The sequence below is a fragment of the Suncus etruscus genome, chromosome 5, assembly GCF_024139225.1.
Source record: "Suncus etruscus isolate mSunEtr1 chromosome 5, mSunEtr1.pri.cur, whole genome shotgun sequence".
Classification (NCBI taxonomy): Eukaryota; Metazoa; Chordata; class Mammalia; order Eulipotyphla; family Soricidae; genus Suncus; species Suncus etruscus.
The window spans coordinates 65,686,625-65,744,124 of NC_064852.1; the positions used below are offsets into that span (position 1 = coordinate 65,686,625).

General features: G+C 44.1%; 2 protein-coding genes and 1 non-coding gene across 3 annotated transcripts; 2 read left to right on the plus strand and 1 right to left on the minus strand.

Annotated features, from left to right (window-relative positions):
* Nucleotides 1–1,772: 1,772 nt before the first annotated feature.
* Nucleotides 1,773–1,879, plus strand: LOC126010576 (U6 spliceosomal RNA). The gene has a single exon (XR_007496598.1). It is a non-coding gene; the product is annotated as a U6 spliceosomal RNA (small nuclear RNA).
* A 19,916-nt stretch (nt 1,880–21,795) lies between these two features.
* Nucleotides 21,796–32,343, minus strand: NIFK (nucleolar protein interacting with the FHA domain of MKI67). The gene is made up of 7 exons (XM_049773156.1): nt 32,177–32,343; nt 30,831–30,971; nt 28,398–28,506; nt 25,445–25,656; nt 23,957–24,010; nt 23,233–23,307; nt 21,796–22,072 (listed from the first exon to the last, which is right to left on the minus strand). The coding sequence occupies exons 1-7, from the start codon at nt 32,279–32,281 to the stop codon at nt 21,887–21,889; spliced, it is 882 nt and encodes a 293-aa protein (XP_049629113.1). The 5' UTR covers nt 32,282–32,343; the 3' UTR covers nt 21,796–21,886.
* A 4,187-nt stretch (nt 32,344–36,530) lies between these two features.
* TSN (translin) lies at nt 36,531–51,439 on the plus strand. The gene is made up of 6 exons (XM_049773158.1): nt 36,531–36,697; nt 39,423–39,516; nt 41,821–41,917; nt 45,092–45,207; nt 48,131–48,210; nt 49,505–51,439. The coding sequence occupies exons 1-6, from the start codon at nt 36,632–36,634 to the stop codon at nt 49,736–49,738; spliced, it is 687 nt and encodes a 228-aa protein (XP_049629115.1). The 5' UTR covers nt 36,531–36,631; the 3' UTR covers nt 49,739–51,439.
* The last annotated feature ends 6,061 nt before the right edge of the window (nt 51,440–57,500 follow it).

The following is a 57,500-nucleotide window of genomic DNA, read 5'->3' on the forward strand; positions in this document are numbered from 1 at the left end:
AGGGGTCAGAGAGAAAGCACAGAGGTAAGGCATTTGCCTTTCATGCAGAAGGTCATCGGTTTGAATCCCGGCGTCCGATATGGTCCCCCGTGCCTGCCAGGAGCAATTTCTGAGCATAGAGCCAGGAGTAACCCCTGAGCACTGCAGGGTGTGACCCAAAAACCACACACACACACACACACACACACACACACACACACACACACACACACACACACACACACACACAAAAGGCTAATGAGGGGCCCGGAGAGATAGCACAGCGGCGTTTGCCTTGCAAGTAGCCGATCTAGGACCAAAGGTGGTTGGTTCGAATCCCGGTATCCCATATGGTCCCCCGTGCCTGCCAGGAGCTATTTCTGAACAGACAGCCAGGAATAACCCCTGAACACTGCCGGATGTGACCCAAAAACCAAAAAAAAAAAAAAAAAAAAGGCTAATGAGGAAGAGAAAAGCTGGCCTGCCTGGAACTCCTCCTGGACAGTGTCTACCTTCATAAAAATAAAAATAAAATAAAAATTGGGCCTTGCTAAACACCTGCCCCATTCCCTCTGGGGCTTCAGCCAGCATAAACCAAAGAGTGTGTTCAAGACAACCTCATTCTCTCTCTCTCTTTTTTTTTTTTTTTTTTTGTTTTTGTGGGTCACACCCAACAGCGTTCAGGGGTTACTCCTGGCTCTACGCTCAGAAATTGCTCCTGGCAGGCTCGGGGGACCATATGGGATTCTGGGATTCGAACCACTGACCTTCTGCATAAAAGGCAAATGCCTTACCTCCATGCTATCTCTCCGACCCAAGAAAACTTCATTCTAAACCAGTCCCAGTCCCTATCCCTGTCATCCTGCATATTGCCAGGACAGTGCAGACAGGCCTGCACCAGCCTCTTAAGGAAGAGAAGCCACGAGCCTAGGGCTGAGTCAGCCCAGGAAACTAGGGAGCAAGGGTTGATTGGGTGGGTTGGGGCTGAACAATTTAGACAAAACAAAACACCTTATCTGCTTCAGGAAGGAGGAGCTTCCCAGCTATAAATAATAGAAACATCCAGAAAGAAATAACCAATTGATCTGCAGACTGGGAAAAGGTCCCACAGTTATTAATAACCTCTGTGTTCTGGGAACAGATTTCAAGTACCAGACAAAGAAATAAAAAAGTTGCTGTTGCAGGCAAAGTGGTTTCAGCCACAGCTCAACATTCTTCTCTCCCAATAAAGGAGTATTTCTCTCCATGGGAATGCACCAGGCTGATTGGCCTTCTGACAAATGGAGTGTGCTGGGAGCCCCAAGATGGATTGGCACATTGTACTTCCACTTAGCTATAATGCTATTTATTATATACATAATAAGTTAATGAGTTAAAAGTTTTGCAAACATAACTTTTACATATATTAGGAAACCAAAATTTGTTTGTGACTGCTTTGTTTCTTTATTTTTTTAAATGAGTACTATTATTGTTAGGGTCCAGAATTGAAGGATGAAACCACACAACTGGAGTAAAGCTGAAAAAACTTTTGGACCAGAGTGATAGTACAGTGGTAGGGCATTTTACCTTGCACGTGGCTGACCCAGGATGCGGGTTCAATTCTCTGGCATCCCATATGGTCCCCAGAGCCTGCAGGAGTGATTTCTGAGCATAGAGCCAGGAGTAACTCCTGAGCACTTCAGGGACATCTCTAGATGGAAACAAACCTCTCCCAAGGTCATGAGTCAGATTACATAGGGAGGGGATATAGAGAGGGTCTAGCTTTTTGATGATCTTTAAAATGATTGGATGTTGTGCTCACTTCGGCAGCACATATACTAAAATTGGAACGATACAGAGAAGATTAGCATGGCCCCTGAGCAAGGATGACATGCAAATTCGTGAAGTGTTCCATATTAAGAAAAAATGATTGGATATTGTTTAGTGTCCTTCCCCCAACAGGCTACCCAATGTGGCCAGGTAGCTTGGGGTGGTGTCAATGGAAATAGGCTTGAGTATGTGCGTCTTACAAAATGGCCTCCCTCCTTGTTCAGGATCTAAGAGAAGCCTGACATATGGCCTTTACAAAAAGGCATACTTCCTTGTTCAGAAACCAGGACCCCATATTATAATATGGAACTCATTCAAAATACAACTAGAAACTACTTCTAAGTTCCTTTATGGCCCTACTGAAGACAAGAGTTCTCTCTTGGCCTTGTTCATCAGTCCACCCTCCAGCCCCTTCCACCACTGCTGGGATCCATCTTCTGTTCTCTAAGTAGAATCAAAGGCAGAGCAATCATTTCTGGGTGGGAAACTGGAGAACGTTGATGAAGGGAAGGTCACACTGGTGGTGGTGTTGATGTTTGAATATTTAATGCCTGAAACAACTGTGTTATGAACTACTTGGTAAGTTACCATATCATAATAAATAATGTAAAACAAGACAAAAAAAATAGCATTTCATCACTCAACCCATCCTGGCCAAACCCACACTGTGCTCAAATGGCTCCATCTATTCAATTCTCATCCCTTGCCCCACAGCCTCTGTGGCATTGATCCAGACAATTGAGAGTGTGTTTCTCTAATACTTGCATTTAGACCAATACAAAAACCACCTTGTATGTTTTTCATCCCTTTAAAGTAGTTTCCTTTCCTTGTAAGTGGAGAGATTTCACTAAAGTGCAACCTAAGGAGCCTGAGCCACAGTCCACACGACTGACCTGAGAAGGACCTGGATTCAATCCCTGGCATTCCATACGGTCCTCCAAACCTGCCAGGAGCGATTTCTGAGCACAGAGCCAGGAGGAACCCCTGAGCGCCACAACAACAACCTGGGGGCCAGAGTGATAGCACAGAGGTAAGGCATTTGCTTTGCACACGCCAACACAGGACTGACCTTGGTTCGAATCCCTGCATCCCATATGGTCCCTGAGCCTGCCAGGAATGATTTCTGAGTGCAGAGCCATGAGTAACCACTGAGCATCACTGGGTGTGCCCCCCCCCCCCAAGAAAAAAGCGCAACTTGAAATAGCATGAAAAGGGAGAATAGGTATTGGTAAAGATGTGGTGAAAATGGAACTAACCTTCCTAGTAGATGGCAAAAGTTTGGAAACATTTTGTCAGTTTTTTAAAAGTTAGCCTTTTGGGGACAGAGAGACAGTAGTAGGGCATTTGCCTTGCATGAGGCCAATCTGGGACCACCTATACAGCATTTCAGAGTGTCCTCCCAGCCTGCCAGGAGCAATTTCTGAGCACAGAGCCAGTAGTAACCCCTGAGTGTCACCGGACGTGGCCCAAATACCCACCCCCACAAATAGTTAACCTTTTTGGGCCTGCGGATGTAGTTTAGGGTTAGAGCTCCAATCTGGTAGACCTGAGAATTCCAGTTTGTTCCCAGGTACTACCCCACACTCTAACATTTATACATACATTCATACAGCACTGTCATTTGTGATACCTGGCACTATGCCAAGAAAATGATTTATAGTGCATCTTTTTTTGTGGGGCATTTGGGTCACATCTGGCAGCGCTCAGGGGTTATTTCTGGCCCTGCACTCAGAAATCACTCCTGATAGGCTTGGGGGACCATATGGGATGACGGAATTTGAACCACCATCTGTCCTGAATCTTCTGTGTGCAAAGCAAAAGCCCTACCACTGTGCTATTTCTCAGCCCCTACAGTGCATCTTGACCAAGTGTGTGAGTGCCATAGTTCAAGTGTTCGAGCATCAAAAATAAAGTATGAGATAGCATGGAGGTAAGGTATTTGCCTTTCATGCAGAAGGTCATCGGTTCGAATCCCGGCGTCCCATATGGTCCCCCGTGCCTGCCAGGAGCAATTTCTGAGCATGGAGCCAGGAATAACCCCTGAGCACTGCCGGGTGTGACCCAAAAACCACACACACACAAATAAATAAAAATAAAGTATGTATGGGGCCAAAGCGATGGCACAAGCGGGTGGGCGTTTGCCTTGCATGTGGGTAACCTAGGATGAATCATGGTTTGATCCCCCGGCGTCCCATATGGTCCCCCAAGCCAGGAGCGATTTCTGAGCGCATAGCCAGGAGTAATTCTTGTGCGTCACTGGTTGTGGCCCAAAAACCAAAAACCAAAAACCAAAAAAAAGGTATGTTACCCCCAACTATGTGTGCAACCCAGTTCATCAAAACAACAAAACAAAGAAAAAAAAAAGAATGTATAATGCACATTTTTCTGGACTCACAATGGGATTACATATCCATAAAACCTCATGAGTTGCAAATATAATAAATCGGGGCCGGGAAGGTGGCGCTAGAGGTAAGGTGTCTGCCTTGCAAGCACTAGCATAGGACTGACCGCAGTTTGATCCCCCGGCATCCCATATGGTCCCCCCAAGCCAGGAGCGATTTCTGAGCACATAGCCAGGAGTAACCCCTGAGCGTCAAACAGGTGTGGCCCAAAAATAAAAAAAAAAGAAAATATAATAAATCAACGTGCATATAATACACCTAGCCTACTGAACACCACAGTTTAACCTGGCCTTCCTTAAACATGCTCAGAACACTTACATTAGCCTATGGTTGGGCAAAATAATGATCATAATTAATTAACTTAATTAACTAACTTAATTAATTTTATAATTAAGTGCTAATTATTTCTTATAATTGATTGGATTCTCTCCTGGAGGAGAAAACAGTCTGGGTTCTCAGTGTATTTGTCTCAGCTGAAAATACTCTGGAATGAAACTTGGAAACAGTTAACTCGGGGCCGGGCGGTGGCGCTGGAGGTAAGGTGCCTGCCTTGCCTGCGCTAGCCTAGGACGGACTGCGGTTCGATCCCCCGGTGTCCCATATGGTTCCCCCAAGAAGCCAGGAGCAACTTCTGAGCGCATAGCCAGGAGTAACCCCTGAGCGTCACAGGGTGTGGCCCAAAAACCAAAAAAAAAAGAAACAGTTAACTCACAAAGGGGCTGAAGCAATAGCTCAGTGGATAGAGCACTTGCCCTGCATGCAGCCAATTTAGGTTTGATCCTCAACATCCCAATTTGTCCCCCAAGCCCTACCAGGAGTAACCTTGATTATCACTCAGTGTGGCTCAAAACCAAACAGAAAAACAAAAACACTCAACTCACATTAATTCTGAATTAATTTTAGCTGCACATGTTAATTGCACACATTAATTATGGATTTATTCTGCTACAGTATGGAATATTCCATTTTTCTGTTCCAGAGGCTGGAGTGAGCTGGTAGGTATTTCCACTCCTAAGTCAGAGGTGACTGGGAGCTGTTGCTCAGGCTAGTTACTGCTCCAGGAGAAAGATCAAAATTCACCACTCAGGGCCAGAGTGATAGGTATAGTGGATAGAGCATTTGCCTTGCAAACAGCTGACCCCTGGTTCAATCCTCAGCATTAGATATGGTTTCCTAAGTCTGCCAGGGGTGATTTCTTTTTCTTTGGTTCTTGGGTCATACCTGGTGACTCTCAGGTGCTACTTTTGGCTCTGTGCTCAGAAATCACTCCTGGCTCAGGGGACCACATGGGATGCCGGGGATCAAACCCAGGTCTGTCCTGGATAGCCACATGCAAGGCAAAATCCCTACTGCTGTGTTATCACTTTGGTCCCCACCCTTTCTTGGGAGGGGCCAGGGTTGATTTCTGAGTGTAGAGCCAGGACTAACTCTTTAATACTGCTGCTGGATGTAGCCCAAAAAACAAACAGACAAACAAACAAACTTCACCATTCAAAGTATCTTTTCTGTTGAGTCCCTAACACTTCTACATCCATGTAAAAGAAAAATCCTGTAAGTGAGGCCAATATAAACTTGAGACCATCTGCAGTATTTTGGTAAGAAAACAAGTGAGGGGCTGGAGCAATAACACACTTAGTTTACACAGAGTCAACCAGGTTCAATACTTGGCATCCCATTCTCCTGAACCCTACCAGGAATGACCCCTGAGTGTAGCAGAGCCAAGAGTAACCCCTGAGCACCACTGGGCCTGACCCAAACACCAAAACAAACAGACAAAAACCAAAATAAACTCAAAAAACACAAAGGTAGGTAATAAGCTCCATAATAATATTTTAGGTGCTGTTGTGGGGGCCACAACCTTCGGTGCTGAGGGGCCTGACAGTGTGGGGTGTGTGTGTGTGTGTGTGTGTGTGTGTGTGTGTGTGTGTGTGTGTGTGTGTGATAAGGTGTGTGGCAGTGGGAGGGGATACACCCCCCAGGGCCTGACACATGCAAAGCATATGCTCTACCACTTGAGTTGTTTCTCACCTCCTAAAAATAACTGAAACCTTTGGAGAATCCATGAGGAGTTGCCACCCCAACTTTGTCTTCTGATAAAAACCTTGTTTAAGGGACGAGAGCAATAGCATAGTGGTAGGGTGTTTGCCTTGCACGAGGCCAACCTGGGTTTGATCCCCAGTATCTCATATGGTCCCCCAAGCCTGCCAGGAGTGATTTCTGAGCATAGAGCCAGGAGGAACCCCTGAACGATACCAGGTAGGGCCCCAAAAACAAAAAACAAAAAATGTTAAGACTGAAGAGATAGCACATGGATTAAGGTGTCAACCTGGTTTGACCCCCAGTGAAGCATCTAGTCCCCTGAGTCAGCAATGAACCCTGAGCACCACCATGTGTGGATCAAAAACAAACCAAAACAACAACAACAACAACAACAACAAAACAAACCCCACCTCATTCTTAGGCTAGGCCTAGGATTTATTTATGTAGGTTTGTTTGGGAAAATGGATAAAAAGGAATTTTTTGTTTTGTTTTTGGTCACACCCTGCAACGCTCAGGGGCTACTCCTGGCTCTACACTCAGAAATTGCTCCTGACAGTCTTGGGGGACTGACTATATGGGATGTCAGGATTCGAATCACCATCCTTCTCCATGCAAGGCAAATGCCCTACCTCCATGCCATCTCTCCAGCCCAGATAAAAAGAAAAAAAATTTTTTTGGTTTTTGGGCCACACCTGGCGGTGCTCAGGGGTTTCTTCTGGCTGTCTGCTCAGTAATAGCTCCTTGCAGGCACAGGGGACCAAATGGAACATTGGGATTCGAACCAACCACCTTAGGTCCTGGATTGGCAGCTTGCAAGGCAAATACTGCTGTGCCATCTCTCTGGACCCGATAAAAAGAAATTTTAAAACAGGAGAGAGTTCTGTCTCCAGGCCACTGGGGTTGGCATCAGTAGAGAGCCTGCATGAAAAATTTAACACATAAGCTCTCTCTGGGCCTGGAAAATTATTCTGAATGTATGGTTAAATGAACTTTGGTTTCTGCACACATTGCCACAGGTTTCGGAATGTTTCATCATACCGGCAGTTCCTCAGGCCACTCTGCCACCATCCTTGCTGCAGAGTAACCCTACCTCTCACTTGTGACCCCTCAGCTGACCTGTGCTGTAATTTCATTAGAATGAAATCATGCAGCATGTCCTTTATTTCTTTTTCCTGTTTCTTTCATAGAGCATAGCACATCAAAAACCATGCATTATTGGTAGATTGTCCTTTTTAGTGCTGGTAGTGTTCCACTGAGAAATTAGTCTGTCCCTTCAGCAGCTGATGGGCTTGTGGATAGGTTCCAATTTTGTACTGTCATTAATCAAACTGCTCTAAGCATTCCGGCTTTGAATGAACACATGTTGTCACTTCTCTGGGTAAATACTAGGGATTTCTAAGACACACAGTGAATGTACTTGAACTTAATAGGAACTGCCAAACTGTTTCCAAAGCAGTTTTATATTTCCAGCAGCCATGGATATAAGGCCCAGCTGCTCCACATCCTTGCCAATACTGGGTAGGGTTAGTCTTTTTAATTTTAGTCATTCTTCGGGGGTGTTTAGAGGTATCACCTTGTAGTTTCATTTCTACATCTTCTTCTTTTTTTTTTTTTTCTTCAGATAATCTAAGGTAAAAAATGGATACTTTGGTAATCATGTTTGTTTTTGTTTTTGGACCACACCCCAATGGCACTCAGGGGTTACTCTTGGCTCTGTGCTCAGAAATCGCTCCTGGAACCTGGAGAGTTAGCACAGCGGTGTTTGCCTTGCAAGCAGCCGATCCAGGACCAATATGGTCCCCTGTGTCTGCCAGGAGCTATTTCTGAGCAGACAGCCAGGAGTAACCCCTGAGCATCGCCGGGTGTGGCCCAAAAACCAAAAATAAATAAATAAATAAATTGCTCCTGGTAGGCTCAGGGACCTTATGGGATGCCAGAAATCAAACCCAGGTCCATCTTGGGTTGGCTGCATGCAAGGCAAACACCCTACTGCTGTGCTGTTGCTCTGGCCCCTGTAATCATGTTTTATTTTTTAATATTTATTTGTTTATTTGCTTGGTTTTGGGGCCACACCCAGCAAAGTTCTGGGGTTACTCCTGGCTCTGCACTCAAGGATCACTTTTGGTGGTGTTTTAGGGACCATATGGGACGCAGAGGGAAGCCAGATTGGCTTCATGAAAGACAAGTACCTGCTGTACTATCTCTCTGGCCTCTGTAATCATGGTTTTAGCTTTTCTTTTTTTTGCGGTGGTGGTGGTTGTGGGCAACCCAGAAGTGCTTACTCCTGGCTTTGTGCACAGGATTACTCCTGGCAGGAAATGGGGGACCATACATTGTTCTGGAAATCAAATTTGGGTCTGCTGTGTGAAGGGCAAGAACACAATCTGCTCTGGTACTACTTAAAACCTTCTAAACAAAATAAACAGCATTATACTGATTGTAAGATATTAAAATAATGTTGATTTTGTTTGTTTGTTTACTGGGCACATTTGTCAACTTTCAGGGGTTGCTCCTGGCTTTGTGCTCAGAAACTTGCTTTTGAGATGCTCAGGAAGTGATGCCAGGGATCAAACTGAGCCCAAAGATGATTCTTCACTGGGTTTTTGTTACTTCTGAGCACACTCAGGAGTATTGGGAGACCATGTAATTCTGAGGATTAAGCCCAGACCTCACATAAGTATTTCAACAACCCAATAATAAAACTATTTTCTGCTTTTGTTTTGGGGTTATGCCTAATGGTACCCAGAGCTTACTCCTGGCACTGTGTTCAGGTATCACATCTGGAATGGTTCGTGTAAATGTAGTGCCAGAAATTGAACGAGGGTTGGGCATGTGTTAGACAAGCACCTTACCTGTTGTACTATCTCTTTCACCTTAATATATATACATATATACACATATATATTGTATTTGATATATGCAGGGAACATGTAGTTTTCTTGGCTTTGCATTTAGGGACAACTCCTTGCAGTGCTCAGGGATTCATATGGCATGTCAGAGACCAGAAATTGAAGTCAGGTCAGCTATATGTGAGAAAAGCACCCTACCTTCTGTACTAGCTTTCCAGCCCCAGATTTTAATTTTTTTTGGGTGGGGGAGGGTCACACCCGGCAGCACTCAGGGGTTACTCCTGGCTCTATGCTCAGAAATCACTCCTGGCAGGCTCGGGGAACCATATGGGATGCTGGGATTCGAACCACCGTCCTTCTGCATGAAAGGCAAACGCCCTACCTCCATGCCATCTCTCTGGCCACCCCCTTTTTTTTGTTTTTTGGGCCACACTCGGTGGCGCTCAGGGGTTACTCCTGGCTCTCTGCTCAGAAATCACTCCTGGCAGGCACAGGGGACCATATGGAATGCTGGGATTCGAACCATTGTTGGTCCTGGGTTGGTCACTTGCAAAACAAATGCCTTACCTTTGTGCTATCTCTCTTGTTAAATTTTAATTTAATCACAGTGAAAGAGTTACAAAATTGTTCCTGACTGAGTTTAAAGGCCCATTCCTTACTACCAATGTCTTCAGTTTGTTTCCCATCCTCTTCCCTGCCCTGCCGCTTGATCGTCTCTATGTCCTTTCTCCCACCTTTCCCTTCACTATGGTTTACAATATGGTTACAATATGTTTACACAATATGGTTACAGTATGGTTTACAATATGTGTCATACACATCTCTTCACTTTCTTTCAGCACCCAGTTCTTGTCCAGAATAATCACATCCTACTACTATAGAAAACAAAAAAAAATTTTTTTTTGTTTTTTGGGTCACACTTGGTGGTGCTCAGGGGTTACTCCTGACTCTGAGCTCAGAAATCACCCTGGGCAGGCACAGGTGACCATATGGGATGCTGGGGTTCAAACCACCATCCATCCTGAATCAGCTGCTTACAAATGCCTTACCTCTGTGCTATCTCTCCAGCCTGAAAAAAATTTTTTTTTAAATAAAGTAAAATTTACTTGTTTTTCATGGATGAGGTTGAAGGTTGAAAAGGTGGCAAGGACCCAGCACTTTGCTCTTGAAGCCTCAGGAAAGCCCTTTGACAATCAATCTCTATGACCTTCAACTAGTTACTCAGCCTCTCTGAGCCTGTTTGCTTGACTATGTGACACTTGGCAAAAAAAAAGGGGAAAGGGGCCGGAGAGATAGCAGGAAGGTAGGGCATTTGCCTTGCATGCAGAAGGACGGTGGTTCGAATCCCGACATCCCATATGGTCCACCACGCCTGGTAGGAGCGATTTCTGAGCATAAAGTCAGGAGTAATCCCTGAGTGCTACTGGGTGTGACCCAAATACCAAAAAAAAAAAAAAAAAAAAAAAAAAAAAGAAGGAGGCTGCCTCACACATGTTCCCCCCTACAAAAAAAGTATGTTGTTTACGGGAATTAGTCAATCTATCCAGCAACAAGTGCCATAAATAACGTGACACAAAAAAAGTCTGTTTTATTTCTAAGGGAAGGAAACAGTTTTATTTCCTTAATAATAAACTGGGAAATTTCAATGCACTTTGTTAGAACAAAATTTTAATCTTTTCTGAAAACATGGATTGGAAAGGAAAATCAAATAACAATGTTTGCCATTGGGTTTGTTTGGGTTGTCTGCTCAAGATCAAGAGATTTTACTAAGAAATCCACGTGGTATGCTTCTAACATCAGAGAAAGTCCCAGCTTACTAACACTTGGAGCATCTGGGGAAGCATTCCAACTCTGTGTTCCACCATACAAATGTCTTTTATGGTCCCTACTCAGGTCTCCCTGCGGGGATGCAAGAAATTCTCACCAACACATACCTACGAGATGATTTGTTGACCTTTATTTTTTTTCCATCTAGTAAGTAGATGTGGGTATTTTTCAAGAAACAAAAGGGATCTGAAATTATGCAAGGCAGGTTTGCAATGAAAGAAGAAGCTCCCCCATTGGTGGTGGTGGGATGGGCAGTGGTTTAAAGGCTTCCTGGCATTACTAGCATTTAAGTGTAAACCACTCCCTTAAAGATTCCCAGAGCTTTTGTTTGCAGTTTGCTGAAACTTGGGGCAATTTTTTTTTTTTTTGAAGGTAGCTAACAAACAGGACATACTGCATGAGGTTTCCAATTTCCTGTGTTTATTGGGATGAGAGTAATGATCTTCGGTTCATTTAAGCCCCTGCTCTCCAGGAGCCACATTGCTAGAGCACCAAGAAAAGCTTTGGAATTGTGCTTCCTCTGAGTGCTCTCTCCAGTTCTGTGCTGATACTACTATACCCAGTGTTAATTGTTCTAATAAGGTGGAGTGGGTCTGAAGCATGCATGAGCTGGGGAGATAGTACAGGAGGGAAGGACTTTGCCTTGTATGTGATATAACTTTGGTTCTGTTTATCTCCCATCCCCATCACCACCACCACACTGCCTAGGAGTGATTCCTGAACACACAAATCTGAACTCTGCTAGGTGTGATCCTCCCCACAAAAGATGAAGTGGCCCGAGCATTGTTGATTTCCCCCACTTAAACCCCTCAAAAATCACATCTTGGGGCCAGAGACATAGTGCAGTAGGAAAGACACTTGCATTGCATGTGACTAACATGGATTTAATCCTTGGCATTACATATGATTTCCCTAGTCTTCCAGGAGTGTTCCCTGAGTTTAGAGATAGGGATAAGTCCTGAGCACCATTAGGTTAGCCCCAAACCAAAATAAATAAATAAATAAATAAATAAAAAATCAAGTGCCGGGGGCCGGAGAGATAGCATGGAGGTAAAGCGTTTGCCTTTCATGCAGGAGGTCGTCGGTTCGAATCCTGGCGTCCCATATGGTCCCCCGTGCCTGCCAGGAGCAATTTCTGAGCCTGAAGCCAGGAATAACCCCTGAGCACTGCCGGGTGTGACCCAAAAAAGAAAAAAAAAATCAAGTGCCAGAGCGATAGCACAGCAGTAAGCTTTTTGCCTTGCACGCAACCAACACAGGACAGATGGTGGTTCAAATACTGGCATCCCATATGGTCCTCTGTGCTTACCAGGGGTGATTTCTGAGCCAGGAGTAACCCCGGAGCACCACCGGGTGTGACCCAAAAACCAAAAAATATAAAAAGTCTGCCTTTAAAAAAAATCAAACCCAGGGTCAGAGAGATAGTACAGTGGGTAAGGCACTTGCCTTACATGTGACCAACACAGGTTTGATTTTTGGCATCACATATGGTCCCTGAGCACAGCCAGTAATCCCTAAACACAGAGCCAGGAGTAATCCCTAAGCTCACGAGGTGTGACCCCCAAACAAGAAAACAAACAACAAAAACTTTTTTTTTGCAACATTTAGGGGTTGCTCCTGGCTCTGCATTCAGAAATCATTCCTGGCAGGATCTGGGACCATATGGGATGCTGGGCATTGAAACTGGGTCAGCTTCATGCAAGGCAAATGCCCTACCTACTGGACGATTGCTCCAGTCTCACAAAATAAAAAAAAAAAACAAAACAAAACCTGAGACGAGACAGATAGTATAAGTAAAGTGCTTGTCTTTCACATTGCTGTTCCAGACTCAATCTTCAGCACCACATATTGTTCCCCAAGGTCCACCAGAAGTGATCCCTGAAAACAGAGCAGGCAGTAAGTCATGAGCACTGTTGGGGTTTGACTTCAAGACATGTATTTTGTCAATGAGCCACATCCCTGACCCCATCTGTTGCTTGAATGGGATAAGATGGCTTGAAGGCCTGAGTATAGACTCCATTCAGAAACCTCTGCTCTCTCTAGTTTCACATGATCCCACCAAACACTGCCAGGATTGATCCCCTCACCCAAAATATGTTGCTTGTATCAGAACTTTTGGACTATCTGTGACAGAAACCTAATTCAAAAATGTTTTCAGCATGAGGGGGGGAAAGGGAAGTATTGGCACACCTTACTGAACAGATTAGGGAAGTTAAGCTTAACAGGAACAAAAGGTTCAAATAAATGTCTTTGTACCTATTGGTTCAGCATTTCTTCCTTTCTTTCTTTGTTTGATTTTTGGGACATACCCAGTAGTGTTTAGAGTAGTAATGGCTCCATGCTCAGAAGTTACTTCTGGAAGACTCAGATGATATGGGATGCTGGGGATCAAATCCGGTTTTCCATGTGCAATCTATCCATCTACCCATGTAAGCCTAACCATTATGTTATTGCTTCAGCCCATTGTTACAACTTTTTTTTTTTTTTTTTTTGGTTTTTGGGCCACACCCGTCACACCCGCCACACCCAGCGGTGCTCAGGGGTAAGTTACTCCTGGCTGGCTGCTCAGAAATAGTTCCTGGCAGGCACGGGGGACCATATGGGACACCGGGATTCGAACCAACCACCTTTGGTCCTGGATCGGCTGCTTGCAAGGCAAACACCGCTGTGCTATCTCTCCGGGCCCAGCCATTGTTACAACTTTTGAGAGGTTGACTTTGTGTCATACAAGCACCTCCTGAGCTGGTAGAAGGCTCACTAGCAGCTTCATGATACCAGGTAAAAGTCAGAGGCCCCCTGGAAGGAGCTGATTCCTAGTCATTCTTGCAAGAGTCCCAGGAGGGGCATGTACATTTTGCCTTGCCTGTTTCTGAGCTGGGCCACTTTTACAAGCTGGGGTAGGAGTCACTCATTCAGATCACAGGGCTTGCTAGTGAGGATAAACCTATCCTCACTATGAGCACTTATGAGCACAGGAGCACAGGAGAAATCAGGCTGCTGCATGTCATCGAGGGACTCTAGGAAAGCAAAATCTTTCATATCCTTTGGTCTATTTTCTCTTTGGGAGAAAGTACTTTGGTGATATTCCTGGACCCATGCTTTTAGGTAGCTCTCAGGGGTTGCTTAGAGGACCATATAGTTCTGGGAATATAACTAGCCCAACCACAAGCAAGGCAAAGTGATTTAGACTTTGGGACCAAGCACTTGGGAGTAACCCCTAGCTGTTACCATATGTGGTATAGACCATTTGTGGTTAGAGGATCCAATCAGGGTCAGTAGGAAACTGTTGCTTGCAAAGCAAGTGCCTTATCTCCTGTTGCATCTTTCCAGCACTGTTTTTCCTTTAATGGTTTTCCAGTAATGAGTCAGGGGTCAAGGCACTTGTCTTGCATCCAGCGGCCTCTGGTTCAATGTCCTGCCAGGAGTGAACCCTGAACAGAGAAAACTCAGAATAGCTTTTTTTTTTTTTGTTTTTTTTTTGTTTTTTTTTTTTTTTGTATTTGGGCCACACCCAGTAATGCTCAGGGGTTACTCCTGGCTATGTGCTCAGAAGTTGCTCCTGGCTTGGGGGACCATATGGGACACCGGGGGATCGAACCGCAGTCCGTCCAAGGCTAGCGCAGGCAAGGCAGGCACCTTACCTTTAGCGCCACCGCCCGGCCCCTCAGAATAGCTTTTGAACACTACCAGATATGGTTCAACAAACCTCCTTCCCCAGTAAGTTTTCTCAGCATGTTGATTTTCAGATTTTTTTTTTTTTGGTTTTTGGGCCACACCCGTTTGACGCTCAGGGGTTACTCCTGGCTATGTGCTCAGAAATTGCCCCTGGCTTGGGGGGACCATATGGGACGCCTGGGGATCGAACCGCGGTCCGTTCCTTGGCTAGTGCTTGTAAGGCAGACACCTTACCTCTAGCGCCACCTTCCCGGCCCCGATTTTCAGATTTTGAATCTTAGTACATGTGCTGCCGAAGCGAGCAGATTTTGAATCTTAGATCTCCTGTAAATTCTATCACATCACACATCAAATAAAGCCCCCGACCTTTTCGCTTTCCTCCCAGCTCCACAACACACTCTAGTGCTGCTGGTCACCCATGGAGTATAGCCTGGAGGTTTTCTGTGCTGAATGCTGATTGTGGAAGAAGAGGTGAGGATGGACACCCTCCCAGTTCCTGTCCCTAGGAGGCAATTCCTGGGCTCTGCTGAACTCATTTTACAGTGCCTAGTGTTCTCTGAGGTTAGCTTTGATCTCTGTGTTGGGGTGAGGGTAATGGGGTATGGTGATGGGAGGTGAGGTTCTCCTCCTCACTGGAGATAGCCAGGCACAGATTACTCAGGTCTGCTGGTCTCAGGGTACTCTGTCCCATAGTAGCTGGAATGAGGGATTTGTAATGGACTCCATTGTATAACTTTAGGGTTAAGAGATAACTCAAGGGGGTCGGAGAGATAGCACAGCAATAAGGCGTTTGCCTTGCATGCAGGACAGTGGTTCGAATCCTGGCATCCCATATGGTCCCCCAAGCCTGCTGGGGGAGATTTCTGAGCGTAGAGCCAGGAGTAATCCAAGTGCTGCCGGTGTGACCCCCAAAAAACAACAACAACAACAACAAAAGAGATAACTCAAGAGCTGGGGCTATAGGATGGAGGGAAAGTACCGGTATAACGGTAGGAGGACACTTGCTTTGCTGTGGCCCACCCAGGTTTGGTCACTGGCATCATGTATGGTCTCTTGAGCCAGTAGTGATTCCTGAGAGTAGAACCAGGAGTGACTCCTGAGCATCATCAGGTATGGCCTACAGTAACTACAGGTTTGATCTCTGGCATAACCCTGAGCATCACTGGGAGTAGCTCTACACACTGCCAGATGTGTGCCCCCCCCCTCCCCAAGTAAACAATAATGACACTCAAAACCAATGAAGTATTTATTTTTATTATTATTATTAATGATTTTGGCATCATACATGGTGGTGCTCAGGGTTTACTCCTGGCTCTGTGTTCAAGGATCACTCTTGGCAAGGTTCAGGGGTTCATATAAGGTGCCATGATGATTGAGCCTGTGTGCAAGCTGTGTGAAAGGCAAATGCCCTACCCGCTATACTATTGCTCCAGCTCAATGAAGAACTTTAGCAGTTAGGGTAAGAAGGGGCCTCTGAGACTGACTCGCTTAATGCCTCTTTCGTGATCCCATATACCAGGTGTAGAGGAGAGAAGGGATTGGACTGTAGCCACCAGCACTTCCTGCACAGCCATAAGACAATCCAGGGGATCAATTCCTCCCCATGTAGTTGCCTCACATTTTCTGATGCCTGGACTTTAAAGTAATAATGTCAATTTTTTTCTTTTCTTTTCTTTTTTTTTTTGGTTTTTGGGCCACACCTGGCGGTGCTCAGGGGTTACTTCTAGCTGTCTGCTCAGAAATAGCTCCTGGCAGGCACGGGGGACCATATGGGACACCGGGATTCGAACCAACCACCTTTGGTCCTGGATCTGCTGCTTGCAAGGCAAACGCCGCTGTGCTATCTCTCCAGGCCCAATAATGTCAATTTTTATCTTGGGAGGAGGAAAAAATAAATTGACCAAGTGAGAAAATAAGGAAAAGTCAAGACCTTAAGTTTACAGAGAAGGCTGTTTGAAAAAAAATTATTAAGAAATATTGCTACAACACAGAGGAAATAAGTAGCTAATAATTATTGAATAGAGAAAATAGCTAATATTTATTGAAAAAAAAATGGTGTGCTGGGAGGAAACTCAGGTAAAAGAGACAAGCCTTATATGCGGCCAACCCGGGATGGACCCGGCATCCCATATGGTCCCCTGAACCTGCCAGGAGTGATTTTTGAGCAAAGAGCCACGAGTAGAAACCCAAGCACCTTTGGTGTGTGGCCCAACCCCCCCCCACCAACAAAAAAGAAAAAAAAAAAAAAGAAAAATTTACTCATTTTTTTCCAAAGAAAATTGTTGCCAGGATTAATCTGCATCATTGCCAATAAAGAAAAAAAAAAACCAAAATAAAACAACCATACATCTAGTGTCTTTTGGGGGTCAATTTTTAGGATTCTCTCCCGGATTCCTGTTGCAAATGTCTTGCTTCCCTCTATCCCCATGCCAACATTATACTTCCTTTATGGACTACTTAAAACAAAGAGGAACCTGTGAACAAAACTGGAGTCTAATGGCATTACTCAGAACACATTTGCTGCAGGAACCGAGTTTGGCAAGGATCAAATGTCTGCATTTCTTTCCCTGGCCACCTTAGGTGGACAGAATCTATTTATAACAGAGGAGATTCTAAAATTAACCCCTTATCAGCACTGAAAAGTGACTTCCATAATACTGCTGCAAATTTGTTTCCTTTTCTGTTAGCACAGAGAACAGACCTTGGTATCTGGGTTACGGAGATGCTTGCTTAGCAATTTAGTTCTAAAACAGGCTTCTGGCACAGGAAAACTTTCTGTGTAAGTGTGTGAGACATTCTTTGATTAGCCCAATGGAATATTCATGCTTGTCTTGAAGGGAGTACTTGCCTTCTGGGCAGAGTGTGGTTTTATGAGGGAAAACCAGAAATATATGCTTTCACAGAATTTGAAATAAAATTCCAAAATATGGGATCAGAGCAAGAATACAATAGGTAGGGAGTTTGCCTTGAACACAGCTGACCAAGGTTCCATCCCTGGCATCCTGCAGTTTCCCAAGCTAACCAGGAGTGATTACTGAGGATGGAAGTTAAGCCAGAGCATTGCTGAGTATGGTCCCAAATCAAAATAAAAAGGGGCCGGTGAGGTGGCGCCAGAGGTAAGGTGTCTGCCCTGCAAGCGCTAGCCAAGGAAGGACTGTGGTTCAATCCCCCGGCGTCCCATATGGTCCCCCCAAGCCAGGGGCAATTTCTGAGCGCTTAGCCTGGAGTAACCCCTGAGCATCAAACAGGTGTGGCCCAAAAAACCAAAAAAAAAAAAAAAAAACCAAAAAAAAAACCAAACAAACCCCAAATGTCAAAAAATATACTAATCAGGGGCCAGTGCAGTGGTGCAAAAGGTAAGGCATCTGCCTTGCCTGCGATAGCCTAGGAAGGACTGCGATTCTATCCCCCGGCATCCCATATGGTCCCCAAGCCAGGAGCAATGTCTGAGCGCATAGCCAGGAGTAATCCCTGAGCGTCATTGGGTGTGACCCAAAAACTAACCCCCTCAAACCCAACTACTAATCAAAATTAGAAACAGTACCCCAAATTATGAGCTTAACATTTTCTTCATTCTAGTTTAGTACTCATGAACAATGAACCCTAAAGGACAAAAGAGAAGGAAGGAAAGAAACTAGGAAATGTTGTGAACACCACAGGCTAGATTTTGTGTGGTTAGTGATTGTAAAGCAAAGTTCTCTTTGTGAAAAAATTTCAAAATGGAGCCTCTTGCCCAGAGAGAGCTCAATAGGTAACTGAGCACATTCTTTGCATGTGGAGGCCCCAGTTAAATCCAAGTTCTGCATGATATGCAAACACTGCTGAGAACCACTGAGAAGTGAATGAAGAGTATCCCTCAAGCACAGCCAGATAGAACTCCAAACATCAAAAATTAAAAATAAAGGTAAAATTACTAGAATTCGCCAAATTCGGAGCAGAGCGGAGCAGTAGCATATGGTAGGGCATGCCTTGCATGCAGCCAAGCCAGGATGGACCCAGGTTTGATTCCCTATGGTTCCATTCCATATGGTCCACCCGAGCCTGCCAGATTTCTGAGTGCAGTCAGGAGTAACCCCTGAGCGCTGCTGGGTGTGGCAAAAAAAAAAAAAATCGTCTAATTCAAAGATACCAGGAAACGTCAAATAACATTATTTTCCTTACAATTATTGCACAATTGTCCTAAGCTATATTTATCAGTGTATGTGATTTCATTAAAGGCTTGTAGTTTTCCTCATCAGTTTATTGTATTGCTGGTGACCCAAAATACTTTGCTAAATATATTTTCAACAATAAAGTGTTCAAAGGAAGTTATTAAGTACTCAAATATGTAAGATTCTTGGGGCTGAAGAAATAGCACAGAGGTTAGAACATGTCTTGTACTTATACATGGATGGACATGGAAACTTATGCTGAGTGAAATGTCCAAGGGAGAGAGACACACAGAATAGTCTCACTTATCTATGGGTTTTAAGGAAAAAAATAAAAAAAGAAATCGCTCCTGACAAGATCAGGGGACCACATGGGATGCCAGGATTTGAACCATCGTCCATCCTGGATCGGCTGCAAGCAAGACAAATGTCCTGCCACTGTGCTATCTCTAAGGCTCCCTATTATTTTTGAAGTAATTGAGTACAGAGCAAGAAACTTCAGAGCACCATCAGGTGTAGCCCCCCGCCCAAAAGATGCTTCTCTAGATCTTTAAGATATGCTAATGAAGAGTACTCTTTCAACTAGGTTTTAAGTGTGTGGCATCTATCGCCACCTAGTGTTAGCTGCTTTCAGTTATTTCACAGTTGAGTTTGAGACTCATATTTTGTCTTTTCCCACCTGCATGCATCCATTTGTCTCCAATTCAGTCATCAGGCCTTCTTATTGGCTTTTGTAAATCCAATTTCATTCTGTTGAAAATATACAAGCTTGACGGGCTTGAATAAGCTTCATTGGCTAAATATACACTATTTGTGGGCATGTTTGCAAAGCTGTTGAACTGAACCCTGACAACCCATATGGTCCCCCGAGCCTGTCAGGAGCAACTTCTGAGCATAGAGCCAGGAGTAACCGGAGTGCAGCTGGGTGTGACCAAAAAAAAACAAAAAAGAGAAAAAAGAAAACGAACCCCTGGCAGAATGCCTGCCTAACCATACTCCTAGCTCTATTCTAGCAGCTCTATGACCTCTGGCACTGCAACTAATTTCTTGCCACAGGACAGCCAGATGTGAGTAACATAACCACAACACTTGTTCTAGAAGTAAAAGCTGGTTTGTGAAAACTTAAAAACCAGTATGTGTTCTTTATTGTACAGCAATTTATTAAAGATTTTGGGGCTGGAGAGATAGTATAGGAATTAAGGCCTTGTATCCAAGTGACCTTGATTCAAAGCCCAGCATCATAGAAATCCTCATGCATTATCAGGAGTGACCTCTGAAAACAGAACCAGCAATATGCCCAGAACGTAGCTAGATGTAGTTCAAAAACCAAATATATTATAGGCTCAATAAGCTTTAGAGGAAAAAATATTTGGTAATAAAATAAGGTTTGAATGAATCTAGATTATAGCTAATAGTAAATACATTTTAAGAGAACCAGAACCTATGCTGGAGCGATGGCGCAAGCGGTAAGGCATTTGCTTTGCAGGCGGCTAACCTAGGACGGAGCATGGTTTGACCCCTGGTGTCCCATATGGTCCCCCAAGCCAGGAGCAATTTCTGAGCACATTGCCAGGAGTAACCCCTGAGCATCACTGATTGTGGCCCCCAAACAAACAAGAGAACCAGGATCTAAATATAACCGAGAAGGTATAACCATTTTATAAGATACTTTAAGTCTAGCACACACAATGCAAACAAAATGTTTATTTTCTGGTCATTCAATCTTGAAATACAATTCCACATAAACAATAGCAATTAATCCAAGCTAAGTTATTAAAAACAATCAAATATATAAATGAAACGGATACTTTTTTCTTTTTTGGGCCACAATAGCGATGCTTAGGGGTTACTCCTGGCTCTACACTCATAAATCATTCCTGACAGGCTTGGGGGAACCATCTAGGATGCCAGTAATAGAACCTGGGTCAGCCATGTGCAAGGCAAACGTCCTGCATGCTGTGTGCTATTGCTCCAGCCCCAATATTAATACTTTCTTAGTCTCCATCAATTGAACTTAGTTTGCCCATTTCAGTCGAAGAGAACCACCCCTACTAAATATGCATGGTCTGATAGAATCAAGTAGATAATCAAGTGGGATTTTCTTTATTTAAGGGCACAACATAGTACTTAAAAAAATCCTATTTAACAGCTGTCCTTCCACTGTTACATGTATAACTAAAAAGTGCTAACAAATGCACTGGTGAAGGGGGGTATTGTTTATGACTGAAACCCTACTACAAACATGCTTGTAATCATGGTGTTTAAATAAAGATTTATAAAAAAATAAAACAAATGATAACAAAGGAAACCAAAGATGCAGCCAGTGATGATAGGGCACTTGCTTTTGCACATGGGCCAACCAGGCTTTGATTTCTGGTAAACCAACCAACCACAAAACCAAGAGCAAACCCCCAAAAATGATAGAGCATGAATCTTGTTACTGAGAGCTCATATGCAGCCTACATTTCTTTTTTTTTTTTTTTTGGTTTTTGGGCCACACCCATTTGACACTCAGGGGTTACTCCTGGCTATGCGCTCAGAAATCACCCCTGGCTTGGGGGGACCATATGGGACGCCAAGGGATCGAACCGCGGTCCGTCCTACGCTAGCGCTTGTAAGGTAGACACCTTACCTCTAGCGCCACCTTCCCGGCCCGAAGCCTACATTTCTACAATTGACTTGTTTTTTTTTTTTTTTTTAGTCACCCCTGGCAGTGTGCAGGGGACAATATATGGTGCTATAAGCAGAGCCCCCAGGCTCCAAAATGAGGACCTAGTGAGATGCAGGTCTGGAACAAGTTGACTCAGGAAATCCACAGTGAAAAGGAACAAGAACAAGTTCAGCAAAGCATCTTAACAAAGACTGAAGAATGAGTGTCTGCCTTCTCTGACCCCTGCTTTTTATTGACAAGAACCAGGCCAAACTCTAGGGTGGAATATGAATCAGCCACATTTTAGGCAAATGTTCTTGTACCACCTTTCCGAGCCATCTGGCTTACTATTAAGACAACAGGTTTTTCTTACTGATAGAAAAATTATTGCTCCAAATATTTCCTAAGTGGTTGCATTCCACTGTATCTAAATATAAAAAAAACAAACAAAAGTCAGTTCTCATAATAAAACCATTTTCCACAATACTGTACATAATACATTCAGGATCACTGGTTGCTTTTTTTTCGCCTTCTTTTCCTTGAATGTGTCGGTGTTTGAGGTGCTTGTGCTACTTCTTTTACTTCAGACACGGGTTGTTTGAAAACTATTTCGTCATCATCGTCTTCATTCAGGTCAGCTACTTCAGATTTTCGTCTCTCCAAAAACGTTGGTGTACAAACTGGTGTGGGGCCCTGGATTCAAAGATATAAAATAGTTAACACAAACATGGAAAGATATTGATAATGACCTCAGTTCCCATCACCTCATCTCAATTTACAAAGTATGCTCTTTTTCTTTTTGTTTTGGGTTTTTGGGTCACACCTGGCAGTGCTCAGGGGTTACTCCTGGCAGTCACAGGGGATCATATGGGATGCTGGGATTCGAACCACCATCCATCCTGGATTGGTTGCTTGCAAGGCAAATGCCTTACCACTGTGCTATCTCTCCAGCCCCACAAAGCATGCTCTTTTTACAGAAGTAAAACCACCTTTCAGCGATAAAAACTTAGCATAGAAACTCCACAGCTGGGCCGGGCGGTGGCGCTAAAGGTAAGGTGCCTGCCTTGCCTGCGCTAGCCTTGGACGGACTGACAGTCCGATCCCCCGGTGTCCCATATGGTCCCCCAAACCAGGAGCAACTTCTGAGCACATAGCCAGGAGTAACCCCTGAGTGTTACCGGGTGTGGCCCAAAAACCAAAAAAAAAAAAAAAAAAAAAAAAAAAAGAGGGGCCGGCGAGGTGGCGCTTGAGGTAAGGTATCTGCCTTGCAAGCGCTAGCCCAGGAAAGATCGCGACCGTGGTTCGATCCCCCGGCGTCCCATATGGTCCCCCCAAGCCAGGGGCAATTTCTGAACCCTTAGCCAGGAGTAACCCCTGAGCATCAGATGGGTGTGGCCTGAAAAACCAAAAAAAAAAAAAAAAAAAAAAAAATCGGGGCCGGGTAGGTGGCGCTGGAGGTAAGGTGTCTGCCTTGCAAGCGCTAGCCAAGGAAGGACCATGGTTCGATCCCCCGGCGTCCCATATGGTCCACCCAAGCCAGGGGCGATTTCTGAGCACATAGCCAGGAGTAACCCCTGAGCGTCAAACGGGTGTGGCCCAAAAACCAAAAAAAAAAAAAAAAAAAGAAACTCCACAGCTAATAAAATATACTTTTAGGGACTAGCTATATTCTGTTAAACTTAACATTTACAAAGACGGTGCTTATTTCTTCCTTCTCTGATAGTAACAATTTACCATCATATTAAAAAGACTAAATTTGAAAGTTGAACAAAGTGGTATGCAAGAAATAAGTGCTCTAGTACAAGTGAGTTACATTCCTGGCCCTCAATGCAGAGTATTGAAGACAATTTTACCTGGCTATCCACGGTGTTTTCAGGAGTCTTAGGACTGATTGCAGCTTCTGTTTCTGTCTTCGTAGTGTCAAGCATCTTCAATACATTTTAAGAAATTTCATTAACATATTCACCATTATTTATTTTTTGGGGGAGACATACCAGGCAACACTCCTGGCTCTGTGCTCAGAAATCTGCTCCTGGCAGGTTCAGGGACCAGATGAGGTGCTGGGATTCGAACCACCCACCACCCTAGATTAGTTGCGTACAAGGCAAACGCCCTAACACTGTGTTATTTATTTCTCCGGCCTCAACATATTTATCATTTACAGGAAATTTTTTTGTTTGAGCCATACTGGATGTGCTCAGGAATTACTCCTAGCGTTGATTGGGGAACCACGATGGATACCAAAGATCAGATCCAGGTTGGACATATGAAAGGCAAATACCCTTGCCACTGTACTATAGCTCTGGTCCCAAGAATATATTTTCTTTTCTTTTTTTTTTTTTTGGGGGGGGGCACGCATACTGGCAGTGCTCAGGGGTTACTCCTGGCTCTGCACCAAGAAATTGCTCCTGGCAGATATGGAGCAGGGGGACCATATATAATGCTGGGGATTGAACCCAGGTTGGCCACGTGCCAGGCAAAAGCCCTACCCCCTGTGCTATTGCTATGGCCCCAGAATATATTTTCTTATTTATTTTACTCAAGTATGTAACATGGATTTGATATGTAAAAATTTACCTCAGTCTTTTCAGGTTTTTTCAAATCAGTGTTGGCAGCTTTCGTGCGTAAAATCTTTAGGAAACACAAAGAAGTATTAAATGGTAGTCTCACGTGTTTAGTGTTTACACTTTAAGTTTAGCATTAAATCTTTATATACACTCAGTCAATTCCTTCTCTAAAGGTCAGAGAATTGCAATGTAAAAAAAAAACAAAAACCCAAACTCACAATTAGAGCAAATGGCCCAAAGTAAAGAGCAAAAGTCTTAAAAGAGGTGCCAGATTAAGAAACAGATTGAAACTATACAGGTGGAAGTAGAGAAAACAAACAAAAAAAATCACATCCTGGGGCCAGCAAGTCTTGATCTGGGAGCAATGTGTAAAGGTAGGCCCTCTTTGGCTGCCTGTTCTGGTTAGAGCTCAGGGGTGGAAATGAGGCCGGCCTTTCTCACAATATAAGGAATAGGCAGGAAACCAGTTCTCACAGGCCTGTTTCAGGCTTCACCATTCCAGCTCAGAGGTTCACAGGAGTACCCAAGAACTATGATATACAGAATGTTTTTCTTTTGAGGAACTGAAATCTGGCTGAAGGAAGCTAGTCTTCTGTATATGAATTCTGGATAGAACTAAACACAAAGATGTTGGTAATAAAATTATGTTAAGCCACATTTAAGATGACCCCCAGCTATTAACCCCAAACAAAAGGTGTTTCCCCAACTTCCTTAAACCTCTTCGATATGTAATAGTTCACCTCATATAGGTAATATCTCTCTCTCCTCTGCCCCTTCTGATTGAATTTAGTACTGGGCCAGAGATTTCTAAGACTAAGAATGCAAACTATACATGCCTGGTTCAAGGTACAATTCCTGGCACCACAAGGTCCCCTGAGCATTAAGCTGAGAGTAGCTTAAGCACCACTGGTGTGGACCAAAACAGCTAACCCAAACAACTTAATTAAAACAGCATTAAAGGATTGCCAATTTACAATCTCAGTATTTACTGACAGCACTTAATTCTGGCAATGAGACCTTTGGGACAGAGAAGGGACATATTTGGGCCATATCCAGCAGCACTCAGGGCTTATTCCTTGCTCTGCGATCATTTCTACTGCTCAGAAGACCATTTGTGGTGCCAGGTACCAAACTAGATCAGCTGTATGCAAGCCAAGAGCCTGAACTCTGCATTCTCTCTCCAGTTCCTGGGTAAAACTAATTTTTTTTTTTGGTTTTTGGGCCACACCCAGCGGTGCTCAGGGGTCACTCCTGAGCTCAGAAATAGCTCCTGGCAGGCACGGGGGACCATATGGGACACCGGGATTTGAACCAACCACCTCTGGTCCTGGATCGGCTGCTTGCAAGGCAAACACTGCTGTGCTATCTCTCCGGGCCCCTGGGTAAAACATTTTTAGTAACCTACAAGCACTACATTTTTCTAGTCAGAGATATGCTATGGTTAGGGAAGTAGAACGCCTGGTCCCATAAAACAAAGAACCATTTACAGAATATTTACCAAAGAGGGGAAATTATAATCAATCCCCTTTTTTGCCAACTTCTTTCTGAGTAACTTTTCTTTCTTTTTAAATCGCTTCTCCATCTGTAATTTTTCAAGAGGTGTCCGGTCCTTATTATATCGTTTTATTGCTGGAAATGATGGATTTTTAAATGGCGTATACCACTCTTGAAAAAGTTCTTCATGTACTTGTTCTGGTGGCATAAAACGGCCTATAAGGGAAACAAGAAAAAGTTTTTAATCAGGTAGGAGGGTGAGGATTTTAATGTTCAGAATTCCCAATGCCATTCCCAGATCTTATTTGAAATATATATATATAGATATATATTCCCACTAACACGCACATTCTTGAAAACATAAAGCAGGTACCCAAAGGAGGAAAAAACCACAATTTACCTGGTAGTTGCAATCAATCTGTCTCCCAGTGTTACCCTGCAGAATGCACCCTCAGCAATAATTTACTTGTTTAATACTTTTTTTTTTGGGGGGGGGGGGAGGGTCACACCCAGCAGTGCTCAGGGGTTACTCCTGGCTCTACGCTCAGAAATGCTCCTGGCAGGCTTGGGGGACCATATGCGATGCCAGGATTCGAACCGCTGTCCTTCTGCATGTGAGGCAAACGTTCTACCTTCATGCTATCTCTCTGGCCTGCTTAATACTTTTATTCATGGCCTTCCCTGTTTCATTCTTCACTTATCATCAGGGGTGGCGAACAGAATTTTTACCCTCACTCAATGACAAAATACAATATGTTTAATTATTGTTAAAATTATATGCTTTTATGTGAGTGTTTGTCTGTTTTGGCAGGTCACTGCGTGGTGTGGCTCTCTGACTCTCAGTTTAAAATTTTGGCTCTTTGTGTCGAACTTGTTCGCCACCCCTGCTTATCACTTTTCTTAAGATCATATCTAGGGGCCGGGCGGTGGCGCTGGAGGTAAGGTGCCTGCCTTGCCTACGCTAGCCTAGGACGGACCACGGTTCGATCCCCTGGTGTCCCATATGGTCCCCCAAGAAGCCAGGAGCAACTTCTGAGCGCATAGCCAGGAGTAACCCCTGAGCGTCACAGGGTGTGGCCCAAAAACCAAAAAAAAAAAAAAAAAAGATCACATCTAAAAATCATGTTTATAGTCTGGGGAACATAGCTCAGTGGGAGAACACACTTCATTTAGATAAGGACTTGGGTTCAATCACCATCTGGGCTGTAGGATAGTAAAGTGCTTGCCGTGTACCTGATGTTCTAGATTTGATTTCTAGCATCAGATATGGTCCCCTGAGCCTTCCATAGGTGATCCTTGAGTGCAGAGCTAGGAGTAAGGCCTAAGCATAGATAGGTGTGGCTCCCAAACCAAAATCAAAACAAAAAATTAAGAAACATCAGCTAGTGATAGTACAGCAGGTAAAGAGCTTATTTTGTGGGGCCGGAGAGATAGCATGGAGGTAAGGCGTTTGCCTTTCATGCAGGAGGTCATCGGTTCGAATCCCGGCGCCCCATATGGTCCCCCGTGCCTGCCAGGAGCAATTTCTGAGCGTGGAGCCAGGAATAACCCCTGAGCACTGCCGGGTGTGACCCAAAAACCAAAAAAAAAAAAAAAAAAAAAAAAAAAAAAAAAAAAAAAAAGAGCTTACTTTGTATGTGGCTGACTCAGGTTTGAAGCCTAGCATCCTATATGGTCCCTCAAACACCATCAGAAGGATTTCTTGCATGTAGAACCAGGAGTAATTTCTTAGGTACTGCCAGAAATGTGAACCCGAAATTAAAAAAATTTTTTTTAAAGGAATGAGTTAAGATCATACTTATACTGGCACCACATGGGCCCTTAGAACCTATGAGTTGGGCCAACACCAAATAAATGTACACATGTATTTACAGGAACCAATTCTGGCAATGTTTTGGTCTAAGAGGTCACTAAGGCTACATTGGAACTGCCAGAGAATAAACTGAGGGGTCTATCACATACACAAGTATGCTCTTTACCAATGGAGCATTTTTTTGCCACAATTTTCTCCGGCCCCATGTATGAAAGATTTTTAACATTTGCAATGCCGGAAACTCAACCAAGTGCCTCACACATAAGACACAAATGCTAGTACTGAGCATATTGCTGCCTAAGTGAGTTTTGTCTGCTTGGTTTTGGTCTATAGAAATCACTTCTGATCATACTCAGGGGACTATATGGCATACTGGGGATCAAACGCAAGTTGGCCACATGTAAGCCAAGTGCTGTACCTGCTGTACTATCTCTCCAGCTCCAAAAGGTGTATTCTTTTTTTTTGTTATTTTTTTGGGTCACACCTGGCAGCGCTTAGAGGTTACTCCTGGCAGGCTCGGGGGACCATATAGAATGCTGAGATTTGAACCACCATCAGGGAGATGCAAGTCAAAACAACAATGAGGTATCATCTCACACCATACAGACTGGTACACATCATAAGGAGTAAGAATAATCAGTGTTGGCAGGAATGTGGGAAGAAAGACACTCTCATGCTAGGGAAACAGGAATACAGGAAGGGGTGGAGGAGGAAGAAAATGGGGGGCACTAGTAGTGGGAAGGTTGCACAGGTGAAAAGGGTGTTCGTTTTATAACTAAAACCTAACCACAAACATGTTTGTAATCATGGTGGTAAATAAAAATATTAATTAAAAATAATTTAAAAAAGTAAAAAAAAATCAAATTAAATAAGAAAAATGTGTTCTTTGAGTAATTCATCCCAATTCTACGTCAGCATAAAAAATTGTTATTCTGGAAAAATCAGTTAAGACTCTCTAGAAAATACACTTAAATCCCTGCACCATTCCTTATCACTGTAAAGATGAAATGAGAAAACCACAATCATGTTTGTAATCAAGGTGTTTAAATATTATTAAAAAAAAAAAGATGATATATGAAAGTTGGCACATATAACCACCCATCACCTACAGACATATTTGCAAGCTAAAATGAAGATCACTTACACTGCAAGAGTCTTTCACCAAAAAGATAATTGTTCATTGTTTCTGCAACTATTTTGGCAACATCTTCAGATTCAAACTCCACAAAGGCATATCCTTTGCTATTTCCAGTCTGTAATGAAAAATCCACCAAAATAAGAACTAAATCCCTTCATCTGTGAATTTAAATAGTTAACTAATTCACCCCATCATCAAATACCAACACCTTTCATTCCAACTTAACTCAAAGAATCTCATGCAATTCAAGAAAAGATCCAAAATAATCTGAACTAACTTTGAGGTATTCTGGATTGGAATAAATTCTTATTACTGTGCGTGTTTTTTTCTTGGGGTGGGGGGGGGGTGGGTGAGGCTATACTTAGCTTTGCACTCAGCAATCAGGGGGAAGGAATATGGAATGCTGTGGATTGAATCTGGACCAGCAAAATGCAAGGGAGGTGCCTTACCCATGATACTACTGCTCAGGCCCCTGAATTGGAATTAATTTAACAGCAACAGCCATCAGTAAAGAAAATTTAGTAGGTTCCCGCAGACCATCGATCCTTATTTTTGTCTCATGGACAGCCACAGCATTCATCTATTAACACTAATGAGAATGTAGGATGCTTTAGAAAATGCAGGCAGTGACTTCCTCCTGGCGGTACTTGAGGACTACATGGGATGCCAGGGATTAAATCTGGGTTGGCCTTGTGCAAGGCAAACACCCTATCCACCGCACTATCACGAAGGCCCAAGGTTACAAAATTCTTATTTACCGTATATACTATAAACCCAGTTTTTCTGGCAGAAAATTTGTACCGAAAACCCTGAACTCGGCTTATACTCGGGTCCTATTTAACCCACAATATTCTGCACCCCAGCAGTGATGTTATTATCTGAGAACTTGATCGTGATGACAATGTCTATGTTGATATCTCACATCAGATACAGCCAAAGCTCTGTTTGGACAGATGATGATAATGAGGAATCCAATTCTGAAGGATTTTAACCTTTGTAATTTAGCTTGATTACTTGTTAAGCTATGATTTTAAAGTTATTGTTGCTAGTTTACAGTTTTCCTGTAGCAATAAATACTGAAAAACATTTAACCTACTGATTCCTCAATAATTCTAATTGTTTTGGGTATATATATATATATATATTTTTTTTTGGTTTTTGGGCCACACCCCTTTGATGCTCAGGGGTTACTCCTGGCTATGTGCTCAGAAATCGCCCCTGGCTTGGGGGGACCATATGGGACGCCGGGGGATCGAACCGCAGTCCTTCCTTGGCTAGCGCTTGCAAGGCAGACACCTTACCTCCAGCGCCACCTACCCGGCCCCATGTTTTGGGTATATATTTTTATTTTTGAAATTTACCAGTGGCTACTGCATTTTTCCACCTTGGTTTATACTTGAGATACTAAGTTTCCTCAGTTTTTAGGGTAAAATTGGAGGGAGGGGTTGGCTTATGCTCGAGTATATACAGCATTTTTTTTTTGGTCACACCTAGTGGTGCCTGCCTCCAGGCAGGCACGGGGACCATATGGGATACTAGGATTCAAATCTGAATCAGCTGCGTGCAAAGCAATCGCCCTACCTCTGTGCTGTCTCAGGCCCCAAAATTTTTATTTCTATTTTTTGTCCCCTCCCTACTTATAGCCCGGGTGTTGCCCAGGCATGATTTCTGGTGGTGCTGGGCAGTGACAGGGTTCAAAATGGGTTCAGCTTCATACAGTCAAACCTTTAGCCCCTGAACTAAATTTCTCTGGCTGACTTAGTTATTACTTAGTATTTCATTCTTATATTGCTGGGGGGTGAAAGCACACCTTGTAGTTTTTAGGGATCACTCATGGCAAAACTGGAGGACCATATGGGTGCCATTTCTTTTGTTTTTTTGTTTGTTTTGGCCACATCTGGTGACATTTAGGGGTTACTCCTGGCTATGCGCTCAAAAATTACTTCTGACTTGGGCAACTATATGGGACGCTGGGGCTCAAACTGTGGTTCGTCCTAGGCTAGCGCGGGCAAGGCAGATGACTTACCGCTTGCTTTCACCGCTCCTAAGTGCCAGGTACTGAACCTGGTAAATCATGCGCAATGCAATTGTCCTACTGATTCCAGTCCCCTCCTTTTAATTTGGCCACTGTAGGGTATCTGAGCTTAAGTTAACAGTCTTTATCAGTAATACTGACTTTGGTTGGTTTGTTTGTTTCTGGATCACATCAAGCACTGTTCCGGAGAGGAATATATGTAGGGTTCTGGGACCTGAACCTGAGTTGGCTGCATGCAAGGCAAGTGCCCTACCTGCCGCACTATCTCTCCAATCCCAATTTGGCTCTTGTGGCTATTTCAGGTCCTGAATTTCACCCACTTCCCTTTGTGGAGGTTTATAAAAAACAACATGTCCATAATTATCAGCTTCTGGAAATTAAAACTAATAAAAGAAATATCTCACCTTTGTACTTCTGGACAGTCTGAGCTTTGTGACAGTGCCAAACTGAGAAAAGTATGCGAGGAGCTGAGTTTCATAAAGTGTGGGTGGCAGATGGCCCACGTAGATCACTCCTGGAGTCAATTGTTTGGGTTGCTGCTTTTGCTGAAATCACAAAGAACAAGCAAACACATACTTTTAAATGGAAATACCCCACTGCAATAAAACCTGTAAAATCCCCTGCCTCTCGGTTTAAGAAATTAAGAAGATACTTTTCCAACACATTATTCAAAATCCTTTGGGGGAAGCACTACAAAAAACGCACTCTTCAATTTTGTGTTAAGAGGCCTGTTTGTTTACGCATACCCATCTAATCAAATAATTTCAAGACCTTTTTTTCTTTTGTTTTATTTTTTTTTTGGGTCAATCCTGGCAGGCTTGGGGGACCATATGGGATGCTGGGATTCGAACCACCGTCCTTCTACACGCAAGGCAAACGCCCTACCTCCACGCTATCTCTCGGGCCCCTCAAGACCTTTTTTTCAACATCAGGTCCTTTCCTTGCACAGAAAAAAAAAATTTGAATCTTACCAACGTGCATTCTCCACTAATCAAAACAGGGTAAACGGGGACCCTGACAGCCAAGTGGAACTTAGCAACACAATGTAAACTTTTAAAGTACTTTAAAAACATGGGCCGAGGACACAACTCAGAGCAAAGACCTGGAAGCCACTTAGGTCAATCCTGGGCTCAGTCCATGCTCCACTCTCGGTCCTCCCAGCAGCACTGGGAGCGATTCCAGCAATGGATCCCCTAAACCAGTGGTTCTAAAATAGTGGGGCGCGTTTGACCTCCGCAAACACTGTCACAACAAGCTAAGCCCCATATTTATGTCTCTGTGTGTCTCTCTGGAGCTGAGAGTTGCTGCGTCCTGCTTCAAAGCCCGCTTCGAAAAGCTAGGCATTGCGAAACGTGCTCATTGTAGCCATTGACGCAGACATCGCCTCTGATTTAAAAAATAAGCTCAAATTATTTGTATATATTTTTGTTTTGCAGGTTTAGGGTGCGAAAAATGTTTTCTTCTTCCTAGAAGGGCACGGCAGAAAATAATCCGAGAAGCACTGCCCTGAACACAGCCAGGTGTGGGGGGGAACAAATACCCCCAAAGCAGCTCCTCGTCACATGACTGCTTCCAAACCTCCAACTTCCCAAATGAGGCGAAAGCACCGAGTGCAGCAGGAGGCTCAGCACGCTCCCCGTCACTCCTGGCTCCACCTGGCCCAAGCTGCCAGGCCACCGCATGGGATGCGGCCTACCCAGCTCGGCGGCAGGGCGGCAGAAAGGAGAGGAGGACCCAGGCGCCCGCTCACCTTTTTCGCGCGCCGGCGCATCTGCGCCACCTCCTTCCGAAACTGCTCATCCTTCTCGGGGTTCAGCGACAGGAACGGCTTGGCGGGGCCGGACAGAGCAGCCATGGCCAGAGTCCCGAGAGGCCAACTCCGCTCCACGCGGCGCAACCGGAAACGCCGACCTCCACGTGACGCCAAGGCGGAAGTGAGGGAAGCACGTGATTAGGCGTAGGGGCGGGACGACGCTCCGGGGCGGGGCGGGACGACGCTCCGGGGCGGGGCGGGGCGACACCAGGGCTAAGTAGTAGGAAGGAGCTCGGGCGCCACCTATCGGTAGGGCGCACCTGGATCTGGCTCTCTCACTGGCAGCAGCCCTGACATGTTTGTTTTCTGGGCAGTTTAAAAATTAATTAATTGGGCCGCAAGACATAGCACAGCGACGTTTGCCTTGCAAGCAGCCGACCCAGGACCAAAGGTGGTTGGTTCGAATCCCGGTGTCCCATATGGTCCCCCGTGCCTGCCAGGAGCTATTTCTTTTTTTTTTTTTTTTTTTGGTTTTTGGGTCACACCCGGCAGTGCTCAGGGGTTATTCCTGGCTCCAGGCTCAGAAATTGCTCCTGGCAGGCACAGGGGACCATATGGGGCGCCGGGATTCGAACCGATGACCTCCTGCATGAAAGGCAAACGCCTTACCTCCATGCTATCTCTCCGGCCCCAGCCAGGAGCTATTTCTGAGCAGACAGCCAGGAGTAACCACTGAGCACCGCCGGGTGTGGCCCAAAAACCAAAAAAAAAAAAAAAAAGAATTAATTAATTTGGGGGCCGGAGAGATAACATGAAGGTAGGGCGTTTGCCTTGCATGCAGAAGAACGGTGGTTCGAATCCCGGCATCCGATATGGTCCCCCGTGCCTGCCAGGAGCAATTTCTGAGCCTGGAGCAAGGAGTAACCCCTGAGCGCTGCCGGGTGTGACCCAAAAAACAACAAAAAATTTTGTATTTTTGGGTTTGGGGTCCTACCTGCTAGTGGTCAGGGCTTACTTTGGCTCGGTGTTCAGAGATCACTCCTGGCAGGGCTTGGGATCCTAAGGGGTCTCAGGGATCAAACCCAGGTAAGCTGTATGTATGCAAGGCAAGTTTTCTGTGCTCTGCTGGCTGTACTATGTCTCTGGACCCAGAAGAGGATTTAAAAACGTATTGGGTTATAACTTCATGGTTTAGCAAGTTGCTCCTATTACAGTTGTTTTAAGGCATTAAATGTGCCACCGCATTCCCAACACTAGTGTCACCTTCTCTCTGAGGAAGGGAATGTTTTCAATTTCAGGGTAGGGAAGATAGCAGCCCACAGGGCTGGATTTCAATTCTGGACATGTTGAGACAAGCATGATCAGGTGTAACTTTCTAGCCTCTAGCATTGTTGGCCCAAGCTCACACAACTCACTGGGAGTTGTATTTGAGCCAGTTTGGGGACCCTTTCCCCTGCTCCCAAATAAACTCTGAAACCACTCTTCTATGTTATTAGCTCTACCGACTGAGCTAGCTGAGTGGCTAGCCATTCTCTCTCTTTTTTTTTTAAGATTAGGGCCAGAGCAATAGCACAGTGGTAAGGCTTTTGCATTGCACGCACTGACCCTGGGATGTATCTGGGTTCTATCCGGCATCCAATATAGTCTCTTGAGCCTGCCAGGGGCGATTTCTGAGCAGAGAGCCAGGACTAACCCTGAGCTCTGCCCGGTGTAGTCCCAAAACAACAACAATAACAAAGCAAAAATTGCTCTTTGACTTGTTTCTGGAGACCTACTATGAGACTTGTGATTCGTATTAGAGCCACAAGAGGCCTTTGGAAGCAATTGTGTGGCCAAGGGAATGAAAAGTTATTTCCTTTTGGCTTTGAGTGCTGGGGATAGAAATTGGGTCCTCATGAATAAGGCACTAAAGGAGGTGGCATTTGACCTGAGGTGAAGATCTGAGACCTGGAAGCCCAAAGTACTATGAGAGATGATAGGATGGCAATCCTTGGCTGAAACTAAGAGTATTTGGTCCAATGAGGAATGAGGGGGTAGGCTGGAACTAAAGGGCTTTGTGTCAGGCATAAGATTCACTGACAGTAAATGCAGCGAGATATGATTTTGTCTCGTCCTTTCTAGAAATATTCTATTAAAGGCAAAGAATGGAAGAGTGGACTTTAGAAGGAAGCAAGGAGCTCAGGCTACAGCAATAGTCCCAGGGTGGATATGAGCAGCTGTTTGTAATCAGCATGCTTAGATGGGGGAGTGACCAAGTTCAGGTGTGGGGTAGAGGGTTAAACTGGTGGACTGTACGAAGAGGGGAGGGCTAGTACTTTCCTTGGGAGCCTCTCTCACCCTAAGCTCCCCTCCATTGTCATTTCTCCTAATCCTAGTCAGGTTTAGCTTTCTCTCTTTAGGGCACACTCATGTTTTCATAAATAGGCTGGGTTTTGGGGCTGGAGAGATAGCATGGAGGTAAGGCGTTTGCCTTTCATGCAGGAGGTCATCAGTTCGAATCCCAGTGTCCCATATGGTCCCCCTTGCCTGCCAGGAGCAAGTTCTGAGCCTGGAGCCAGGAATAACCCCTGAGCACTGCCGGGTGTGACCCAAAAACCACACACACACACAAAAAAAATAGACTGGGTTTTTAGGAGAAGACTAGTTACAAGCAAGATTTTTTTTTTTTTTTTTTTTGGTTTTTGGTTTTTGGGCCACACCCGGCAGTGCTCAAGGGTCACTCCTGGCTGTCTGCTCAGAAATAGCTCCTGGCAGGCACGGGGGACCATATGGAACACCAGGATTCGAACCAACCACCTTTGGTCCTGGATCGGCTGCTTGCAAGGCAAACACCGCTGTGCTATCTCTCCGGGCCCTTTTGTTTGTTTTTAATGTCCTAGGAGTGTTATTTCCTTGCAATGTATTCTAGTTATATAAACTAAAGTCATGTCTTAATTTGAACATTAAGTTGGAAATGATTAAAAACTTATCTTCTTAATAATCAATAATATGATCACTGACTTCACAGAAATAGTTCCTTTAAGATAATTAAAGAAAAACGTGTGACACAAAGCCAGCCATAAATCAATACTTAATTCAGGAGTCTCAAACTCGTGGCCCGTGGGCCGTTTGCGGCCCTCCGTACATTTTGTGGCCCGCGGCCGGCCTTCAAATATCACAGTATTCTCGATTATTCGCTTACCAAATAATCGCAATAAAAATCGCATTAGTAAGAAAAAAAATTGCATTAAACATTCGCATACCCCGAGCAGTTCCGTTCGGGGTATGCAAATGTTTAATGCGATTTTTTATTGCGAATATTCGGTAAGCAAAATCCCTTATGCGGCCCTGCCTCACCCCGACTTTGCCTCCTGCGGCCCCCAGGTAAATTGAGTTTGAGACCCCTGATTAATATGAGCAACCACTTAAGTTCACTTGAGAAGTACAAGAACAAGGGATCGGAGAAATCTTCAATCAACCTGTATGCTTCAAGGAAGGGATGAAGCTACTTAATTGGAAGAAGTATTTCCTAGCGTGACCCTTAAAAATCTCATTTAAAAATAAGTAACAGGTGTCAGAGTGATAGCACAGCAGTAGGGAATTTGCCTTGCACGTGGCTGACCCGGGACGGACCTGGGTTCGATTCCCAACATCCCACATGGTCCCTGAGCCTGCCAGGAAAAGATTTCTGGGCACAGAGCTGGGAGTAACCCGAGCCCCGTCGGGTGTGGCCCCAAAACCAAAACACACACAGAAACAAAAAAAAAAGGGGGGGGGGGCAAAGTAAATCTTCGCTGTCAAAACATTCTCTATTCAGAATCACCTGTACTCACTTAAACCTCGTCCAATTAAGTCACTAAATTTTTTATTTTACATTAAAACATCGTAACTGACGTCGTTATTAGCAGCTGAGTTCCAGGTGTGCGTCGTTTCAACACCAAAGGTGCAGGTGCTTCTCTACCAATCTCCCATTCCTGTGTATTTTTTGCAAATAGGAATGCATTACCATTCAACTTTTATGAAATTTGAAATATCTCTAGATCCTGCTCAAGTTCCTTATGCACACCCTTCATAGTTTACAAAAAAATACATCGACTCAGCCGACACTCGCACAACCACGCACAAGCTCCATCCAGCGCTCAACCTCAGCTGCTCATCTCAGCCCACGCGTCCCCCAGGCTCCTCCCCATTCCGGGCTGTTGCGGTCGATGCCTGTTGGAAGAGCTCAATAGAAGCTCCCGCTCACAATCCGGCTCCGACCTTACTTCCGGGAGCGAGTTTTATTCAGGCAGAACGGCGGACAGGCCATTTTGCTGCGCGCCCAAAGCTTCGAAGGACCCCTGCGACTCCCGTAGTAAAGGACCCCGTGGACGCGGCGGCCTCGGGAGTTGCCGTCGACCGTGCTGGTTTCCTCTACTTGAACAGCCTTCCCGGGCCGTCGTTGTTGGACGGGTCGCTGTTCGCCGTGGAGCCATGTCTGTGAGCGAGATCTTCGTGGAGCTGCAGGGCTTCCTGGCTGCCGAGCAGGATATCCGGGAGGCAAGTTTCTTTTTGTTTTCCCTGTGCGTGCCTGGGCCACATCGCCCATCCCTGCCCCGGAGCCTTTCTCCCGCCGTGGTTGGTCGCGTTCGCTCTTGTTTTGGTGGAGGGCATCTCCCTCGCGCTGCTTTCGAGTCTGCTGGACCGACTTCTTGGTTGTTGTTTTTATTTTATTTTATCTTGGGGGGAGGCGGTTTGGGTCACATCTAGCAGCGCTCAAGGGTTCCTCCTGGCCCTACGCTCAGAAATCGCTCCCTGCAGGCTCGGGGACCAATTGGGATGCCAGGGATAGACCAGAATTGGTCCCAGGTTGGCTGCATGCAAGTTAAACGCCTACCACTGTACTATCACTCCAGCCCCAACAAAAAGATTATATACATTTAACTAATAATTAAAAGTGACTCCAGCATATTCCAAAGGCTCATCAAAGTAAAATGGGAGTGTTACTCAAATACCTAAAAAAGTTCTTTTGGGTCATTTCACTCACCACAGGTGCTTTACAGTTTCTCTTATACAACTTCCAAAAAAAAATTCTAGCCACTTTTCCTGAAAAATTGAGGTTGAAAGTTAACTATCGTATTTTCTTCCTTCCTTCCTTCCTTCCTTCCTTCCTTCCTTCCTTCCTTCCTTCCTTCCTTCCTTCCTTCCTTCCTTCCTTCCTTCCTTTCTCTCCTCTCCTCTCCTTCCTTCCTTCCTTTCTCTCCTCTCCTTCCTTCCTTCCTTCCTTCCTTCCTTCCTTCCTTCCTTCCTTCCTTCCTTCCTTCCTTCCTTCCTTCCTTCCTTCCTTCCTTCCCTCCCTCCTTCCCTCCTTCCTTTCCTTCCCTCCCACCCAGCGCCGCTCAGGGGTTATTCCTGGCCCTACGCTCAGAAATGGCTCCTGGCAGGCTCGGGGGACCCTGGGGATGCCGGGATTCGAACCACCGTCCTTCTCTATGCAAGGCAAACGCCTTACCTCCATGCTCTCGCTGGCCCCACTTCTTGGGTCTTAATCTCAGCTCTTCGAATCTCTTCATCAGAGTTGATGTTGAAGCGCTCTGGACTCAGCCAAGGCTTTTTTTAGAAGTGTTTTTTGGGTGGTGTCTTTTTTTTTTTTTTTTTTTTTGGTTTTTGGGCCACACCCGGTAACGCTCAGGGGTTACTCCTGGCTATGTGCTCAGAAGTTGCTCCTGGCTTGGGGGACCATATGGGACACCGGGGGATCGAACCGCGGTCCGTCCAAGGCTAGCGCAGGCAAGGCAGGCACCTTACCTTTAGCGCCACCGCCCGGCCCTGGGTGGTGTCTTAAACGTATCCCCCTCCCCCCTTTTCTTTCCCTTCTTTCCCATGGCTTCTCATTTCTCGTAGGATAAAAATCCGAGCCTGGGGCCAGAGAGATAGCACGGAGGTAGGTAGGGCGTTTGCCTTGCCTGCAGAAGCATGGTAGTTGGAATCCCATATGGCATACCATAGGGTTCCCCCCCTTGAACCTGCCAGGAGAAACCTCTGAGCGCTGCCGGGTGTGACCCCCAAAAAACCAAAAACAAAAAAAAAATTCTCAAACTTTGTTGTGGCCACTGATCTCTTGTTTCTTTCTGCAGTGCCCTCTTGGTTTTTTTTTTTTTTTTTTTTCCTTTGTACTGATAGCTCATTCAATTTAGCGTCTTTATCATTTCTGTGTTTCCCCAGTTTTCTCTCACAGGACTTTTAAGTGGTATGGTTTGCTTTTCCAGAATCGTGCAGCTAATTGTCTCCTTGGCCTAACGTTAAGAAAAGTAAATAGGGGCCGGGAAAGTGGCGCTAAAGGTAAGGTGTCTGCCTTGCAAGCGCTAGCGCTAGCGTAGGACAGACCGCTAGCGTAGGACAGACCGCAGTTCTATCCCCCGGAGTCTCATATGGTCCCCTCCCCAAGCCAGGGGCGATTTCTGAGCGCATAGCCAGGAGTAACCCCTAAGTGTCAAATGGGTGTGGCCCAAAAACCAAAACCAAAACCAAAAAAAAAGGAAAGTAAATAATAACCAAAAAAACCCCCCAAAACACCCATGCCCCCTTGCCCTAATGTTAACATTTTTTATTTTATTTTATTTTATTTTTTTATGTTAACATTTTTTTTTTGGTGCAGCCGGGCATGTAGCTCAGCCATAGAGCTAGACAAGTACCCTGCCCTGCCCCCAGCACTGTCTTTCAGGCCCTGCTCTCCAAAATTTAAACAACGCCTAACACTTAAATGCTCAGTGGATATTTGTAAGAGAGCTGAATAAAAAACATCTACTCTGTATTGTATTTCATTTTTTTCTTTGCAAATTATATTTCACTGGAATTTTCTTTTGTTTTTGGCCTACATCGGACAGTGTTCAGGAGTTTCTCTGACTTGCTTCTGGAAGCGTTAGGGGTATGAAGGAGTGTTGTGCCTTGAGGTACTAGGTGAACCATGTTCGCATCAAGGTCCAACTGATTGCTCCATGCAGAGCATGCACTTGGTTCTTTGAGCAATCTCTTGGGCTCTCCAGTGGGATATTGGTGGTCAGTGGGTGACTTTGGAAGTTAGAGGAATTATTAAAGACTCTCCTGACATTCTTCTATAAAGGAAGTACCAGAGAAGTCAAGATTTGAGCCTGGATATTTTGTGTACCTGTTCTTCTCTTATGAAGGCCGTGCTTGAATGTATGTGAAAGTGTCATAGCTTAAATCAGCTGCAGTGATTATTAGGTTGGATTTATCTGACATTTTGATTTTTTCAATTCTCTAGGAAATTCGAAAAGTTGTGCAGTGTATAGAACAAACAGCTCGAGAGATCTTAACTCTACTGCAAGGGGTCCATCAGGGTGCTGGATTTCAGGACAGTAAGTTTTTTGTTTTGATTGATTTTATTCTATTATTATTATTATTATTATTATTATTTTTACGCTCAGGGGTTAATGCCTGGCTCCACGCTCAGAAATCACTCCTGGCATGCACAGGGACCATAATGGTTGCTGAGATTCGAACCACCATCCGTCCTGGATAGGCTGCATGCAAGGCAAACGTCCTACCGTTGTGCTCTCAGGCCCCTCGTGTTGTCATTTTTGGTTAGTTGTGAGGGTCATGCCTGGAATAGGATGCTCTAGAATTGACTTGTGCTGGGAAGGGAAATAGGGCCATACATACATTTACTTTCATTTAGTCTACACCCCCAGCCTATTAGTTTCTCATTTAAAGACCTTATTTCAGCCCAGAAAGCCTATACATGTGACTTTATTATGAAATGTGTCTCATTATTGGCGAATCAATTTGGAGTAGATGAGTTACTCATTTCATTAGTTTTTGTTTTCTATTTTGCTTGGTTTCTCATTTTGCACCAGTATGGCATAAATAGGAAGATATATTTTTTTCTTTCCTCTTCTTTTCTTTGCAGGTTTATTCTTGGCAATAGGCTCATGTATCATGCCTAATGGGGATCAGCGGGGAGGGAAGGACACATGGGGAGCCCAGGATTGAACCTGGGTAGGCTGCATGCAATGCAAACACCTTATTCTCTGTACTAAGTCCAGTCGAGTATTTCTTTTTTGGTAGGGTTACTCTCAGGAGTGAATAGGCTTTGTGCTCAGGAATAGTGGTACTGGGGTTACCATATGTGTTATCAGGGATTGAATTTAAGACTGTGAGATGTAAGGTAAGTTCCTTAGTCACTGTATAATCTCTCTGACTCTAAATAGCAATGTTTCTAACTTGCTGGGATTCTAGTGATAATTGTAGTAGTTAGGCAGATCTCTTGAATATCTGGAAACTTTTGGGGTAGATCCACATTCTGCAGTGTTTTGGTTTTTTTTTTTTTTTTGGAAGCTACTCCTGGCTCTGTGCTCTGGTCACTTCTGGCAGTGTCTCGGTGGCCAGGACAGGCATGCAAAATATGCACTCAGCCTGTTGAGAGCTATCTCTTTGACATCTTGTGTAACTTTTATTTGGTTCCCTTTTTTTTTTGTTTTGTTTTTGGGCCACACCTGGTGGTACTCAGGGGTTACTCCTGTGCTCGGGTTACTCCTGGCGCTGTGCTTATAATTACTCCTGGCATGGGGCCGGAGAGATAGCATGGAGGTAGGGCATTTGCCTTGCATGCAGGACAGTGGTTCGAATCCCGGCATCCCATACGGTTTCCTGAGCCTACCAGGAGCGATGTCTGAGCGTAGAGCCAGGAGTGGCCCCTGAGCAATACTGGGTGTGACCCCAAAAACCAAAAAAAAAAAAAAAAAATTACGCCCGGCAGGCTTGGGGGTCCTTGTGAGATGCTGGGGATCAAACCCAGGTCAAACACCCTACACTCTGCTAGTACTCTGGCCCTGGTTCTTATTTTTTTCTCCAGTGGGGGTGAGTGGGTGGGTTTTGGACTATGCCTAACTGAATCCAAGGCTTACTCCTGGCTTTGTGCTCAGGGGCTCATATGGGGTTCTGGGAATTAAACCCATGGTTAGCTGTTTATAAAGCTAGTGCTTTACTCACAGTATGATCTCTCTAGCTAGCCCTTGGTTCCTTTTTCAAACTCAAATGTTTATTGATTAATATGGTTGCTGATCATTGTGCAGTTGTAGATATGAAATACTCAGGCTGAAATCTCAGTCACCCTCATGAATGGATATCAAATAAAGTTGATGTTTAACCTCCATGGTATGAAGCAGGCAGTACAACTAAAGAACCAAAATGATTTTGGATAAAGAGTGATATGTATAAGTGTCAGGGGCAGTCATTTTTTTCAGTGACATGAAGTGATCAGCCTGATTGAGTATAATTCATAAAGCCTCTTTTAACCAAATGTTAAGCAGTCCCCAATTTTACGCATCTTTTGAGGATGGAATAGATGTAGCAACTAGTACAGAGTCCCTTACTCTCAGAGTTAGTTATTAGATTACTGATGTGTTTTCCAACATTTTCCTTTTTGGCAAGTTTTATTTCTCAGTATTGGTCATTATTAGAGAAAGTAAGGATAATATTTTAACTCCCAGGATGAAAAGCAGAAATGTATCGTGAGATTTGATCTTGAGAATTAGATGATGCTCACATATACATGTGGTTAAAGTACATAAATTACTAAGCAAGAATTATCTTTAAAATTTGATCTTTGTGTTTACTGTGATTAACATTTTATTTTCATTTCCTTTTAATTTTGTGATCAGTTCCAAAGAGATGTTTGAAAGCACGAGAGCATTTTGCTACAGTGAAGACACACCTAACATCTTTGAAGACCAAATTCCCTGCTGAACAGTATTACAGGTTTGTAAGGAAAGAAAACTTTTTTTTTTTTGGTTTTTGGGCCACACCCGGCAGCGCTCAGGGGTTACTCCTGGCAGTCTGCTCAGAAATAGCTCCTGGCAGGCACGGGGGACCATATGGGACACCGGGATTCGAACCAACCACCTTTGGTCCTGGATCGGCTGCTTGCAAGGCAAACGGCGCTGTGCTATCTCTCCGGGCCCAGAAAGAAAACATTTTATTTATTTAGCTTTTTGGTTTTAGTGCCACACCTGGTGATGCTCAGGGGTTATTCCTGGGTATGTACTCAGAAATCACTCCTGGCTCGGTGGACCATATGGGACACCAGGGATTGAACCCAGGTCTTTCCTGGGTTAGCTGCTTGCAAGGCAAAGGCAAACGCCCTACCACTGTGCTATAGCTTCGGCCTCAGAAACATTTTTGTGGGGTTTTTTTTTGTTTGTTTGTTTGTTTGTTTGTTTTTGGGCCATACCTGGTGATGCTCAGGGGTTACTCCTGGCTATGAGCTCAGAATTGCTCCTGGCTTGGGGACCATATGGGACGCCAGGGGATTGAGCCGCAGTTCGTCCTAGGTTAGCCCATCCATGCAAGACAAACATCCTACCGCTGCACCATTACTCTGCCCCCAGAAACATTATTTTAGAAGTAACATTTTATGTCCACTAGTAAAGGGATGAGTGTTGGAATTGTATGACTAAAACTCAGTATGATCGAGGCCGGGCGGTGGCGCTGGAGGTAAGGTGCCTGCCTTGCCTGCGCTAGCCTAGGACGGACCACGGTTCGATCCCCCGGTGTCCCATATGGTCCCCCAAGAAGCCAGGAGCAACTTCTGAGCGCATAGCCAGGAGTAACCCCTGAGCGTCACAGGGTGTGGCCCAAAAACCAAAAAAAAAAAAAACAAAAAAAAACAAAAAAAAAACTCAGTATGATCACCTTTGAACTGTATCTCAAAATGGTTCAATGAAAAATTTATTAAAAAATTAATTTACATTAATTTACATTTTAGGGGCCTATGTGATACTATAGCTACATAGGACACTTGCCTTGCACATAGCAAACCCGGGTTTGATCCCTGGAATCCCATGTGACCTCCCTAGCACTGATAGGAGTAACCCCTGAGCTTCCCTTTTTGTGTGGCCCCAAAACCAAACAAAAAAGTAACATTTTATAATGTATATAAGGTTTTATAAAAATATATTTTGTGCCGAATGATAGCTTGTAGAGAATTAAATAAAAATCTCTATGTAAAAGAAATGGAAAAAAAGAATAAAATTGGTGTTTTTGTTATTTATTTGGATTTTGATTATGTGTCACACCTGGCAGTGGTCAAGGCTTATTCCTGTGCTCAGGAATCACTCCTGATGGCACTCAAGGGACCATATGGTGTGCCAAGGATCGAACCAGAGTCGGCTGCATGCAAGGGCAAATGTCTAAAACCATCATCTTTCTAGCCCCTTTATTTCCTTTCTTATTTTTATAAAAACTAGAGGTCACCTCTGTTGGTGCTGTGAGGTCAGGGTAGGTCTATGCTGACATAGGCGAAATGCATGCTCTACCACTCCAGCTCTTCTAAGCATCATCCTGAGCTTTTAGGCTCTGGGTAGTGATGGCAAGGTATAGTTATTTTTTGTGAGTGTAAATAGTGATTTTCTGAGTATCCTAACCTGACATCAAAATGTGGCCATGAGGGCCTGGAGAGATAGCACAACGGCGTTTGCCTTGCAAGCAGCCGATCCAGGACCAAAGGTGGTTGGTTCGAATCCCGGTGTCCCATATGGTCCCCCGTGCCTGCCAGGAGCTATTTCTGAGCAGACAGCCAGGAGTAACCCCTGACCAACGCCAGGTGTGGCCCAAAAACAAAACAAAACAAAACAAAAAAAAATGTGGCCATGAGTTAAATATTGAGGGTAAGGTACAGTAAGTTCTTATTAGTCTCTAGCTTCTTCAGTTTTCTTAGCAGGATCATGTTTTTTATTGCTTTGATTTCTGAACTATTTCTTGTCATCGAAATTGGAGCATGCTTTATAGAGTCAAAGTGGTAAATTCAGGTTGCAAATGTTTACTATTTTACTTTTTTGTTTGTTTGTTTTTGGGACACACCTGGCAGCCCTCGGGGGTTATTTTCTGGCTCTGCACTCAGAAATTGCTCCTGGCAGGCACAGGGATCCATATGGTATGTCGGGATTCAAACCACCATCTGTCCTGGATTGACTGTGTACAAGGCAAATGCCCTGCTGTGCTATCTCTCCTGCTCCGACTATTTTACTCAACTTTCTTTTTACATGTTGTGATTTGCTGTAAGGAATTTTTTTGGGGGAGGGGCACACCTAATTATGCTCAGGAGTTACAATTACAAAGGATTTAAACCAGGGGTGTCAAACTCGCAGCCTGCGGGCCGTTTGCGGCCCTCCGTACAACATTTTGTGGCCCTGCACTAGAGGAATCTTGTTTTGTTTTAGTTGTTTGGGTCACACCCCCCATTGTTCAAGGCTTACTACTGACTTTGCACTCAAGGATCACCCCGACTTTGCCTCCTGTGGCCCCCACGTAAATTAAGTTTGAGACCCCTGATTTAAACAAGTCCTAATTCTGTGCTTAGGAATTACTCCTGGCTGTTCAGGGTGATTATATGGGATGTTGGGAATTAAACCAGGGTCAGCCATGTGCAAGGCAAGCATCCTATATGCTATTCAAAAAATAATTTTTTTCTCCCAAAAAATAAAAATAATTTCTCCTCCCAAAAATAAAAATAAAAAGGTCTGAGCAGTAGTAAAATAGGTAGAGCATTTGCCTTGCATGTGGCCAACCCGGGTTCAACCCTGGCATCTCATACGGTTCCCTAAGCCTGCCAGGCGCGATTTCTGAGTGCAGAGCCAGGAGTAACCCCTGAGCGCCATCTGGTGTGACCCCAAAACCAAAAAAAAAAAATCAGTTTACTCCTGGCTTTATGCTCAGAAATCACCCCTGGAAGACTTGGTGGACCACTTGGGATGCCAGGAATCGAACCACCATCCATTCTGGGTTGGCCGTGTGCAAGGCAAATGCCCTCCCGCTGTGCTCTCCAGACCCTGCCCAATTTTTTTTTTCTCTTCTAAATCTGAAAGTGAAGGAAGGAAGTGCCCTTCCCTTCTCAAGGTCCTCTCACCCTCAGTACCACTGTGCTTCTCCATGCAGGTTTCACGAGCACTGGAGGTTTGTGTTGCAGCGCTTGGTCTTCCTAGCGGCATTTGTTGTGTACCTGGAATCAGAAACGCTAGTGACTCGAGAAGCAGTTACAGAAATTCTTGGCAGTAAGTGTCTTTGTTATTTCTTGCATGCAGGTGGAGGCATAGTAGCCTAATTTTTGATAGCAGGGCTTTTTTTTTTTGGCCACACCCGGCGGTGCTCAGGGGTTACTCCTGGCTGTCTGCTCAGAAATAGCTCCTGGCAGGCACGGGGGACCATATGGGACACCGGGATTCGAACCAACCACCTTTGGTCCTGGATCGGCTGCTTGCAAGGCAAATGCCACTGTGCTATCTCTCCGAGCCCTTTTTCTTCTTTTTTAAATTTTATTTTTCTGTGGTTGAAAACAAACAAAAAAACTTAAATGGAGGGGAGTGGATGGGAAGGGATCCTGAAACAGTGGTGGAGGGAAATAGACACTGCTGGAAGCTGTAGATAGATAATATTGTATATGTGAGACCCTGTTGTGCATGGGATTGTAAGTCAAGACTTCTATTATTTATTTATTTTTGGTCTATACTTGGTGATACTCAGGATAGTTGATCCTGGCAGGATTTGGAGGTTCTAGGGACTGAACCTGGCTCTACCACATGCAAGGCCTTACTCTCTGTACTATCACGCTAGGCCCAAGAAATTAAAACAAACATGTATACATGTATAATATATATAATGCATATATAAATTCCATATACATATGTATATAACACACACAAAAAACTAGGCAGAAAATCAGCTGGGGAGCACAGAAATTGAAAATATTCAGTACTGTGACATGCTTAGTATGCTTGAGATTTGTTCCTCCCTTCCCCCCATTACTTTTATTTCAGTTTTTAAAATTAAGGTGCAAATTACATATTAATTCAGTATATGTAGAAGTTATTTTATTTATGTTTTTGGGTCACACCTGGTGGTGCTCAGAAATTATTCCTGGCAGGCTCGAGGGACCAAACAGGATGCCAGGATTGAACCTGGGTCGGCCACAAGCAAGGTAGCCCTCCCTGCTGTGCTATTGCTCCAGCCCCTGTAGAAGCTATTTCAGAAGTACAACTTCATACTGTGCTTTTTTTTACTTTAAAGCTTTTAAAATTTAGGGTTTTTTGGTTTATATTTGTGCACGTGCTGAGGGCTTCACTCATGCAGAGCATAAACCATCTACTCTGCCACTAAGCTAAATTTTGGGCATACAAATTCAGGGCATTTTTCCCTTCTGTTTTAGTTCAGGGGATTAAATTCAGAGTTTCCACATGCAAGGCAAGTGTTCTCTTTTGAGCAACATCTTGGGCTTTTTATTTTTTTATATATATATATTTAAGACTTTGGTTTTTGAGTCACATTCGGAGATGCTCAGGGCTTACTCCTGGCTCTGCACTCAGAAATCATTCCTGGCAGGTACCAGGGACGATATGGGATGCCAAGGATTGAACCTGATTTAGCCATGTGCAAGGCAAATGCCCTACCCTTTGTACCATTGCTCTGACCCCTCTAAAATTAATTTTCTAAGAATTTTAAGCCTGGACTGGGAAGATAACATTAGGGATTAAAACATTTACTTTGATCAAAGCAGTCTCTCATTTGGTCTCCAACAGTGCATGTGGTCCCCAACCACCACCAGGAATTATTCTTGAGCAAAGAATTGGGAATAAACTCTGGCTGAGTCCCACTGGGTATAGCCCAAAGCCACCCCTGTTCCCAGTTTTAAGCTTACAAACAAGTGAGAGGAATAGTACAATGAACATCTGTACAGCAGCCTTGGATTAAGTATATTCACATTTGCCTAGTCTTGGTGGGCCCAAGATTGCGTGCTGTGGCTACAGCGAGTACATGTGTGAGCTGTTTACAAGTCAGTTGCAGATGATTCGACTTTCTAAAATTCTTAATTTGGAGCCGGAGAGATAGCACAGCGGTAGGGTATTTGCCTTACATGCTGCTAACCCAGGATGGACCTGAGTTCAATTTCTGACATCCCATATGGTTCCCCGAGCTTGCCAGGAGCGATTTCTGAGATCGGAGCCAGGAGTAACCCCTGAGCACAGCTGGGAGTGGCCCCAAAACACAAATAAAATTTGTTTTTGGTTTTTGGGTCACACTCGGCAGCACTCGGGTTACTCCTAGCTCTACACTCAGAAATTGCTCCTGGCAGGCTCGGAGGACCATATGGGATGCCGGGATTCAAATCACTGTTCTTCTGCAATCGAGGCAAACGTCCTACCTCCTTGCTATCTCTCCGGCTCCTAAAGTTCTTAAATATATAATTTTTTGTGAGTTTTAATTTTAACTATTTGGCTCTTTAGCAATACCCAGCAATGCTCAGGATTACTCTTTCACGTTTTATTTTTTGGGCCAAACTTGGTGATACTCAGGGGTTACACCTGGCTGAACACTCAGGAATCATTCCTGGTGATGCTTGGGGATCTTCTAGGATACAGGAGGGATACTTTTTATTTTTTGCTCTTTTGGGTCATATGGCAGTACTCAGGGATTACTTAATGGCTCTGCGATCAAGGATCACTTCTGGTGGTGCTCTGAGGACCCTGTGGGGTGCCAGGGATTGAACTCCAGTTAGCCATATGTAAGGCAAATGTCTTACCCACTGTACTATTATTCTGGTTCCCATGGGGCTACTCTTGGCTCAGTTCTGAAGGGTAGCTTTGAAAAAGTAGGTATCATACTTAGTGGTTTTGAGAGAAGAATGAAAGGAAAAAGTTGGATTTTAATTAATGAGTTCCAAGAATTCACAGTGAAAGTTTCTGGGATTGAACCCAGATCTGTCCTGGGTCTGCAGCATGCAAGGCAAATTCCCTACTGCTGTGCTGTTGCTTTGGCCCCAAGAAAGTCTTGTTTCTGATGATATGAAACATAGGTTTTTTAAGAGTCATCTTCTCTTCACTTACTTGGAGGGAATTTATCATATCTGCAAGTAATTTTAGATGTGTAGAGTTAAATTGTGTTCACAAAATGACCTTATTTTTACTTTGATAACATTTTTAGTTGAGCCGGATCGGGAGAAAGGATTTCATCTGGATGTAGAAGATTATCTCTCAGGAGTTCTAATTCTTGCTAGTGAACTGGTAAGAAGCTCAGTAATGTCATTTGCTTTTTTTTTGTTTGTTTGTTTCTGTTTTTGTTTTTTGGGCCTACCCAGTGACGCTTAGGGGTTACTCCTGGCTCTGCACTCAGAAATCGCTCCTGGCTTGGGGGACCATATGGGACACCGGGATACCAAACTGTGGTCCGTCCTAGGCTAGCGTGATGCCTTACGGCTTGCGCCACCACTTCGGCCCCTCATTTGCTTGTTTTTGATCTCAGTTTTTTAAATTTATTTTCAGTTTGGAGCCACATCTGGTTCTGGTGGATTGCTATCTTCTCTGTTCTAGGGATAAGGTTGTGCTGGGAATCGAACCAAGGCCTCTTGCATGTAAAGCATGTGTTTATCATATTGGACTTTCTCTCTAGTCCTGAAGTTTATAATGGATAAAAAATTTTTGGACAGGGCCTGAGAGATAGTGTAGTATAGAAGGTACTTACTTTGGATGTGGCCAACTTGGGTTTGATCTCCAGAATCGTATATGATTTCCTGAATCTGCCAAGAGTGATTCATGAATGCAAAGTGAACAGTAGGTCCTGAGCAACTCCAGGTGCCCTCTTATCCCAAATACTTTTGGATATGAATGTTCTCTAAGCATATGTCAGTCACCAGTAATTTACTCTCTGTATCAAACTTTGCTGGTTATCAGAGATAAGTAACAATTCCAATCAATGGTGTGTGGTATACTAATGTGTGAGTTTTGAAAATTGATACCTTTTCCCTTTCAAAGTAGTGACAAGAGAAATAATCCTGTTAACTCTAAATATAATTGTCTTAGAACTGTTCAGATTATTCATGTACCTTTAATTACTCTCTTGGGAAATTGTCCTGAAAAAATTCTAAAGAAAAGTTCTTTGATAAAGGTATTCACTATAGCAGCATCCATATGTATCAAGAAGCATGGGCTTGGGCTGGAGAGATAGCATGGAGGAAGGGCATTTGCTTTGCATGCAGAAGATCGGTGGTTTGAATCCTGGCATCCCATATGGTCCCCCGATCCTGCCAGGAGTGATATCTGAGTGTAGACCCCTGAGTGCTGCTGGGTGTGATCCAAAAACCAAAAACTGAAAACCAAAAAAAAAAAAAAAAAAAAAAGCCTGGGCCACAAGTATTCCAGCAAAGGGACTTGGGTATTTTATACAGAGTAGGAATGTCATGAGAAACTGCATGTGTGTGTGTGTGTGTGTGTGGGGGGGGGGGGGTTCGTGCCTGTGGATTGTAGGTGTGATTTGGAGGAAGATGCAGTAAGAAGACCACTATTCTTGTTTCTTTTATAGTCCAGGCTCTCCGTTAACAGCGTGACCGCTGGAGACTACTCCCGGCCCCTTCACATCTCCACCTTTATCAATGAGCTCGATTCTGGGTTCCGCCTTCTCAACCTGAAAAATGATTCCCTGAGGAAGCGCTATGACGGCCTGAAGTATGATGTGAAGAAAGTGGAGGAGGTGGTCTATGATCTCTCTATTCGAGGTTTCAACAAGGACACTGTCGCTGCCTGTGGCGAGAAATAGGACGGTTGCCAGTGAGGGGAGCATAGTACTTTTTGTGCTAGTTAGGATGCTCCGTTGCTGAACACCTGTCACTTTCTTTTCTTGTATGGTGTACTTCGCAGAATTGCAATAGTCTTGGGGGGTGGGAAGCAAGTGAATAACCTTTACCAGGACAGATTTTCCTTTATCATTTCAGTGAGGTTGAGTTCTGTAGTTCAGTATGTTTTTAGTTCTGTCAGAAAGTGTAATTGTCATATCCTTTGTCAAGTCCTTTTCTTGCTTACCCTAGTGCTGTTGATAGACCGATTGGTTGGGAAGTTGTCTTATATGTGATTCTTCTAGAAGTATTCTTTATTTTTTTTTTATATACAATCCAAATCAGCCCTCCATGCCTAGGTATAACTTAGTATAAAAATAGATAATTAAAAATGATGGTTGCCAAGTAAAGGACAATTTGTTTTATACTTTCCTTATTTAAGCCTTGTGAGTAAATTAGATGTTGATTTGGGGGTGGGATAGAGGGGGAGTTATAGCCCCAGGGTTCTTTTTCACTGCCATCAAAACACAAAAAGTTAAACTACAAAGTCAGGTTCAACAGATTATTTTGGGAAGTTGTCTTTTTATTAGGAGATTTAAGTAACATCTTAGTTTGGCTCTATTTTTAAGGTAGTAGGGCTAAGTGTTTTTGAAAAACCTGTTTTCTGATGTTGCCTTAACATTCTGCTACTGCAGCATTTAATTATCCACACACATCTTGAACTAAAATTTCATGTGACGTTGTGAAGCTATAGACCCTTCTTCCTGCCAGCTGGCTAGACTGACCTGGGAGTATGATGCTCCCAGCTGAGGTAATTAGCAGTACCCTAAGTAGTATGTTCTAAGTGGAAAAAAAATGCTGTGTTTTGTCTGGAAGAAAGTAAAATGTTTGGATTCAAGAAAAATCAGCTGACTCAGTTTCATTTTTGAATACACAATTTGAGGTGGCTATTTCAACAGCTGCGTTTTACATTTACAGTTTTGGGCAAATCACATAATCTTGTTGGCATCTATATCTCCCTCTTTAGTTTTAAGCAGTGCTCAGAACACTGGCTCTGTTCAGTTGAATGGGTGACATAATCCAGTATTTTGGAGTCCATTGTAAGGAAGGTGCTAGTGCTGCCTGGAGGTATTTAGAAATCCCCCCTCTTTGTGCCTGATGTTAGTTTGGGCTTTTTGTTTGTACTGTGTATACAGGGATTATATTTGGCATTTTCATCAGAACTTTTTATCTGGCCAAGTGAAGGACTCAACACATTTTTCATCATGAGGGGAGAAGTAGAAATGAGGCAGGCATTGCTATGCATTGTTTGGTTTGCCAATTTTTTTTTTAACCTGCAGAAATATATGTAGATAGGAAAAAGGGTGTGAGGGTCTTTAAAGTGCCTCAAATGGTTGGATGATCATCTGAAATATGGAGTAACAGCACTGCTTGGATTGAACATGAAAGGTATTTTATCACATGATCAGGCATTGGCAGGAGTTCTGTTATGGTATGCTTCACTGTCAGTTCTTTTTGGGAATATTAAAGTTCTTGCCAGAGTGGTACATTATGGTTTTAACATACATACGGAGCATATGTTGTCTTGTAACTCTGTGAGATTTTTTTTTAAGTGTTATGTTTATAATTATTCAGTTGTGTTTTGTTGCTGTGGCTTGTAATGCAATAAAAACGTTTTTTGGTGATGTTGTGTGTTTTTGTATCTTCATGTGCTGCCCTGTGTATGCTGTTTTATTGAAAATGAATTGTGAATGGTGTTTGCGGCTGAAGACACCCAGGGGAGATCAGTTCATGCTCATTACTCAAGACATTACTCTAGACATTAGCCAATCAGTTTAACATTGTGAGTGCAGGTAGCATTTGAATGATCTTCCTTGATTAGGAATTTAAAAGTATATATAATTGGGCCAGAGAGCTAGTAGAGGGTTTAAGGTGCTTGCCTTGCATGTGGCTGATTGATTCACAGTTGAATCCCTGGTTTTGTATATATTCTCCTTAGCCTCTCAGGAATTATCCTTGACCACAGAACCAGGAGTAAGCAGTCAGATGGTAGACAAAACAAAACAAAAAATGTACGTGGTCCTGGGGCGGGAGTGATAGCACAGTGATACAGCATTTGCCGTGCACACAAATGTTTCGGGATAGACCTGGGTTCAATTCCCGGCATTCCTTATGGTCCCTCTTGCCAGCAGCATCTTCTGAGCACACAGCCAGTAGTAACCCCTGAGAGCCGCAGGATATGGCCCCAGAACAACAACAAAAAAATCCTATATGGGTTCCCTATGCACAGTTTCAGAATTTACAGTCTAGAGATTTATACCTTCGAGTAAACCCTAGGCTCTACTGCTCTCTAGTTTTGGCACTGAGGAGATCATGCTGGCACTTCCTACTTTGGGGAACACTGATCTAGATCAATTATGTTCTGGTGTGATAGTGATGTACCATTTTTACTCATGGTTGGTTTGAGATAGGACATGTGGGCCCCCCAGGAATCTCAGTGACTAAAATGAGTTTGGATTACAGTATATCCTGCATGTGCTGAGCCTTGTACCAGGGACACCACTCTGGGACCCCCCTTACTGTAGCAGGTCTGTGTGAGCACTACAGCTAAAGCATAACCCCTGGTGCATGTGAGCACTGTGGGAGTGTAATTCCTGGTGAGCATATTATGAACTGAAAGGGAAGCCACATGATTGTGGAACTCGGGTCTGCAAGCAAAGGCGACTAATCCACACAAGGTTGAAAATAAAGGAGGTTCCGGAAATTTCCACCACAAGCTTTCTACTAGCTGGTAAACGATATCAGCAGGCAGATAAGCCTGCTGTAGATACTGAAACTGTGTGACCGTAGGGAGATCTTTATTGGGAAGAGAGGGACCACTTCCATGGAGAGAACAGGTAGGAGTAGGGCACCAACCTATAGGCACTTTCAGTCCAGTCTGACAAGCAAAAACTAAGAATGATCCTGAATAGAGTTAATGCAAACGTGAGCAGTACAGCAATCCCTGGTGAGTGCTGTAGCTGGAAAATGCTTTGAGTATCACAGGTGAAGTATGAGCCCCAGCAGAGGTGCTCAGTCCATTGAGTCAGAACTATGGCTGACAGGAGGCCCCCTGGTCATCACAACCAAGGGAAAGGGTAAAGGTGCTGGACATATAACTGCTTAAAACTCAAGGGCAGGAAGTGAAGCCCACAAGGAAACATTAGATCTGGTGGTCCCGGTGGCAGATGAACTAACTTCAAAGTTGTGGACACAATTATTTGTATTAAGTCTCCCAGTGGTGCTCAGGAGGCCACACTGGTGATCTTGGTTAACCAGTATTGTTGGTTCAGTGGTAAGGCCTGAGGATGCCACGTTGCTTTGACCTTGTGGGCTGGGCATTACCTAAGCCACTCTAGGGGGCTGGGGCTTCCAAGTGGTGGTAGTGGGGGTGGGGGCTTAAGTGGGGGATCATGTGTTGGGAAACCTACCTTCTAGGCATGTACCTTATTTCTGTACTGGTCCTTAAGTTTTTTTTAATTTTGGCTTTGGGGCCACACCTGGTCCCATGTTTCAGGGTTTACTCCTGGTGTACTCAGGAGACATATGTGGTGCCAAGGATTAAATTGGTCGTCCTCATGCCTTACCCACATACCTTACCCACTATTTATCTTCTGGCCCATAGGTTTTATTTATTAACTAGTTAATAGTATTTCAAGTCATACATTAATTGAATCATCATGAAATAATGGTTTCAAAGCTGTTCATAATTGAATTTCAGTTCCAGTATACACACATTACCAGTGCACATCTCCTATCACCAGTGTCCCCACTTCCCCTGGCCCCTCCCTACCCCATCTTCCCAGTCTGCCACTAAGGCAGACATTTCACTTCTCTCTCTTTTTTCCTTTTCTTCCTTTTAGGCACTGTGGTTTACAATATTGTTACTGAAAGGGTATCAAGCATACCACGTTACCTCCTTTCAACACCTAGTTCTTGTCCAAAGTGATCATTTTCAATTATTGTCACAGTGGTCCCTTCTCTGTCCTGATTTCACTTCCCCTTCCCCCCCCATTTTGTCAGTCTTTGTATCATGGACCAGCCCTGGCTCCTTCATTTCTTTAGTCCTTGGGTGTTATTACCATACCATCACTCATACATTTTTTTTTTCCTTTTTTTGGTTTTTGGGTCACACCTGGCAGCACTCAGGTTACTTCTGGCTCTACGCTTAGAAATAGCTCCTGGCAGGCTTAGGGGACCATATGGGATGCCGAGATTCCAACCACTGTCCTGCATGCAAGGCAAACGCACTACTTCCATGCTATCTCTCTGGCCCAACTCATACATTTTAATAGTCTTTCGAGAGAGGGTAAGGGCAAGACTACTTCTGGGTATTATTTGTTTTGCTTTTTGTTTTTGGGTCAGACATGGTGGTGCTCATGGCTTACTCCTGGCTCTCTTTTCAGGGATTACCCTTGGTGGGGCTCCAGGAGAGCATGTGGGATGTCAGGGATCAAACTCAGATTGTTTGATGAAAGGCAAACTCCCTGCTCAATTTAGTGCTGCTCCATCTCCAGTGTTTAAATTTTTTTGGGGGGCCACAGAAAAGTGGTGCTTAGGGCTGTGTGTGTCTGTTTTGGAAAGCAAATAGGTTTGGCTGTGTGTGTGTGTGTGTGTGTGTGTGTGTGTGTGTGTGTGTGTGTGTTTTGACTGTGGACCCTAGAGCAAAAGGGACTCTATTTTCCTGGTTTAAGGCAAACAAGGCTAAATTTTAATATGCAAACACCTTATGGCTTTCTCATGGCTCTCTCAGGACACTTAAGGCCATCAGAAACCATAAATACCGCTCTGGGACACCTGGACATAGCAGATACCTTTTAGGGCTAAATATAGCAAGAACTAGTCCCCTTGAACTATCGGATCAGTTTCTTTTTTTGTTTTCTTCTTTGTTTTCTTTTCTTTTTTTTTTGGTTTTTGGGCCACACCCGTTTGACGCTCAGGGGTTACTCCTGGCTATGTGCTCAGAAATCGCCCCTGGCTTGGGGGGACCATATGGGACGCCGGGGGATCGAACCTCGGTCCTTCCTTGACTAGCACTTGCAAGGCAGACACCTTACCTCCAGCGCCACCTACCCGGCCCCTCTTCTTTGTTTTCTTTGGATTTTGGGCTCAGGGTTTACTCCTGACTCTGTGCTCAGTAATAAACAGCTCCTAGCAGGCTTGGGAGACCATAAGGAATGCCAGGATGATACTGGGTCCATCCTGGGTCAGCCACATGCATGACAAACCCCCTACCACTGTGCTATCTCTCCAGCCCCAGCGGATTAGTTTCAAGGATAACAGAATAAAGTAGACTTTTGTGCAAAACCCTATGAAAACTTGGTTTGTAGCCCACAGGGGTGTGGGGTTGGGTCACTTTCTGCGGGAGGTGTCCCTGGATAGTCAGCTTGGGGCTTGTTGGTAAACAGAAATAAAGCTTTGCTTTGCTTTGTTTCAGTTGCATGGTCTCTCTTCTTCAACCTGAAACCAGAAGAAATTTGACTTGATTTCTCCTGAGCACTTTTAGGAGGTACTTTGAGCATTGAGCTTGGAGTAGCTCCTTAGCATCTAGATGTGGTCTCAAAACTCAGTCCTCACCTCTGAGGAACAGGTGAGCAAAGCTCAGGGAGGACATGATAGAATTTTCAGGACAGGATGGGGGAGATAGTGGTAGAGCACATGCCTATCATGTGTGAAACCCTGGGTGGTCGGCACACGTTTAATATCCATGCCTGGCACTGCATGATTTCTTGCTGGCTGCCCTGGGGGTTCTTAAGCTCCTCTGAGTATGACCCCTATAATATAGACACATATATACATATCAAAGGAGGCAATGCTCATACCTGTTGAAGTGTAAATTGTACTACTTTTTAGTATATATATACATACATACATACATACAGGATATATATATATATATATATATATATATATATATATATATATATATATCCTGTATGTCTGCTCAGAAATAGCTCCTGGCAGGCACGGGGGACCATATGGGACACCGGGATTCGAACCAACCACCTTAGGTCCTGGATCAGCTGCTTGCAAGGCAAACACCGCCATGCTATCTCTCCAGGCCCTTTAGTATATTTTTTATATATTTGCATTTTACTTGAATGAATACTTTCATCACTTTCAATTGTATTGACTAAAGAAAAGGTAAATCTATGCCATCTCCGGTTATATATTCTTTTTTTTTTTTTTTTTTTGTGGTTTTTGGGTCACACCCGGCAGTGTTCAGGGGTTTTTCCTGGCTCCGTGCTCAGAAATTGCCCCTGGCAGGCACGGGGGACCATATGGAATGCCGGGATTCGAACCGATGACCTTCTGCATGAAAGGTAAACGCCTTACCTCCATGCTATCTCCCCGGTCCCTTTTTTTTTCTTTATTTAATCACCATGATTACATACATGATTGTAGTTGGGTTTCAGTCATAAAAAGAATACCCCCTTCTTTTTAGTATATTTCTAAGATTATACAATCACTTCAATTTTCAAACATTTTCATCACCTCAAAAAGGAACTACAGATCTAAGAGCCATCACTCCCCCCTTAACGTCGTTCCTCTTAAAACCATCAATCTAGTCTCCTATCAGATAGATTCCCTATTCTGAACTTTCTTATTAGAATCACATAGTATATGTGATATTTTTAGTGCCTTTTTTTGTAGCATGTTTTCAAGGTCCATACTGTTACATATATTTGTTCTTTGTTCCTCTTATTGTTGATCATATTCCATTGAATAAAGTTAGCACATTTAAAAATATCAGAATAAAATTAAATTTGTTTTTGTGCCATACCCTGTGGTGCTCAGGGGTTACTCCATACTCTGAGCTCAGAAATTGCTCCTGGCGGGCTTGGGGGACCATATAGGATGCCAGGAATCAAACCTAGGTCCATCTTGGGTCAGCTGCATGCAAGGCAAATGTCCTACCGCTGTGCTATCTCTCTGGTCCCCTAAAATTAATTTATTTTTTTGGTTTTTGGGTCACACCTGGCAGCGCTTAGGGATTATTCCTGGCTCTATGATCAGAAATCACCTCTGGCAGGCTCAGGGGACATATGGGATGCCAGGATTCGAACCACCGACCTTCTGCATGCAAGGCAAATGCCTTACCTCCTTGTTATCTCTCCGGCCCCTAAAATTTATATTTTTATTTTTATTTTTTTGGTTTTTCGGGTCACACCCATTTGATGCTCAGGGGTTACTCCTGGCTAAGTGCTCAGAAATTGCCTCTGGCTTGGGGAGACCATATGGGACGCTGGGGGATCGAACTGCAGTCCTTCTTTGGCTAGTGCTTGCAAGGCAGACACCTTACCTTTAGCGCCACCTCACCGGCCCCTAAAATTCATTTTTTTAATGATTGAGTTTCAGTCTTACAATGTATGCCACTCTTCACTCCCTCCCCTCCCTCTTGCCTGCCTCTAAATTTAGCACAATTTGTAATGAAAATACCTGCATTTCTGTGAGAAAAGAAACATCAGAATTGAATAGAATACATGCTCAGTTACCAGCCATGTGTTGGAAGCAAAGGAGCCCCAGGTATTTCAGGTCCTCCCCCAGTGTCATGGCTACAACACCTACTCATTACCTTGAGTTCTGACTTTTTCTCAGCCCTCTGCCCTAGTTCACCCATGCATTCCTTCCCCAGTCTGAGTTCTTTGTGATCAGGCTTGTTTCCTGCTCATCACTGAATGCCAGCCTCTTATTATAGTGTTGGGT

Coding starts and splice junctions, on each gene's coding strand:
- TSN (XM_049773158.1), top strand. CDS start 36,632: ATGTCTGTGAGCGAGATCTTCGTGGAGCTGCAGGGCTTCCTGGCTGCC. Junction 36,698..39,422: donor CCGAGCAGGATATCCGGGAG/GCAAGTTTCTTT, acceptor TCAATTCTCTAG/GAAATTCGAAAAGTTGTGCA. Junction 41,918..45,091: donor CCTGCTGAACAGTATTACAG/GTTTGTAAGGAA, acceptor TTCTCCATGCAG/GTTTCACGAGCACTGGAGGT.
- NIFK (XM_049773156.1), bottom strand. CDS start 32,281: ATGGCTGCTCTGTCCGGCCCCGCCAAGCCGTTCCTGTCGCTGAACCCC. Junction 30,972..32,176: donor TGCGCCGGCGCGCGAAAAAG/GTGAGCGGGCGC, acceptor TTGTGATTTCAG/CAAAAGCAGCAACCCAAACA. Junction 23,308..23,956: donor AAAAACCTGAAAAGACTGAG/GTAAATTTTTAC, acceptor AATGTATTGAAG/ATGCTTGACACTACGAAGAC.